This window comes from Cryptomeria japonica, chromosome 5 (assembly GCF_030272615.1).
Source record: "Cryptomeria japonica chromosome 5, Sugi_1.0, whole genome shotgun sequence".
Classification (NCBI taxonomy): domain Eukaryota; kingdom Viridiplantae; phylum Streptophyta; class Pinopsida; order Cupressales; family Cupressaceae; genus Cryptomeria; species Cryptomeria japonica.
Genome location: NC_081409.1, coordinates 418,183,942 through 418,256,030, shown reverse-complemented (window position 1 = coordinate 418,256,030; position 72,089 = coordinate 418,183,942). Strand labels below are relative to the sequence as shown.

The 72,089-nt window shown below is 36.6% G+C and overlaps 1 protein-coding gene across 1 annotated transcript; it reads left to right on the top strand.

Moving 5' to 3' along the window:
• Positions 1-18,003: 18,003 nt before the first annotated feature.
• Positions 18,004-46,530, top strand: LOC131028173 (26S proteasome regulatory subunit RPN13). Its single transcript, XM_057958408.2, has 15 exons — positions 18,004-18,263; positions 18,473-18,604; positions 18,825-18,876; positions 21,818-21,910; positions 22,184-22,243; positions 22,400-22,438; positions 22,527-22,601; positions 22,692-22,758; positions 22,846-22,930; positions 41,629-41,750; positions 41,856-41,885; positions 45,452-45,546; positions 45,641-45,718; positions 45,910-45,964; positions 46,167-46,530. Exons 3-15 carry the CDS (start codon positions 18,835-18,837, stop codon positions 46,352-46,354), a joined length of 1,029 nt encoding a protein of 342 aa, XP_057814391.1. The 5' UTR covers positions 18,004-18,263; positions 18,473-18,604; positions 18,825-18,834; the 3' UTR covers positions 46,355-46,530.
• Positions 46,531-72,089: the final 25,559 nt, after the last annotated feature.

Below are 72,089 nucleotides of genomic sequence, written 5' to 3'. Positions count from 1 at the left end.
ACGTAAAAATATTAGTGTTCTTGTGTGGAGAATGCCTTGTTTGTGTTCTTTCATTCAACATATTTTATTTAATGTTAAATTATTAAAAGTGTTTAAGTTTTAGTTGATGTTGATTCATCCTCCCCCCCCCCCCCCCACTTTTAGCATTCGGGCGTGTTCAACAATTGGTATCAGATAAAGGTTCCTAAGACAACAGTCTAACAACTAAGGTAGATTTTGCATTTGAACACATGAAATCTAAAGCAATGACTAATTATATAATATATCCTAAATCATATCTAGAGGCAATGAACTTGAAGGTTGGGATATTGATCCTAATGATTATGAAGCAAATCTTGAAGGAGAACTTCAGGCTACTCTTGAGGACTTAGATATGACAAGGGATGAGTGTGAAGAATACAATACCAAATTCAATAAGGCAAAAAAGATGATTGTCAAGTTGAAATCTAAGAATGAAGAAAGAAAAGAATGTGAAGATAAACTCGAGACAATTGATAACATAGTTAACCTAAAGATTCAAATTGAAGAAGGAAAGAAGATTATTGATTGTTTGGAGACCAAGATTGTGCAATCTTGTGGTGTGTCTTTGATCTTTGCATTATGGTTACTCTATAAGCTTGTGTACATACTTTTCTCCCATGGGGTTATGTAAGAAATGACTTGATCAACCCAACAAATTCCTAAGATATTAGTTGAATAAAAACATAAAGTTCAGTCAACTAATTAATCATTCACACGCTTCACCGAAATTGAATTAAAATAATCAAATATCAACATTGCACAAGTCTCCAAAATATTGCACATGGCTCCAAGTGCAAGAGGTTCCAAAAACAACCTTCTCAATTTTCACTCATCATTTCTCCTCCATCCTTGCCTTGGTCATGTGCCCAAATTACATGATACCACTCACAATCTTCTCATTCTCCCTTACATGAGAATCAACCCTAACCTCCATGTCACAAGATCTAATCTCATCCATCTATCCAGCTAATCCAAAATTCATAAATTGAACATCCTTAAGTTATTTTAAAGGATGAAGATTAAATGCAACACAATTATGTTGGAGGATTGAGCATCAACATTCTACTTCAACCATCAACCATCACTTGGAGCACACCACTTAGGTTGGAAAAGGTTTTTATGGTGAGATTTTTTATGGTTTTATTTTTATTATTATTTACATTCCTTTCGCTTTAATTCAAGGTGTTTAATTAATATAGGGTAGGATTCATATTTTATGCTTGGTTCCTATTGTCTTATCCTATATATAGTGTGTATACACACACATCAAGTGTCCAATGAATAATTAAAAGACAAAAATACATTAGTATTTCAATGCACAAGTACACTTGAAAACACACACATCAAGGGTCCAATGTATACACTTTTGCATCTCCATATCTCATGTATCCAACCATCATTTTATATAACAACCTTATTTTTCGGCTTCAAAATGGCAAGTTGGCCACATAAATGATTTACCATTTGTCTGGGTTTAATAATTATAATTCAAGTTTTGATAATTTGTCAATCACTCTCAAATCTAATTTCAAGTTGCACGAGTGTGTTTTGAGCTTAGAATCAATGATTTGGTAGTTGAAAGCAACCATGAACAACACAATTGAAAAAGTAAAATTTCTTGATTATGGTAATTAGATGAGTTTAAATAAAAATCATAATTAACTTCCAAATTTGATTTCAAGTCCATTAGATGAAAATTGAGCTCCTTGCAAAATAATATTAACTAATTGAAATGGTAAAGATTATGAGCGATTCTAAGTTAAAGCTTTTAATTCTAGATTTTTAATGTGTGATTGTTAAAGTGTCTTGCACATCTCTTGTTGACTTTGCCAAATGAAAATTGTACCTACAATGACAAACCATCAATTTCAAACTTAACCATTTAATTGTCAACAATCTTTAAAAAATGTATGTTTTTGTTATTAAAAGAAAAGTGATAAACCTCATAAGATACATTATATTGTGAATTAGTTGGCATTATTTTTATTACCATAAGGGGGAATGCAATACTTGAATAAACAATTTACAAGGCATAAGGGTTTAATAGGTTTAGGCCTACCCATACATGTGAATGTTTTTTTATGACGAGGTGAGCATAATAAAACTCATCATGTAGTTTATCCTCAAATCATCATTCTATTGATAGTTTTAAGTGTTTCAAACTTTCAACAAATATAATTTAGAGACTTTTGTGTTAAAGTCAAACTTAGCACGAAGGCTTGAGTCCAACACTATAATTGTTTATCCTTTTTTCTCTTTCTCATTTCATGGGAGGTAACTGAATAAAGGAGGCATGGTATTAATATCTTTTTTATTATTCGACAACAATAAAATGCATTATATTTTAATAACTCGGAACAAAGAGGAGTAACTTATATTAAAATATTGAATAGAAATTAAAGAACAAGTGTTACAATTTGAGTTTGATAACAATGCTTGTTAATATAATTTTGATATATGAAATGAATGTTTTTCTCAACCATCCAGTGATTGCTTTGTACTTATTGTCAACAATACTTTATTTCCTTTAGATACATGTTGGTAGCTCCCATTCTTCATAATCTATTTTGATTCAATATAAAAAAAAATATTGTTGGAAGAAGTTAATACATTCTTAAGTCTTGAATGCTATAATGTAAAAATTCTACAACAAACTTGGCTGCGAAATGTCTTATTGATCATCCTCTATTTTTCAGTTTTATGTGAGAATCTGAATACTATTAGAAGAGAATGTATTGAGTATGAAATTTAATTTTAGAATTATAAATAAGATATATTACTCAAAGTAATTATATTTTAGTATATGTTGGCACATTTAATTGTAATCATGCAATATTGTAATAATATATGCACATATGAATTGTTTGACAAAATGTCTCTATAATATGTTTTTAATATTAAAAGAAGCAAAACAAGGGTGTTGAACCAATATACAAACAACTTGTACGCAACATAAAAGAAAAGACAACAAAACAAGGGTGCTGACCCTATACAAACTCAGGTCAAACAAACCATTAACAATAGGTCAAAATACTACTGTTAAAAGGCCAAACAAACCATCAACAACACAATAGCAGTAAGCTAGGATCCCAACTCAAGAGTGAAAATAATCACCCATAAATCGACATGAAAGAGTTGGGGGGAGGGGAGAATTACCTTTTGCCTACGAAAAATAACAGTCTAGGAAATACTACTATTAGGAACATCATTGCAAGTAGGATCGAATGGGGTTATCCCCTTAGAGTGTTTGTTATTGCCTGGAGCAAACTGTTGCTACAAAACAACACTTGGAGCAAATTGTTGTTATAGAACAATACTTGGAGCAGACTGTTGCTGCAGAATAGGAGCAACAATAGTAAAAACATCATGGATAAAGGGGGCCACACCAGTAGGATTAGGATCCAGTGGGGCAACAAAGGCGACAACAATAGTAAGAGGCACAAACTCATATTTGGAGGAGTCATCATCAACATGTGAAGAGTCATTAGAATTAGAAGCATCGATATTCAAATGATCAACATTCACATCTTTCCACCAAGTTGCAGTACCTTTACGATGTGAGAGAGAACAATTTGTAGCTAAGTGACCGATTGGGAAGCATCTATGATAGCAAAAGGGGAGGTCCTCATAATCTAGCGATTGAGTCCATGGACTATCCCTAACCATAAGAATCACATTCATAGGGAGAGGCATGGAGATGTCAATGTTGATTAGAATGCGAGCAAAAGTAGAATGACCTGTGAAGGATGTGGTATCATCCACCTTCAATAAGCATTTGATAGAGTTGCAAACTTGCCAATGGCCTCATAACGAGGTTTAGGATGAAGTTTAATGAGGTTTTAAGGGATAAATCTTTTATCAAATGATGAAATATTTGAAATGATTCTATCCTATAATAGGAACATATATTCTCTCTTTTAGACAAGAATGCGTGCCAAATATGAAAATCAAAGAAGAACATATATAAATTATTTAACAAAATACTCCATATTCTATTGGTTGCATTAAAGTTCTCTATTAACAAGCAATTAGGTTTTTTACTAGTAGGTGAATTTCATGTTTGGTAAAAAATATTTCATTGCAAGGTAAATATTTGCATGGAAAACATTTAAAAATAGTTTTACTTTACCAAAATAAGAAGAAAATGAAGACTAAAAGATTATTTTGACATATTTAATACATCTATGTGTAGTTTCAAATTTGAGGTTTAGATGATGCTACTTGTGTTAGTTGTGTGTTTGGTATAGGTTTCTATTATTGTATATATTGTAATTCCTAGGTATTATTTGAGGGTGGGTTCTTATTAAGTTTCAAGATTTTTGTTGATTCTTTGAACCACTTTAAGATTTGCATTTATAATCAATTTAGAAATAGGGTGTAAAGATCCATAAAAACTTTGGGGAATGGAAATACAATCTTATGTTGAGTTTAGTTTATGCATTGGCATTGTATTTCATCTTTAAATGAATCAATATATTTAGACATGCTCTAGTTTTTGTGATGTAATTTGTCTTGAATCCCTATTGAATTCTTAAAGGAATTTGACAAGTTTTTAGGTGTACATTTGCTATAATTTTTTATTTCAAAACTAGTCAGTTTACATTCTAAAAAAGTTATAAAGCTTTTTATTAGGAATTCATCTAGATAAAAAACCTTTTTGACTTAATATATTTGGATGTTTAAACTAGAAGTGGATGAATAATAATGGGTTGTATTATTGAGGGTGGGAAAACAATTGAGGGACAAAGTTTTGTAATATAGAACCAAATCAATTAGGCTTATCTAAAACTAGGAATCATTATGTCATCATTGTTATTAGTTTTGATTTGACTCCATTCCTAGAAGATTAGGCACCAAAATTTGTTGATCGTAGTTGATCCTGCATCCTATATGTACAAATGAAGAACATCTATAGGAGGTATAAGCTATATGTGTCAAGTTATCTTTGTGGAGCTTAAAAGTATAAAGGAATTACCTAAATTCTTGTTAATTTTCTTCAATTCTTTGTCTACTTGAAACGAGGACAAGTAAATTTTAGTAAATTATTTGTTCACATAGTTTGTAAAGGTAAAGGATCATACACGTGCCTATGAAATATTAATCCTTTGCTTATACATCTACGAATTTGTAAAATATTTGCAAGTTTAAGATATTTGGCTAGAAATTTAAATACAAAATCAACATAGTATAAGTCTGTGATAATAAATACAGGGCTTATGCAATATTCTAGATGGACAAGGATTTATATTTATAAAAGTCTCCTTCAAGATCTATTTCATTCTTTAAGGCCTTCATTACAATTACCCTCTCGAGTGTTGCAAAGTTTGAAGTCTATATGATAGGGTCAAATCTTATTAAATTGATATTTTTCTTATCCTTATTTCAATCATAGGTTTATTATTTTTCATAGATCAACTTAACCCTTGGATCTACACATTGTAGATCATTTCTTAGAATTAAGGGTTTAGAAAAATCCCAATAGGAACAATAATCCAATAGAATTCAATGCACCACCACACTTGAATATGCACGCAATAATGGTCTAATGCATATATCATCACTTGGATAATCCTATACAAAATTAGGTACTACATAATGCGTAAATAAAAAGAGAAGGCTACTAGATAAGAATGTAGAATGACATCATGGGTTCCCACCTACTCTTAATCCTAGTTAAAAATGCTCAAAATGACCCAAGAGATCATGACATGAAAAAGAAGGCCAAAAAAATGACGCTCATATCAAAGGGTAGGAAATCACATTCCAACACAAAAAAAAAAAAACCATCTTGTAAAATAAACATCTTTTAAACATATCTTAAAATCTAAAATTCATATTTTTACACTTCCAAGAAACGTGTAAAAATCTCAATCACCATTAATAGTAGATTTAGGCTTTTTTACTAATCATTGAATATTTTTCACAAATAAAAAAAAATGTACGATTTCAAAATCAAAATACACCCTCTTGCTCTAAATAGACTTTGATCACAATTTTTCATTTGCATAAATTTTATGAAGATTTATAAAAGGTTTTGGCCATTTTATGCTTTTCAAATTTCTAAGAAAAAACATCTAATCAATTTTCTAATAACACCTTTTATTCTAAATCCACCCGATACCATATATATATATATATATATATATATATTAATAAAAGGGTAAAAACTTTATTGAAAATTAGAATCAAGAATTACAAAGAGACCCAGAGCCCCAAGGCCCCAGGAAAGAACCACCAAACCTGCCCCAGATTATCCAACTTCATAACCATCCATGTCCTCAGTAAATATCTTCTGCAAGTCCTGACAGTAATCCCTGGAGAGATGCTCCTAGCCTTCAACTTCCCAATCCCTACCATGTTCTGAGGCCCACTTGGCCAAACAATCAGCCACTCTATTCCATCCATGAGGGATGTGGACGAAAGACACTTGCTCCATTAAAGAGCTAATTTGGAGAATCTGTTAAACAATTGCCACTAAACCCCACTTACCTTCTGCTTAGTCAATAAGTTAACAACAATTTGTGAGTCTGATTCACAAATCACCTTCCTTCGTCCCAACTCCCAAGCACACTCAAGAGCATAGAGAATAGCAAATCCATCCATAAAGTTGTTAGACTGCCACCCTTTATGCACCGAAAAGAGGAAAACAACCTCCCCCTGCTATTCCTGCCAAAACCACCAACTCCAGCAAGGCCTGGGTTACCTCTAGATGAGCTGTCAGTGTTAATCTTGATAAACTCATCCTGAGGGGGTATCCACCTTCCCACCCTTTGCACCTTCTTCATGGCCCATCTACCTCTCCTGACACAAGCTGAGGCCAGAGACAACTCCTGTAGACCAAGCCTACTCACAATATCAGCCTCATCTCTACCCAAAGGAAAACTCACCTCACATTTCGTTTCCACAGTCTCTCAGATCATTGCAATGATCCTATTCCAAACTTGTTGAACAAACAATCTGACCTCATGAAAGATCCTCTTGTTCCTCTCGAGCCAAATTTGCCACAGAATGAAGATGGGCCCAGTATACCAGACGGTCTGTAGGAAGGAGGATAGGATAGGAGGTCTACCCAAACTGCTCCAAAACTCCACTAGAGAATCCGCGTGGATACAAGGATGCTTCCATACCCCCCACCAATAATGCCAAATAAGTAGAGAGAAGGGGCATCTGAAGAACAGGTGTGAGGAATCTTCCTCCCCATTACCACACAAACCACAAATAGAGGGCCCCAGAAATCCCCGCTTGCGGATATTATCCCAAGTAAGACATCTATTCAAAGCTAAAGTCTAAGAAAAGCAATTACACTTCGGCCAAGACACATTACTCCACACCTGCTTCCACCAGTTCACCTCTCTTCCCTCAAATATTTGGTACAACAATTCTCGGTATCCACTAGCCACCGTGAACACGCCCTTAGGATTTGGAGACCAAGCCAACCCATCCCTACCCTTGAGGGAGCTACAGTGTCTACTCGCCAAAATGCCCTGCAGCTACACACACTCTTCCTCTGTCCCAACAACCGACCACTCATCAGGAGTCTTCCACCTCTCCAAATCCAGTCGTCCACACATATAAATAGCCTTGAAGTCACTCACCCTTGACCATCTAGCCTCCAAAAACCTTTGGCATAGGTTTCCAAGGTTAGGGAACTGATCAAGAATGGGAGGATATCCATCCCAAGAGTCATTTAAGAAAAGGACCTCTTCCCCCCTCTTGCAAATCCAAAAGAGTCCTACCTCAATGAGAGAAGCCCCTCTCTTGAGAGTATACCAGATCGAAGAGCCCTTTCCCTCAAGCGGATGTCTAGGGATTTCCTCCATCGGGACCCTCTGCATATATTTGTTGGCCAAAATCCTAGCCTAGCTCTGATCCTGCTCAACACACCACCTCCAATACAATTTAGCGGCCAACGCCTCCCCAAAAAGAACAAATTGTCTTAAACCAAGCCCCCCCGACTGCTTCGAGCTACATACCAAGTCCCAATTGACAAGGCTCCATTTTGAAGAGGAGAGATTGCCTACCCATAATAATTGCCTAGCCAGAGAATCCAAACCCTTCAAGAACCACTTAGGAGCCACCTGAAGCATACAACGATAGATCAGTAGAGCCTGAACCACCGACTGAATCAACTGAGCCCTCCCAGCAAAGGATAGCCATCTATGAGTCCAGTGTTCAACCTTTGTGCGGAATTTATCCAAGATACCCTGCCAAGAATCCCTAGGAGGGTTACCAGGAGAGATAGGAATACCCAAATAAATCAAGGGCAGGGAGCCAACTTGGAATATCAAGATAAGAGCAATCCTCATTTGAATAGATTCAAGAGTGTTGAAAAAGAGGATAGAGGATTTGTCCTTGTTGATCAGCTGGCCCGATGCCGCAAGATAAACATCCAAGACCATACGCAGATTATTAGCTTCTCTGATCTGAGAAAGCCCCATAAGAGTCGTGTCATCCACAAATTGCAAATGGGACTGCGGCTACAAGTCATTACCCCATCTCCAACCCTGAATAATACCCAGGCCCACATTATGCTTAATCAGCCTCCCCAAACCCTCAACCATAAGAATGAATAAATAAGGGGAGAGGGGGTCCCCGTGACGAAGACCCCTAGATGCACCAAACAACTCAGTATGATCTCCTTTGATAAGCACAAAGAAAGAAGTAGTCGTAACACAACTCATAACCCACTAGATCCACTCGTCCGCAAAACCAAACGCCTTAAAGATCTTTTGAAGGAAGGACCACCGAACTCTGTCATACGCCTTAGCCATATCCAGCTTGATAAACATAGCTTTTTCCTTGGAGGTTGCCATAGAGTGAATGGTCTCCGTAGCAATGGCCACCCCATCCAAAATTTGACGTCCTTCCACAAACCCACTCTGCTCAGAGATAACATTCTCCAAGCACTTCTTCAATCTATCCGCTATCAGCTTAGAGATGATTTTATAAGTCACATTGTAGAGAGAGATGGGCGGAGTTGTCCTAACCGGTCAGCCCCCTCACTCTTGGGGATAAGAGCAATGGAAGTCGCATTCAACACCCTAAGCATCTGCTTGTTCCACTAGGATTCCTGCACAACCTCCAGTAAATCTAGCTTGATAATATCCCAGAATTCTTGAAAGAATTCAACTGGGAACCAATCCGGTCCAGGAGCTTTTCCTTTTCTCATGTGAAAGATAATCCTCTCAAGTTCTTCCAACAAAATAGGACACAAAAGGTGCTCATTCATCTCCCCCAAGACAAGAGAAGGGATGCAAGCGAGAACCTGGTTCTCCTCCTCCGTTTCCCCATGGGAGTCCTCCCTGAAGAGGGACCGAAAAAATTGAGACGCCTCCCTACATATCTCCTGCAAGGATAAGCACTGCTCTCCTCTATCATTAACCAGAACAGGGATGGAATTTTCATGCCTTCTAGCTTTCACTGAGTTGAAGAAGAAAGCAATGTTCTTGTCCCCCTCCTTTAGCCAATCAATACGAGCTCTCTGCTTCCAGTAAATTTCTTCCCTAAGCTCCCATTCCTCTACCACCTTGACAACCCTATCTTCCTCCTTGAGAAAGTCCTCAGACAAACCTTGCTCTCTGATTACACTGGTGATCCCATTCAACATAATGTGAGCAGCTTTTTTGGCATGAAAAATGTTCCCGAAACCCTGTCGGTTCCACTGTTTGAGCTAAAACTTAACAAATTGTAGCTGCTTGGCAAAAGAGTACATGGCAGTGGCAAAGGTCGGCCTCCCTTTCCTCCACCACTCCACTACAAGAGCCTGCAAAGTAGGATACTGAAGCCACATAAGTTGGAATTTGAATGAAGGTGAGCGAGCAACCTGAGCCGAAGAAGAAACCAGCTTGATGGGCCAGTGATCCGACCCTCTCTAGTCAAGAATCTCCGAACTGGTGGACCACCCCTCACCAATCCAAAAACTAGAAACCAAGAAACGATCTAACCTCTCTGCAATCCAATATTCTCCCACCCTCCTATTGTTCTAGGTGAACAAACCATTACCAGGCTTAATGTCAACAAGCTGCAACAAGGAAATATTATCCTGAAAGAGGAAAGAAGAAGGTTCCAACCTCATCACCCCCCCTTCTTCTCACTCAGCTCAAGGATGGCATTGAAGTCTCTTTCCATAATCTAGGGATGAAAGGGGCCAACCTTCGCATACAGGAAATATGAGACCATAAGTTTTGCTTACTCTGAAGATCAATAGAGGCATAGATGTTAGAAAACAAAATGAATTCCCGAGTCTCAAGACTGGATATCACCTCAGATAATGACAATCGAGAGGCAACCCACCAGACAGGGCGAAACCTTAAGGGGTTCCAAAGACAGGCCACCCCTCCAGAGGAACCAACTGCCCCAACACACTGACATTCTCCTTGGTTCCACAACTTCGACACCAGGCCCATCATACTCTCCACTATAAGTTTAGTTTCTTGCAAAAATATGACATCGGGCGACTAATTCCTAATCAAATCCTGAACAACTTTTTGTCTAGGGCCACTGTTCAAGCCCCTCACATTCCATGAGATCACAATCATTTTGGAGGATTGGAAAAGTGAGAATCCAAAGTCTTTATTGACCTGTTAGTAAACAGATTTTTGCCTTTCTTCAAATTAAATGATCTCAAACTCTGTCGCCTTCTTTAAAAGACAAAAGTTCAGCTAAACAGTTGGGTAAGTGTAACATATACCACTTCCCTCTGAATTTTTTATAGGTATAGCTCCCTCCATTAGTTATTCAGGGAATAATCTAATTAAATTAAATTGGTATGCTTTTAACCTGAAAGCACATAAGGCTACCTACTTCATTCTTAGATGAGAGGCTAATGATTTACACATTTTTCAGAGAAAAAATATTCTTCAAAATGCTTCAACATGAGAAATGGAAGTGATCGAAATAAAGTTCAGAACACCAGTTCAACAACTCATAAAAAAAAAACATATAAGAGAAGTAAAATCTCTTTTCAAACACATATCTTTAAAATCACATAGGAAGGAGTCTCAGAATAATAACAATATTCTCCATCGGAAAGGCGATCACTGCCATTTGATTAGATCGATATATGCAAAGAAATATCACTACATAGATTCAAAACTCAAAGGTTTTCCTTCTCCCAAAAACAATATGATCTTTCATATATATATATATTTTATGTGACAAAGATACAACAATACATGTATAAATCCTTTCCAATTTCAGATTTTCAAAGTCTGATGACTTCCTTCAATCAAAATAGAACTTCTAAAAACTAGAAACTAAATAAAAACCAAAAATATTCTAACCCCAATTCTCTCTATCTTAATCTAACTTATCGAAGTCTTTAGAACAGAGGAGGTCTCCCTGAAAACTCGACCTCCTCCGAATCAGTTATGAAAACCAACAAAGTATATTTGGGACAGATGTCCCGAAGTCATTTGCAAGATTATGAAAAATACATAAAATTAAACAGAGCATTATCAATATGTCATGCTTCTTTTCCATCATCATCCTCTCCTCCGCTTTCCTGGGCATCGTGGGCAGTCGCAAGTTCTTGGATTATAGATTGGCTCGGATTCTTCATAGCATTGATTTTTGCCTTTGCGGTTTCTTTGTCCCATCTGTGCTTCACCATTTTCTCGGCATGCTTCGGTAACCGATTGTTACCGATAAACGTCATGGACTTGATCCGGGCTACTTGTGTTATATCTTCAGGGGTGAAAATGCCTTTAGCTTTAACTTTCTCCATGTATAGCCTAAAAGCCTTTATCGCATCCTACGTGTTCAGTCCACAAATCCCTATTTGCCAATCGTGGTCTAGATTAACCACTTTGTTGTCATTAACCAAGCTGCATTGGAGGTCCTGAAGTTCATAAACAAAAGTCTTGGCATCGGAAATCACATACTTGAATGTGAGTACCCGCCACATTATGGTCTTTTTCAATACGAAGAGTTGGCACTCATCGGTTACCAACTTGATTGAATGTTCAGTCAGGAATCTGGTGGCTCCATACTCTTCTATTTTGGTGAGCATAGGCAAGACATTTTCCCATTTATGTTCCTCTTTTTCCCATGGCAAAATCTGGTTTTGAATCTCTACAATGAGGCTTTGCATCTCGTCGCATAACTTCCTGGAGCTTGTGATATAATTTTCTCCGTCTTTAATTACTCCTTCAATCCATTTCTCCACAGCCCTTGCAATGCTTTTAGCATGTTGAACCTAACTCATTAGCTTTTTATTCTCTGGTGAAGTAAGGTCAAAGCTCTTTGTAGCGTGGGATATGGGAAGTGCTCCGAAGCAGCCGATGCTATCAATGAATTGAGCAAGAATTTTTATATGCCGCTTTAGCTCTCTCTTCTCCTACCCATCTTTTTTCTGACCTGGTGAGCATTTTCTTAGCCGATACCTGGAAGAGATGATTATCTGAATCCCTACTCATGTTCCCGAGCTCCACCTTGGTGATCTCAAAGTCCTCTGTATTGACCTCCTTATCTTCGTCTTTGGGCTTGTAAGAAGCAATCTCGGCAACCCACTTTCCAGTTCCTTCATCATTATCCAGTCTGGCAGTTGTTTTGAACTTCTTTTGCTTGGGGCCCTTCTCTGTGTACTTAACTACCATGCCCTGAATTGGGATGGTCACAGGAATGAAACTCCGTTTTTTGCTTACTGAAGTGGTTAGCCACTTAGGAGTTGCACTCGAACTGGTTGTTCCTCCTATAACTTTAGGGGGTGGCGTCATGGCTACGGTAACCACATGGGAATCAATGGTGTTGACAATGTCACTGTCAAGATCTTCAACTTCAAATTTCTGAGCATCAAGAATTTTATCCTTTGCCTCTGTATCTTTGGTCTGGTCCATCCTTTTCTCCGCAACACTTTGTGACCTGGTATGTCGAGGAGCAGAGAAGTCCAGAGCCGGATTGGGCTTGTGCCTAATGTGAGATGGCTTTTTATTTTTACCTTCACAGTTGAGAGCAATCATATGACTACCAGCAAACAAACCTTCTATCCAAGAAAAGTAACTCCGCAACAATGAGGAAAAAGTTTTTAGAGAACTAATCACTTCATACCTTATAGCAAAAGCAGTGATACGAACTTATTAAGTGCATTAATTCCAATCATCAGTTCAAATGTGCTCAGCATTTGGATTGGACATCACATGCGCGCATTAAATGCATGGCGACATTTTTTGAGTAACCACTAATTCCCAAAATGATTACTTGCCTCGAAAACTCAAACAATTGACGTCACCCAAGATATGGTTCGATCTTCATCATACTTGGCAATAAGTGCACCATCATGTCTTTTAGCTCATGGGACCCACCTACTTTGAACACGCATGAACAATCTCAACTGACTTCACGAGAGTTCAAGTAGTTCAAGGCGTACACTGCGCTAAGAAAATTCTCTTTTGAAAAGATTAACTATGTTAAGTGTTGTTGACCTTTTGAACCGCGTTGAGCATGTTGAACACCCCCGAACCATTTGAACTAGGTTCAAAGAGTTCATAGCCTGGAGAGAGATGATATAACACATCACTGAACACGACCATTAAAAAGAACCACTGCAAAACACTTGAGTGAATGTTAGTACGAAAACCTCCTAGACACCTAAGAACCTGCGGAACCTAAATGAACGTTATGAACTTGCTTCAAAAAGGTTCAATGAGTTCACAGGGTTCAAACCAACCATTAAAACTTGGCATTTCAGATTAAAAGGCAATTTACAAACGGATTAAGGATTGAACCGAGGAATTTCTAGAAAGATAAGGACTTCAAATAAAATTTTATAGGGTGACTTACTCCTACTGTGAAGGATGAATGGCGAGATAACACGACCCTGACTCAACCAAATTCTCCCCCATCAATTTAATCTTGTCCAAATCCTTCTTTCTGCCCACCTTCGAGCTCTTCTCTGATGCACTTTTCTTAATATCTTTCTGATGCAAACCCAAATGAGCGAAAGACTTATTGCTTTTGACCCCAGCCAGTTCCAATTTCAAAGCTATCAGAGAGCCCTCCCCTTCAGCCAAATTCACCTCAGACCCAGGAGTGAGTCCCAACTGAACCCCTACTGGGTGATCCATCTCCATCTGCTGGCTTCCAACCACTAGTAGGGCTTGGATAGGGTTCTCAATTACTCTTTCCGGGCCCCCCCCTGATGTACCTTGATCCAAAGGGGTTAGCCCTAGATTAACTTCCTGATGGCCAAGGTCATCCAAGGCTTCAAATCTGTTGAAGGTGTCCTCCTCCTGTCTCTCCTGCAAGGGCCTCTTTTGTCCTCAGTTCCTGTTCTTTGTCTTAGTTGGGACAAAACCATCAGTACCCCCAGCCTCGATAGACATAGCAGCTTTCCCTTTTTCAGCCCTATCTTGGCTCGGTTCCAACTGCTGAGGTTGGCACATCACCAGTTTATATCTAGGGCACTTACGCTGTAAATGACCATACTCATGACACAACCGACAACGGAAAGGTAAAGTCTCATAATCTAACTGCTGAACCCAAGAATAAGATCCTGCGCACATATCTATAACATCTGGCAAGGGTTTACTAAGATCAATTTCAACACAAATACGCGCAAAGGTCATTACCTTTCTCCTCGGGGTTTGCGTAGAGGATCCCACTGGCTTCCCAAGCAGAGCGGCAAGCATCCAGAGCACATCTTCTTGACAACATTCCACAGGAAAACATGGTAAACGAACCCACACAGGAACCCTATTCGGGAGCTCCTCCGAAGGGTTAAACCCCACATGCCAAGGTTTGATGAACAATCCCACCTGGTTGTAAAAATATGGACCACCTTTGAAGACCCTATTGCAATCCTCCATGCAGTTGAAGGTAACCATGAAGTAGTTGTTTGCCAGCAACATAATCTCCATTTCCCCCTTTGGGGCCCAAGTCCTTTGCGCCCAATTTTCCAAAAACTACAAAGAAACCCTTATTCCCAAAAATTTGCAATATAGCGAGTGTTTTGAAAAATATTCGACGTCCTCTGCTATCATCTCAGGAGGAATAACCAGCTTTGGCCTCTCGCTGCATCTCTCCAAGCAACCATTGATCTTCAAAATGCGAGAGCTACCCGCACTATCAGATCCCACGTCTGAGGAGTAAATGTCATTATTGAATGTCTTCATGCTTTGTGATGGGGGTTTTGATCCCACCGCAACATAGAAATCCAAGGCCGACTAATCCTTCAAAGCATCCTCGCCTATACTCATCATGAAACGCGAGGAGGACAAAACCCTAAACCCCAAAGGGGCCCGAAAGAGAAAAAAAAACCCCCAAAAATCCACCCCTCCCAACACACCTGGGGTGGAGGTCCACCTGTGGCCCCCAGCCCCCTAGGAACTCGCTGCTTGTTTAGATAGGCAGCCGAGCCACGTAGCTTGCACCCACTTGCAGACCGCCACACTTCTCCCCTCCGCCCTTCGCCCTCCGCTGCTCCCCGCACTACTCAGAACCCCCCGCACTGCACACCCTTCTCCACTCACCCTGGACACCCCGCGAAAATCCCCGATCACGAGCTAGGGCCTCAGAGCCCTAGCTCGACCCTCTGCAAAACTCGCCCGCTCGACATCCTTCCAATCTCGCTTCAATACCTTATATATTCAATCACATAATATTTTGGAGAAAATTCTCTCCATTTTGAATTTCTCAAAAATAAAATACAATAACATAAAATAAATGCATAAATCTATTCTACGAATTCAATTTTAATTCTATCCCAATGAGGTGCCATTTGTATTCACCTAACGCGAGCATGACTGAAAGCGAGAAACAACAAACAATTGTATAGATCAAAATGATGAATGCCTTTGTCTTTTGATGCGATTTCACACTCATGAATTAGAGAGATATCATTGTCTCCTCCCCACACACCAACCAAGCTTTCCAAGATCCTTTCCTTCCAGTAATATAACAATCCACCAAGCATGTACAATCCGATTTCAAAGCGAGTTTCCACACAAGAAAGGAGATAAATTTCGAGGAAAAAGAGTGAACGAATCATATAACACTTCTTTTTGCTTTTTCATTCCAAAAATCCCTAAATGCCCATTTTAGTTTCTTTTCATTTTACACTAACATGTTAATACAAAAGAGGATATTTTTAAGCTAACTATTTTGCAAATAATATTTTCTCTTGATATTCTAGTAATCATATGAATTTGTATGTAATTACAAAAATACATTTTAAATGACTAACATAACAATTTCACAAAAAATAATCGTGTAGAGATTATTTTTCTTTTTTAAAATCATAGTATTTTCCTCATTTATCCAATGCATAAAATTAAAAAAATCCTTTATAGCTTATAACATTTTCTAATTATTTTCACAATATTAAAATGCATAAGAATTTTTCGCGAGGGCAATTAAATAACAAACTTTTTGTCTAAGCATTTAGGATCATTTTGCAAACCTTTGAAATGAGCATTTTAAAACTATGATTAAATACAAGTGAACTCGAGTTAAATAAACACACATGAAAGAAAAAAGCAATTTGCAAATTCATCCATAACACAATAATCCAAAATCACCAACAATTTGTATTAATGGCGACCTAGGTAAACCCAAGGAACATCCATTTGTTCATAACTAAATAAGATTGTCAAACCACCAAACATACCACAAGAGTCACATGGTCACTATCTCTATCACAAGGACTGAGTATAGTGAGAAGACCAAGTGAATCCATGTTGTTCTCTTCCACATCCATCCATTTGTTAAACACTTCCAAAATATATCTTGCACACTCAAGGCAAAATATCACATTTGACAATAGAGATCAGAGTTGAAACAACATACATGACCAATGAGATCATGTTATCTAGCAAGGCCTCATATATCCATTTTACAATTCCATCATATTACAATCAACTCAATACAACATTAGGACAAGACAATACAATATACCTCTTTGCATTTAATCTCCTTATGTTATTTTTATCCTTTGTAAACTTTAACTTATCCCTATTTCCCCATCTCAATGTCTCTTCTAACAAAATTAAATGTTTGTTACCATTCTTTTAAAACCACCTTTGCTCACATGATTGTTGATTTTTGATGGTTAATTTCCTTAACATTATAACCTTGCAACTTTATTCCAAAATTAAATTTGAGGAGCTTGATACAATTGATATACTTTTGAAAAGATAAAGATGTGGCTGAGAATGTGTGATTGGCTAGATAAGACAGATTGCAAAGCTAAAGATGGTCTTATTTATTTATTTTTCCCATTAAGAACTCCACTCTTTGTATGGATGGAAAAGTTGCATAGATAACCATTACAGATGTTTTTAATGTAGATTTGTGTATTATTTTGTTAGCCTTCATGTCTTAGGTTCATGAACTTTGTTCCAAAGGTGAAGTAATTACTATTGTCTACAAAAATGAAAGTAGATCACCTAATCTATGTCTCTTAGCTCTTGTAAAGTTATAACATTCTAAAAAACTGAGTAGGTCAATTCATATATCTCTCTTTATTACATAAAATGAAATGCACAAGTCACAACTAATTTCTATTATTCATGGCATGTTGAACTAACAATAAATCACAAAGTCTATCACTTATAATATCCCTTACATTCTCATTACAAAAACATGCATGCATGCAAAACGATATGTAGTAATCATATAGAATGCAAGAAAAAGACTTTCTGAAAAAAAAACATAGAAATCCAAATAATTCATTTCAGTATTTATTAATAATATTCATCTCAATATATAACACCAATAATAAAAATTAGTTAAATTGAATAAAACAAATATTAAAAATTAGTTGAATTGAATAAAACAAAACAACCTTTAGTATAGTAGGATTTCAAATAATTTATTTATACATTATCAAAACAAAATATACCTACCATAAACCTTTAAATCCAACTCTAATATAAATTTAAAAGTCCATTTTAAATTGATTTATCAATACTCATGTCCAAAATTAATTGTTTTGTTTTTGTCTCCCAACAAAAACATTATATATTCATTTAAGTTCATGTAAATTCACACTGGTAATTAATGGTGGTTCCATCTCCCCTGGCCCAGATGTAAAAACAATTTCATCAATATAACAGGAGAGGATAACCCTAGTTTTAAACGTATGTATAAATTGTCATTTTTTTTTTCCTCTCAGAAACAGTTTTTTTTCCAAAATATTTCGGGTTCTTCCCTCTCGCCGCTTGTCGGGGTTTTGTGGAGGGTATCCGGTGATGCGATTTAAGATATTCATAGCTTAGAGGATTCGATCCCGCGACTGACGATTCCTGGTATTTTTTACATCCCTATCATTCAGACCTAGATTATCATTATCCTTCAACTTCGAAACAAATATATTGCATATAGCAGACTATTCTGTTGGTGTAAGACGGTTGGAGTCAATCGTACTCTTGGTTCAGTTATTTATTCCTGTTGCATTAAAAAAATATAGATTTTTACTTTGTGCTGGCAGCAATTCTGTGAGTTTTTTTTCTTGCAGGGAACAAATCTCTGTCTTTATTCGTTCATTTTGCCCCTGGAATGATATACAATCAACCTGAGGATTGCTTTTGTATCGATATAATCTTCGGATGCTTATTTAGAAGCCCTCAAAACTCAAAGTTTTGGTCAAGTGAGTTTTCTTCGTGCATAAGTGTTTGAATATTTTACACTAATTTTTAATTGAAGTTTTGTAGTTTATGGCCTGATACGATCTAAAGCGTGAAGTGTGTGCGGATGCCTGAAATGCAACGCTCTGCGAACATTGAAAAATTGCAAAAAATGGGATTTTGTTTCGAAGCTTCAAATAACTCTTTAGCATCTAATGCCTCGACTTTTTTGTTCGTCTGTAGGTTTGGTGGGATGGCTGCATCCTCGGCTGTAGAATTGCCTTTACCTCTGCAGGTTTTTGTTCATTCATTCCCTTTTTGAGAACTTAGCTTTTATTTGTTTCAATGGATAGGGTTGCTTTCTGCAAAGGAAGTGTCGGATGGTTTTTCAATAAAATCGTTCTTTTGATTTATCTGTTGTTCATTCCTGAATATCTTTGGCTTGTCGTGTATTTAAGTTGATCATGTGCTGGCTGCGGATGAGATATGTGACAATAATTATGCATGACTACAGTAGTATTAAACAATCTTAATCCTTCTAGCAGTTTTCACTAAACTATCGTTAAATCTAAGTGGTAATACAGATGAATGGAAGCGGTTCCTAGTTCATACCATATACCGATTGAACTCGATTATTTTAAATTTTTATAAATCGTGCATTGGATATTATATATAATATACTTATTATATGAATAAATTATAAGGGTATAGCTATATCATAAATCAAAAAGTTATCACAAGATGTGGAATATGGATAGGTCGTTGCCCTATACTGGTGTTTTCCATGGTGATCATAGATATTGCAAAGACATTAGGTTATAACTTATTTTTTGTATGGTGTTCACACAGACATTTTCAAGTGCTACCAGAAAGCTTGAGCTGTGATTTTCTTTCATGGTGCTCATTGCAAGAAGATTGCCAATAAACACTCCTAAAATTTATGCCTGGCATTTGTCCAATGTTGGCAGTGACAATTTCTTAAGCAAATCCCAAAAAGGTTTCTGTGCAGCTTCAAAACACAAAGAGAGGAAAATAAAAAAATTGGCACTCTCATCAGTTGTTAAACTAGCTACTCTGTTAAAAGAACATTAGAACTATTCCTTTGTTCCATTTCATCTCTGCTTGGTTTTGATTTAATTTTTGCCTATAACTGATACCTGCAACAAACAATTCCTATTAGAATATGAATTTCTTTGTAAACTCATTAAATCTTATTTTTTTCTTTGGCAAAAGCTGCAAGCTTCACTGTCATGAACCTCTCTTCTTGTGTTGTTTCAACATTACTTTTCATGTAACTATCAAATATAGCATAAATACTAAATGAAGAAAGCATATGTAACAAGAATATGATAGTCTGAAAACAAGTTTTTTTTTAATTGCAGTTTCTGTTATCTGCCTTTACAAACATGTTTTCAGTATATTATGAGCCATGTTACTGGCTTGGGTTCAGAAGGTTAGGGATATTTTATTCTTTTTCTGGGTTCGGTATATTCAGGTGTATAATATATGTATCTAATATTAAAAATATATGACAATAACTATAATCAGCACAAAATGTATGAAATTAAAGACAGAATTGAGAACACAGCTGATTATTGATAATTCAATGTCAATTATCAAATTATAAATATTAATGATAAGTCAAAATGGTTTATGTCATAGTAGCATTACCTGGAGTCGGGATTGACTCAGCAAAGCAAAAGTATAAATGGAATTCAATTACTCAGGAAACAAAAAAAATGCTGAATATTCATAAAAGTAGTGAAAAAATGATTTTTTTGCTTTTTGAAACTAGATTGGGGTTTTGGGGGCAACATTCCCCAGCAGAATAACACCCTTGTGAGTTCCAGGGGCAGCGCTTTTGTCGTACTCCTTGATCTAGGGCAGGGTCAAGGGGCAGAGCCCCGGTCAGCAAGCTTAAATAAAGACCTTTGAGGCCATAGGGACCTTTAAGGTGTATGCCATACTTCATGGTTTCACTCCTTTCACCTAAGCTCCAAATTCCTTCAAAAATTATATGTGTTGAGGCCTTAGGAGCAGTAGTGAGAATTTAACAATCATGATTAATGGATTCCCAAAATATTTTGCTCAATTTTTCAGATGCATGTTCAAATCCTTGCAGTGCACCTGTGCTTAAACTGAGCAGCGACTAATTTTGCTATTTTGCTGAGTTCTGCTTCAGGCCACTTTATACTAGTGTAACTGCACATGGAAAATCAGTACAAATTGATAATCACCATCATCGTTAGGGTTAGCTTTTTTCTTTTATTTTTAAAATGCATGTTTTTTTGAACCTGATGGGTTCTCATTGGGTTCCCAGGGTTGGCTAGTGTCCATCCTGGGCCTGCACATTAGGCCAAGACTGAACCTATGCTGGAATCACAGCAGGATCAGAATCTGATTTGGACTTGTCTAGGGTTGCCCAAGATTCCTGGCAAACCTGGCTTCGGAGATTACAAGTATTATAGTAATATCAAATTCCTTTTTTGGCCGTCTTCAAAAAATGAAAGAAATGATATTGATTTATAAGTTAAATGCTGTGTGTCAGACGTACATTGGCTGAACCCTGGCCAAACCTAGGTCTGACTTGGACTGGGAATAGAATCTGGTCTGGACTAGTCTGGGTTTCGCCCAAGGTTTCTGGTGAACCTGGCTTCAGAGATTATGGGCATTATAATAAAATAGAAATCCGTTTTCCAACCTTTTTTAGAAAATGAAAGAAATGACAATGAGTGGAAAATTAAATGCTATGTGAAAACAGGATTGCTTCCAGGTAAGGCAAAATCAAATTACAATTTTATTGTAACTTGTGTCTTTACGTGGTACACTTTTGAGGGATTTTCTTTGGAATCATACTATCTACATGAGCATCGACTCTCTATTAAGATATTCTGCTGGGTATAATTAGTTCAAATGGTGAGGGTACATCACACTTTACTGAAGTGAAATGTGTTGCCTTTCTTGAGCTGCCCTTGAATATGTTGCCTAAAATTTGTAATACTTATAATGCATCCAAAGAATAGCATCAATCAAAATGATAGGAATAGGTTAATAGCATATTGAAGGGTCATTTTTTATGCTTCATACTTGGACTTAAAATTAATTTAAATTTGATGAGCTATGGGAATATTTTTCTTGAACATTATGTGAGAGCATCACATTGGAAGATGATTGAAACAGATTTTGCGTCGTGTCACCTCTGGTGGTTTAACTTACAAGCAATACATTTGTTACAGGAGGTTTTGATGGAGTTTAGGGCTGGTAAAATGATTTTGGAGGGGACAAGAGTTATGCCTGATACTCGCAAGGGACTTGTTCGTGTAGCTAAGGTTAGTCAAATCTTGCCAATTGATGATTTCATAGGTCTATTTGGACATCTTTAGATCCTTTTCGGGTGATATCCTGGAGACAACCAAATTCAGACCTTTGGAGGAGTTCTGCTGGCTTGCTTTTATGTGGCGAATTTTCCTATTTGATATCTAATTGCAATCATATATATAGTTTCCTAAAATCTTGGAATTGTTCCCCATTTGACACATTTTGTTCTTCCTTCCAACCATTTTTCTTGGCATTTATATTATTTCTTTTTTGTTCGTGAACAGGGAGACGAAGGTCTCTTACATTTCCAGTGGCTTAATCGAACAACTAATGTGGCAGAGTTAGTATCCTTTATGAAAAATAGTATTCATTTCTTATGCACATGGGTTGATGTTGGCATTATGTATGTGATGCCATTTTGCACCCCTCAATTGACTTTGATTTAATGGTTTCAAAGCATGAGTTTCTTGTAAGCTTGTTTCCTTCACAGAGTTTAACAGGACCAAATAATATTTCCTGATGAAGCTGTATTTGAAAAGGTATTTTTTTGTCTTCTCACTACATTTTTAATATCTTCTCTGGTTTAAGCATGGTGTATTTCTTATTTATGCCTTTGATTGATTGCAGGTTCAAGAGTCTTCTGGGCGTGTGTATATCTTAAAATTTAAGGATGATGACCGTAAATTTTTCTTTTGGATGCAGGTATAGTTAAATCCTTAGTGTATGAATTGTTAGTATGTTATCATAAACAGACAGTGATACTTCTTTCACATTTTGCCTATTTATTTCCAGGAACCAAAAGCTGATGGTGATTCCCATATATGTGATTCTGTTAACTACTTTATCAATCATCCAATAGGTATGTGTCCTTCAAGTAATATTTTGGTTACAATAGTTGCTCAAACGTGCGCCGCCATAGAATTTATTCGATCTTTCATGTGTGTAGAGGAAGTGGATGAAGGTGAAACTTCAACAGCTTTGCAAATGTCAGAAGCCTCAGATGGTGCAATTGGATTTGAAGTGTCTTCCAGGTAAATGTAAAATGTTATTTCATTTGTGCTATGGTCTAGCAGGTCACTTTATGATTGTAATGTCCTAGGGCTGCTGTATACTCAGGTCTAGGGTCCTTCCATATATATGAGTGTTAAACTTGGTAATTATCTCAAATAATAAAATGCCAACAGATTGAGCGCCATTCAACTCAATAAAAATAATGATTCAAGAACATTTCTGAAACATTACTGTCAAGTGACATTATATTGCAGCAAACAAAACAAATCAGATTTCACCTATCATTATAAATTGATACAGCTGTAGAATGGAACCTTTATGACTTGGATGCAATGCTACCAGACTGCACTGGATGCTGTAATTGATTAGGAAGTATGTTTAACTCCTAGTTTACCAGTTAAAAGTAAAACACAATTAGCCTGATACCACTGGAATGATCCACTGCCGCCCTAATTTTCTGATCCAGGTTTTGTGATTGGATATTTGTTATTCCAACACAATTAATAAAAACCATACACAAATCATGACAGCTTCTGCCTCTACTCCTATTTGATGGAATGAACAACTCAGATCAGATTTGGCTACCTGGCTCTCTTGCTGTCTAGGGTTAAAAACACCTGACATTGCCTCCAAATGTCCTCCACAAAGACCTGCTATAGGTCCGATATGCTGGCAACTGGGTCAAATTTCCTTTATCACTTCCAAAACTACCTAATTTCCTCCACAATGGATGGTGCTGGGGTTGGTATGCTAGTGGCAGGGTCAAGCTATTGGAATCACCTTCAAAACAGCCTCCAATCTTCCACAATAACGTGCACTGGGTCTGAAACTGCCTCCAAATATTCCTCAACAATGTGTGCTGGGTCTGAAACTGCCTCTAATCTTCCTCAAAAATGTATTTTGGATCTGAAACTGCGTCCAAATCCTCCACAACAATGTGCACTGGGTCTGAATTGGGCATTACCTTCCAGAATTTGAACGTGTATCTCTTATTGGTTAGCTTCCTGTTGACGTGTATTTTGTACACCATCATACACAGAATAAAATACCTAAAGGCATCTTATCCTCTCTTGAGAAAATAGTCTCTAACTGCTGAAGATTCGCGTAAAGGATCAGTTAGGTAGACTCCAAGGTTCTTTTAGTGGGGTCTCCACGTGTGGACAAGCTCCAGTGGTATGATGTGATTTGCTGGAATCACAAGGGGACTTACATTGAACTTCCGATCTGCTTTGCTGGACACAGGCTCTTACTAACTTAGATTAAAAAATGGAAAAAGGATAAGGGCGAAGAGAGGATCTAATCCTAATACTAAGAATGTAGGAGCAATGATTTGATTTTTTTGATGAAACTCTAACTAGGTCTTGTTTTGACATCAATGGAACATCTACACAAGACTAGTGCGATCTTCTATGGGAAGCTTTATGATGTTCAAATCATCACCGCAGGCATAGATACCATCCAAGTTGATGCATATCAATGAAGAGGCGACAAATTGAAATTGAGCTTAGGCTGAACGATTCCAGTTGACTACGCAAGGCAAGTCTGCAATCAACAAACTGCTAGTAGTATGGATGTACGAATTCCACCATCAATCAATCACACTTCCTCCATTCATCTAATTATCTACCATCTAAGATTGAAGACTTCAACAAGAAACCATGCAAATTGCAAGAAAACGACATATTTCACCATTACTTCAATGAAAATGGAGTTTGTTTACAATCAATGGCAACAATTTCTTGCCTTGTCCTCCTATTCTACTCTAATTGCTATTCTATCAACTATATTCTAACTCTTCCAACTATTTACAACTCTCTCTAATTCTATCTAAAATCCCTTTTTTTTTACCAAATGAAATGCCTGGGCTTATATAGTGCCCACAATACAATTTGATGGCTTAGATCAATTCAAGATCAATGGCCAAGATTTTACAATGAAAAACCCTAATTAGGGTTTGTTACAACCATTACATAACATTTAATGCTTGACCAATGATAAAATTGTATTGCTTGGACACATGTCCCTTCTAGAAAAATCGACCAATGGATAGCCGGGGTAGGTACATCGAAGTTCGTGCCACCTTCCATGAGTTAAGTACATTGAATCTGGACATGCTGAGGTGGACTTCACTGACTGGAGGAGTGATGACTGGGATGCCACCTCATCTGACACTTGAAGCTTGCTAGATATTCATCTTGATATCGTTGAGAAACTTGCTTTAATTAATTCCTCTGGATCTATTTTGCTTCTTCAACGAGCCCTTGTTCTAACTCCTTGCGTCCTTGATGTACAGGAAGATGATGTACCTCGCCTTGGAACGCTGGATTGGAAGAGGTCGCCCTTGTCTTGGCTTGATCGTCCTGGCGAAGACCGTCCTGGCGAAGACCGTCCTTGATCCGGCTTGATTTTCCTTGAAGAGACCTCCATTTGATGCCTACACAACATTTCAAAATTAGTAACATGATTTTGCAATACATAACATAAATTAGAGAGCAAATTTTAGGAAACTTAATGATAAGTCCTTTATTAATCATTTCCTAAAAACAACTGAGCTAAGGCAAAACAAAATTTCAAAATCCAAAATTAAGGAAATGACGATCAACGTTCGAAATTAAAACAATAAATCCATATCGTCATACCTCTTTGAGAGCTTAACTCTAGAATGCAAAATAAAGGAATTCGCCTAGGCAAAATTTGAAATTCGATAGTCTTGATGTGATCTTCAAAAGAACGTTCCTCTTATCAACTTCGCCACCCTTCAAGTCTTGGACGTGATCTCCTCTTCAAGTTAGCAATTTCGCCATCTTTGATATGTCCTTGACGTGATCTCCAATGCCTTGGACAAGTTCGCATTTCTTTGGATAGTACTAACGCCTTCCTTTGGATATAAATTCGCACCTCCTTGAACACAACTTCGCACTTCTCCCTTTGTCTTCCTTAAATCGCACTTGAGATGATAAAAATGATAATGTGAAAATAAAAATCTTTCACCTCCCTTATATAAGCGCCTCTCATCATTCACCCTAAGGCCGACTTTTGTGAAATAAAGCAATTTTAAACGATTTTTAATTAAATAATAAAGGCCGACCTTGACAAAATAAACCCAAGCGCTCCCTTTTGATTTTTATTAAATTAATAATTAATTATTAAATGCCTTTATTTTTAATTAATAAATTTCGATTTTTTACAAAGGCAAAAAATAATTAATAAATACATACCATGCGCTATTTAAATGCTTTTAATTAAATATCGATTTTTTTCTAGCATTTAAATAAATTTAAAAAATGTTTGTTTAGCGCCCAAAAATGAAAAAGTGGGAAGATACGTACCTCATCGCCCTGGTCCCTGACTGAGGGACAGGAGCGATTTTGCTCTTGTGGGCCTCATTTCACTTCATCACCTTCGAAAATTATATTCAACGGATTCGCAATGCCTCCTTTCATTCATTCATGCCTTGAGATCGGTTGAAATTTGGCGAGAAAATCATCTACAACAAAAATCGCTCTGGTCCCTTCCTGAGGGACAGGAGCGAACTTAAGCATTTTGGTCCTTTGTTGACGTTTGATAATCTTCAATTTGTCTTCAACGGGTTCGATTGACCTCCTTTCTTGCCTTCGAACATAAAATTTGCTTGATCTTTGCCCAGATCGTACCTTATGAAGAACTTCGCTCTGGTCCTTCAGTGAGGGACAGGAGCGAATTTGACCCTCTAGGCAAAACTTCATCATTTCATTGTTTTTTGATCAAGTCTGGATGTTCTATCATGCTCATTTCGTCCTTCACCATGCCTTTGATGTCTCGATTCGTCCAAACAAGGTCAGGAATGGCTCAACTAAGCATTTTCGCTCTGGTCCCTTGGTGAGGGACACGAGCGATTCGCCTTGGTCCCTTGGAGAGGGACACGAGCGCATTTCGCTCTGGACCCTTGGAGAAGGACACGAGCGAAATTTGACTTTTCGCACTCTCAATCAGGACAATTTTAATGGAATATAACATTTAAGTATAAGTGACATTTCCTTCTATGTTTCTTCTTTCTTATACTTTAAGTTATATTCCATATATACTTTCAGGATGTTTGAGAGTGGTTTCAGACCTCCAGGAGTTATATTGCAAAATCTAGTTTTTGGAGGTTTTTTCAGTTTCCAGACTTAGCCAAATTTCAGGATCAGGGCCTCACTCAAGCCGGACTTGCCACCCTATTGATTTCCCCGACAGCACTTCAAGTTATATTCATTTGATAAAATGTACCTCTTTGGACCTTCTCACATCGTCAAGACGTTAAAATCTTGCAAGGACAAAGCAAAATTGGATTTGTAGCTCCGGTCCTTCACTGAGGGACAGGAGCGATTTAGGCAATTAGCACTGTTATGGACGTCCCAAAAATCTTCAATTTATATTCAACGCATTTATCTCATGTTTTTCCTTGTTTTTGAACGTAAACTTGCCTTGACCTTTGTCTGGATTTTGCAAAATGAAGGAAATCGCTCTGGTCCCTGGGAGAGGGACGAGAGCTACAAGGTACCTCGCCCTGGTCCCTTGGAGAGGGACAGGAGCGATATGGTCAATATAGGTCATTCTCCTTCGTTTTTGCATATCAAATTATATTCATTTGGCAAAGTATCTTCCTTCGGACGTCCTCAAATCATTAATCTTTCAAAATCTTGCAAGGACAAGACGAAATTTGAATTGTAGCTCCGGTCCTTCACTGAGGGACAGGAGCGATTTTCCTCCTGGAGGCATTTCTGTGCTCATGAAAATCTTCAATTTATATTCAATGGAAAGATCTCGCCGTTCTCCATCACTTCAAACGTAAAATTTGTCTGGACTCTGCAAGAATGATGAGATATTTGAGATTGAGCTCCTGTCCTTCACTGAGGGACAGGAGCGATTTTGCTCCTACAGGCCAAAATATCATGATTTTACACATTTTATCACTTCACAAGGCGAAAACAAATCATTTGAAATGCCTAGGATCAAAATTCAAAAAAGTCAAAATTTGGTCAAAAATATTCAATTGGACAAAAATTCACATTTCATCTTCAACACTTAGACAAATTTAAGCTCTGCATCAACATTCCAATTGAAAATTAGACCATTCTGGCGAATTCATTTCATTCAAAATTTGCATTCTAGAAAAGGAAACTCAAAAGCCCTAAAAAACGACTGGATTTTGGTCCGAAAAGACGGTAATTAGAACCCTAAGGCTTGACCCTAAATCCAGACAACTAACAAACTAACAAAACCCTAGAAAAAGCAAAGCGAAAACGAACAAAATGAGCAAAAAAACATGGGTCCCCATTTGCAATGGGGCGATGTGTGAAAACGTCACAACACTTCCCTGTACCCATCATCCATAAATGACTTCCAGTGAAGAAAGCTACTTGCATAAACAACATCATGGGTCTTATTAGCTTCTCTATACCTATCATCCATAAACATCTGCTGAAGAAAGTCATGCATGCATGGATGCATCAATAGTAGTGATTCACCAAGAGCAATCTGCCACCTTGCTTATAACATCCAAGCCCCACATCTGTCAAGTGGTACAAACCCTGCCAAGAATCATTATGGAGTCTATTCCATCTGATTCTCACACCTACAAACTCCCCCTCGATGAAGCCAACTATACTCTTTTAAGGCCAAGGACTGCTCTAAAAACTTACCACCTTGTTCCAGTTGTCCCCACGAGATCATCTCATGGGATGAACTAACCCAAACACTTGCTTCATGAGTATATCCATAGGCTTCAATGGTTCCCATAATATCGCTATAAGGTGCTCCCTCCAAAGTGTGATGCAAATTAGATTGCGTGAAAGCTGGAAACAAGCCATAACAGCGACAAGCTACTCGGAATTCCATGCAAATCAGAACTAGGATGGTTGGGATGATTGTCTTCAATAATGGAAAGCGGAAACCCTCCACTAACATTTCCATGCAAGGAAATCCTCTCGATTTGTATCATTGTACAGCTGTTCATGACTGAAAACATTGAGACCAGCAATATAGAAACGATGCACAGCTGCAATAATGACACAAACAAACCCATTTAAAATCTGGCCACGTGATCAATATAGAAGCAATGGGTAGCCATAAACGGATTGAAAACTATTCATTGGCTGTCACCAACTGGAATATACTCTATCCTGGTTGGGAATCTTTGCAAAACAACTTGTGTGAGTGCCACTGGAGTGATGGAGTGGCTGATAACAATGATGGCAGTAGATTTAGGGCTAGAAAGTAGGTCCAAAGCTGTCCTGGGAGTGCGTCCTCTTTCATATGACAATAACCCTTCATTGTCACTCATCTCTCTCCTATCTTATTGATGATATTTTGCATAAATGTCCCAATGTTCATGTGGTGTTACTGAAAAATAAATTGAATGAATGATTCAATAATCGGATGATTACATTGAACCATATACACACGTATATATAGAGGTTACAATACGATGTTCTATAATTAGAACATAACGTCAAAGTAAAAGATTAAAGAGCGTGAAAGCTAAATTAAGCGTGAAAGCTAAATTAAGCTTAAAAGCTAATTAACTAAAAAGAAAAAAGCTAAATGCTAAATAAAGCTTAAAAGCTAATTAACTAAAAAGAAAAAGCTAAATGCTAAATAAAGCTTAAAAGCTAATTAACTAAAAAGCTAAATGACCATTAAACAAGGAACTAAATATAGGTGACTAAAATATAATTAAATATTCTAATACCCTCCCTTAATGGTCATGCTATTTATCACACCAAGCTGCCCTCTAAATTTGAGAAACTTTGCCGGGCTCAAGGACTTGGTGAGGATATCTGCAGTTTGATCTTCTGTAGGAATGTACTGCAGTATCACTGATCCATCTTCAACATGCTGGCGGATGAAATGACACTGAAGCTCCACATGCTTTGTCCGCTCATGTAAGACTGGATTTTTGGCTAATTTTAGAACCCCTTGATTATCACAAAACAAGGGAGTAGGACCTGGTTGAGACATTTGCACGTCTGCAAGCATCCTACATAGCCAAATTGCCTCACATGCTGCCTTAACAGTTCCCCGATACTTTGCTTCGGTCGAGGAAAGAGCTATTGCTTGTTGCTGGTCCACGTGACTGCACCTGTACCCAAGCCGAAAACATACCCAGAAGTTGACTTTCTGTCATCAACACAACCTGCCCAATCCGAGTCTGTGAAACCAACCAGCCTAGGATCTTTGCTTCTGCTGTACAGGATGCCAAAATCAGGAGTGCCCTATATCTAAGCACACGCTTCATTGCAACCCAACAACTTTTGGGGCTGACATGAAGCGAGAAATATAGCTCACAGCATAACTGATGTCAGGTCTAGTGGCGGTGAGATAGATGAGGCTGCCCACTAGTTGCCTGAATGAAGACTCATCCACTACAGGTGAATCTGATTTGGCTAATAATTTGAGCCCTATCTCCATAGGTGTAGATGCAAGTTTACAATCTTGCATTCAAAACTTATCTAGTAGGCTCTTGGCATACTTTGACTGAGAAATGAGTATGTGGCTATCAATATGCCAAACCTCTACACCGAGACAATAATGGAGAAGTCCCAAATCTGTCATATCAAAATGCTGACACAAATTCTGTGCATGATCAGATGTGCTGCATTTCCAGTAATGATGAGATCATCAACATAGACTATTAGAAATAGAATATCATCACTAGTATGTTTGACATACAAATTGGGATCTGAAGGACTCCTCTAAAAGCCTTGATCAATCAAGTACTTATCAATTTTGATGTACCATGCACGAGGAGCCTGTTTGAGGCCATAAAGTGCTTTGACTAGTCTACATACTTGGTGTTCCTTACCGGCAACTTTGAAACCTGGAGGCTGCGTCATGTAGACTTCTTCTTGCAAATCACCATTGAGAAAGGCACTCTTGACGTCCATTTGATGGACTTTCCATCCAAATTGACTTGAGAGAGTGAGGACAAGCCTAATGGTACTCATCTTGGTTGTGGGAGCAAATGTCTCCTCATAGTCGATGCCCTCCTTTTGTGAAAACTCTTTTGCCACCAACAGAGTCTTGTACTTATCAAGGCTCCCATCAGCTTTATACTTGACTTTAAACACCCATTTGCAGCCAATGGGCTTCTTTCTTGGAGGAAGATCGGACAATACCCAAGTGTTGTTTTTCAAAAGACTATGTTGCTGCGCTGCCATAGCCTTTTCCCATTCAAGTACACCTTTAGCCTCTGTATATGTTTGAGGCTCATAAATATTGTGAATGTTGGCCATAAGAGCAAAATTAACTGTGTGTTGCTTGCTCTTACTTGTAACTAATCTACCCTCAAGGAGCTCATCATCATGAAGATCCCAAATGGTCTTGGCCCACCACTTAGGCGGGATAGTAGAAGTACCAACATCTACTGCAGGATGAAGAGTGCCTGGAATATCTGGAGCAAGCTTCTCTGGATGTGGATCGAGAAGATCCCGAGGAAAGTTAGGGGGTGCAATGTCATGCTTGGGGGACCCCACAACTTCAGAGTCAACTAAATCCCTCCCATCAGGTGGAGCTAAGGGAAGACGAACACCCATACTTACAGCCTTTGGAGGGTGATCCTTAGTGCTCAAATCAGGAGAGGAAGGCTGAAAAGGCCCTCTTTCTTCATCAAATACGACATCTCGACTGAATATGAGGTGATTAGTGTCTATATCAACCAGCCGATATGCCTTGTGGTTGTCACTGTAGCCGATGAACATCAATTTTTGACTCTTTGGATCCAGTTTGGTGCGTGTGGCATTTGGAATCCAAACATAAGCTGTAGAGCCAAAAACTTTCAAATGACTGATTTTGGGCTTCCTGCTAGACCAAGCTTCCGCTGGAGTCATCTTCTTAACGACCTTTGTGGGAGACCGGTTCAGAAGGTAGACTGCAGTGAAGACCTCTTCTGCCCAAAAGGGTTTTGGAACATTTCTATGCTCCAACATAGACCAAGCCATCTTGGTGACTGTACGGTTCTTGCGCTCAACAACACTGTTCTGCCTTGGGGTGTAAGGTGTGGTAAGCTGATGTTTAATGCCATGTGATGCACAAAAGTTGGTGAACTTTGTAGAACAAAATTCCCTTCCATTGTCGGACCGAAGAGTGACTATTTGACAGCTAGACTCTTTTTCCACTAAGGCCTTAAACGTTTGAAACATGGTGAACACCTCTGATTTCTGCTTAAGAAAATAAACCCACATGCGTCTGTTGAAATCATCAACAAATAATAGAAAATACCTGCATCCAGTGACTGATGGAGTGTTCATGGGACCACAGATGTTTGCATGAACGAGTTGCAAGACCTTGGATGCTGTCCAAGCGTCTCCATCTAAAAACAGAGTCCTATGCTGCTTTCCAGCTTGACACGCTCCACAAACTCTATGATTCTGAGTTTGAATCTCAGGTAATCCTACGACTAGATCCTCTCGAACCAACTGAGAGAGATAGTGGACATTGAGATGCCCATATCGCTGATGCCAAAGAGTGTTGATGGAAGTACTCCTAGCTGCCATGGCGAGCTCCTGAGAGCCAGGAGAATCAACAAGTCTATAAAGACCATTATTCTCAATACCAACTGCAACTGTAGTGCGAGTCTCCCTGTCAACAATGCTGCACTTGTGCAACCCAAGACGATATCCAGCTGTGGTGAATGCTGCATAATCTGACTGACTGACAGTAGATTGAGCTTCATACCAGGTACAAAGTATACATTGAGGAATATTAAATCCCTCCCACCAGATGAAATTTGAACGTTGCCCTTGCCGACAACAGTATACTCTTCGCCTCCACCAAAGATCATTGGATCAGTGAAAGGCATGTACTCTGTAAACCAATCCCGACGATGTGTGAAATGTCGAGAGGCTCCAGAGTCAATGTACCAGGCTGATGATTGAACATCATCAGAGGAGGTTTGGGCAATCACGACAAGGTCTTTGTCTTCCATGTTATGTCCAATTAAACCTAGCTGATTCTTTAGTTCTGAAATTCTCATAAAGTAGGAAATAACATAATCTTCTTTTGCCATTTTGTTATTAAGTAGTTGCCGTCTTAAAGTAATTGCCCTACTGAGATTGTTAATTTTATATGTACCTTGTAGATGGCTGAACATTTCCCTTGCAGTAGTGAATGAGGCAATGGAGGTGACTAGGTGGTCTTTAATTGAATCAATGAGAATCTTTCTGGCCTTGACAACATCCTTTTTGAATTGTTTTAGCTCAGTTGCATCCGTAGGTTTAGTTAGCTCTTTCGCTTTTATGAATTGAAGAAGATCTTCTTCCTCTAGAGCCAACCTGATTTGAACCTTCCATGCAGTAAAATTTAGATTCCCATCAAGCCTATCTTCAACTTTCAGCCCCATTGACCTGACCCGTGAATAGACAACAATCTGGAAATAAAGGAGTACTAAATTCTGAAAACTAAAAGTAGATCTAGCCTATAGCTCTGATACCATGTTGATTTTAACACCTTCAGATTAATCTAAACTCAGAAAATCAGAATTTAATTATTAACTAAATTGATTTAAATGAAGGGTTTGTAGTTTTCCAGATTTAAGCATAACAAAGAAGGGAACAAAATAAGAACAAGACACGGTTACCTTGGGAAAACCTCCTAGGAGGAAAAACCCAGCCTGAAAAGATCTCAAATCTGATTATGAATTATATTCATATGAAGGTTTACAACACTTATCTCATGTGCTTGAAGGTGATTGCATTTAGGACTGATAATGTCTTCCACAAGATCACACTTTCACAAGCATCAAGTAGTCACATCTGCACCTTTAACCCTTCCAACAGCAATCAGGTTCAAACCCTAGGTCTGTGATATGTGAAGTCTGCTCTTTGATGGACTGCAACTTCAGTTTGCTCTCCTCCAACCTCAGTTCGCTTTTCTCATGAATGAATTTCACACTTTCACTAGCAGATGTAGTTCGCTGTAATGGCAGATATAACATTCCTCCTTTAACTCGCATTTAGCAGAAACATATATTTTCGCATAGGATAAAATGAAAGATCAATGTGTGTTATTGAGGTGAGAAGTGTCTTTATTTATATGATGCATTGTCCATGTATGTCGACTTGTGTTCATGTCGGCTTATCCTTTTAATTTATATTCTTTTCCCTTTAATCCAAAATGCATTCTATATAGGGTTGGACCTTTGCATGTGGCGTGGAGTAGTGTGGGTTCTTTAAGGTGTGCCGTGAGGTATAGGGCCCAACCCTACACGCTAAAGGGAGGGACCAGACCCTTAGGCGGATTCCAATGTCGCCTAGGGCAATTGGAATCCGTCATCCCTAATTACAAACAACAATACCATGAAAAATAAATTGAATGAATGATTCAATAATCGGATGATTACATTGAACGATATACACATGTATATATAGAGGTTACAAGACGATGTTCTATAATTAGAACATAACGTTAAAGTAAAAGATTAAAGAGCTAAACGCTAAGTTAAGCGTGAAAGCTAAATTAAGCTTAAAAGCTAATTAACTAAAAAGAAAAAGCTAAATGCTAAATAAAGCTTAAAAGCTAATTAACTAAAAAGCTAAATGACCATTAAACAAGGAACTAAATATAGGTGACTAAAATATAATTAAATATTCTAATAGTTACCTGTATCACATAATTCGCCAAATTTCAAGGTAGAAATTTGAAATTCGGTGAATTTCATAAACATATTAAAAATCCGTTTAAGTTCACCCAAATTCGTATGGAGAAGGCATTGAAGTTTGTTTATTGAAAAATATTTTTAAAATGCAGTGAATATTCGAAACCTAGGGCAATGATTCTATACTAGTGATCAAACAGACATAGCTCCTGTATGAACCACTGAGGAGATCATGGCGGGGAGGTCATGGCAATAGCTCCTATGTGAAGCCGAAGTGTGGCACATCACTAGAATGGAGGATGGAACGAGATGGACGACGCTTACAACCATCGAACAGGTATCCGTGAGCAGGTCTTCCCGTCGGTCGAGCAGCTCTTCTCGTCTGTTAACTAAAACCCACGCTATTAAAAGGGGACTACTAATATATTCTAACTGTTGAATATATTTTATTTATTTGTCCTCAAGGAATCATCGTGAATGGGTGGTTATTAAAATGACCCTATTTTTTATTTTTTTATAAAATTTAACATATTAAAACATATAATATTGTAATATTGTTTAATTTTGTTTTGTTTTTTCTTCTTTAATATATTAATGTTATAGATTAAAACTTAATATTTTAAAATATATTTTTTATTATTAATATATATAAAATATAAAAGTTAATATATTAAAGTTTATTTATTTTAGTAATTTTATAAAATTATTTATTTATATTAGTCGAATTTAATGTCGAATTTTTTTCCAAATTTTTACTTTGCCGAATTTCATTGTTGCCGAATTCGAATTTGAATTTGAACCTTGTGACTTAGGGTGTTACCCTAGCTTTCATGTGAACTTCTCATCTTATCACTGTAAGTCTGTACCACGGACAGCAATTAAAATCAGAATTTGCTACAGCAGTTGCCAAACCCTATAAAAAACAGAAATATAGCGGTTTGAAGCACCCATACAAAAGTTGATTAAATGTCCAACAGCCACATAAAACTGAAAATTGCTCAATCCTACATTTGAGAACACCCATTTGGCTGCAAATGATGCTATGAAATGGCTGGAAATGATGACAGTAGCAATCCTGAAAGATACCAGCTTATGATAACAATATTCTTATGAATGAAAAATCAGATTAACAGTTCAGATTACTCCCGACAACAACTAGGTTAATAGGAATCAGAGAGACATTCAATAATCTAGACAACATATCATTCTCATTTTCATTGAATTATTCCCTGAGCACACAGTCCAAGAGGATTTGTGGAAAACAAACAACAAGGATTCACGGCAAAGGTCTTCGATGTAATGCGGCAATTAAATCATCTGACTATTGTGGCGAGCGTGTGGATGCGCTCCCTTGATAATAATATTTCTCCCTTACGGCAATTCTGGAAAGCCACAATTAGTGTCTTCTGCCTAGCTGCTACAACTGCAATGCCAATCTACTTGCTTCTGATACAAGGGTTCACATCGAAATATTTATCTTACTACTCACGGCTATCCCAAAGTATAGCCTGATGTATTTTATTTTTTCTATTGATTGATAAACGGCTATAATGAATGATCACCGACCTTCCTAATAGCTGCATCCAGAATGATTGCCCTTCATATCATATAATCCTCGGTAAATATTTTCTATCTTAAATGATTATGGCCTGGCACAATTAGGACTTTCTGCACAGTAGCTTTAGCCGCCAATGCTAATATTAGATTATCAACAGCTATCAAATATTCCCCTTTGTCGGACTCTTAAAAAAAGAACAGCACAAATATTCTGAATATAATAACCTTATTCACTGCTAGCAAATAAATATATACAGCTTCATTTCAGGAAAGATCTTAATCCTTACAAATTTGTGTCCAATGGAGACTTCACAAATTTGGCACAGTTGTGAACTCCATCACAAATCCACCCGTTGGAGAACCAGGTTTTCGTCCAGCTCTCGTATCACTCCTGAAGGTTTTTGTCCCCAGACATCATAAACCATTTATCAAATCAAAAGAATGCTCAATACATCATCAGGAACCCCTTTATAAAGACTTCCATGAAGAATCTGAAGATAGGCAGACTTGCTGGAGAAATACATTTAATAAAGTGATATTATCATAATACTTTATTATATTATTATTTAATTAAATTAATTTATTATTAAGTCATCATTTAAATATTTTATTTATTTTGTTGATAGCTGTTCATGGAAGATAGCATTAGTTCAAAACATGAAATTATCAAAGTTATCAGTAGAAACAACATTCAATGGCTGTAACACTGTATTTCTTTGCTCGGATTCAGAAATGTTGTTGTGGGAACCAACCTTGTACTAGTTGCAAATAATTCAATACTGATAATGAGCTGGAAACTCCTCCACCTTGTGACTGAAAATTCTTCTTTTGGCTGCAAGGAAAGTGTAGGAAGTGCTGGAAATGTTGAAGACAACAGATCTAAAATTTGGAACCATACTCAAAACAGTCCTTAGATCATGTCTATTGCAACTGATACTCGTCCTAGCTATGTCAAATTGGTGTTCCTCAATAAAAATGTTCCAATCAACTCTTATCCCCTTTGGTGGCCACCTTAGAAGTGTAATGTTGAACATGTCCAAATTAGACCAAACGCCATTTCGATCAAGCATCTCACATTTAGAAAAATATGTGATTGTCACCCAATGAACTTCCATCCACATAACCAATGCAGCTCTCGCATCTCCTTCTTCAATGCCTTGAAGTTCTATCTTGGATTCCAACTCCATGGTGAACTCTCCCATTAAACGCTTCCAATGCAACCTCCATGTTTTGCTGATCCCACTAAGGCCCATGATATATAAATCTTGGTATATCTATTGTTCACTCAAAAGGATGACCAATTGCATTGCCCTCATGATGTTAGGAATTTGTAGTGTCTCATTCTTCTTGAACTCAGGATCACCCATCTAGAAGGGGCAAGCTTGTATGTAGCTTAACTCCAACGATACTATACCATGCTTAGTCATAAAATCTTGTCATAAAATCTTGAACATTCAATTGATATTTATTTTTCTTACCATCTTTCCACATCAGTCATCCTATGGTGACTATCCCCATTTGGCCATAACCCACAATCTTGTTTCCAAGTGTGGTACTTAACTCCCAGGAGTGATCTTTGAACTTTGAACCTTGATGTTTCACAATATGGTTAGGATGCTCAATCAGTCCTATGTGATCTCTCATAAACCTTCTTTCAACCCAAATGCAAGAGTTGGAGAACTCAATGGTGGTGTTAATGTGTCTATTCACTTTGACCTTCAAAAGATCACGTGGATCCCATATGCAAAAAACATCACAAACTTGAATCAGAGTCCACATGCCCTATATTGCGAGTTGTAACCCTTACTCTATCACCCTTTTTCGCATGCTTCCCATGATGACAAGAATTTAGTGATATAAGAGGCAGCAATGAATATGAAATTTGACAGTAGGAAATTGGGAGATACCCTCAACTTCAATCGATGTGACACAAAATCTTTCCTTCAAATGCATCTCCATCCACAATATTTCTTTGAAAATCAATCAATGACTCACCATTTGGAAGTTCAAAAGATAGTGCATAATTTAGTGCATCTTCCTTGAACTTTGGCATTTCACATTTAACAAGTGATGCCTTTTCCTCCTTGACTTCATCATTATTTTTTTAACATACACAATAATTAGAAGTCAATAAAACAACTTATATTATCAAAGAATTTTTACCTTCAACCTGTAAGTTAGGTTCCTTCTATTCTTGCTCAATGATGTCTAGCGATTCTGAATTTAATGTTCTTTTTGCTTCCTTTTTTCTACAAATTTGTCCAAGCATACTTTTCATATGGGCCTCACTATCTTTTAAACATTGTTCTATTTGTTTGCACATTCGCTATAGAATGGGTTTAAATATATCTTCAAATGAACCTGCAGATCTTCCTCTCTGATTTCCCATTGCATTGCATTAAAAGTTAGCTTTAACCCTGCAGGCTGGCAAGATCAATGGCTTTGATACCAATGTAATGTCGTAGGGCTGTTGTATACTTGGATCTAATTTTCTTCCAGATTTATGAGTGTTTAACTTGGGGTAATTTTCTCAAATCATACAATGCCAACAAACTGAATGCCATTCAACTCAATAAAAATAACAGTTCAAAAACATTTGTGAAAACATTATTGTCAAGATGTGATTGCATAGCAACAACCAAATCAAATCAGATTTTCACCAATCATTATAATTATAAATAGATGCAGCTGTAGAATGAGACCTTTATGACTTGGATGTAATGTTACTACTGTACTGGATGCTGTAATTGGCTGTACTATGGCAAATATTAAAAAAATGCAAACAATTGTGCTTTTTAGAGATTGAGAAAGCTCGTTTTTGTTTTTCAATGAATTGTGTCAACCAGGACAAATCATCAAAATGAAGGAAATGTAAGAGCAACCATAAACTCAAATTTCATGCAAGATGCTAATCAAACCAATGAAGGAAACAAATATGAATGCAAACAAACTATAAAATCAAATGCAAACCAATGCAACGTTGGATCCATTTTACAAATTCTTCATTGTGCTTCTCAGCTATTCGAAATGGCTCACAGATTTATTAAGTGCAAAAAGCATAAATATTAAAGCTTAAAATGATGGTGGTAATTCAAAAAGCATGGAAGATAGTGGCTGGATTTGAAAACGAGAAGATGATTGAATTTATAGAGGATTCAAGTTGGATGGAGGGCTAGGATTGAATTGGATTTTGGGAGATCAATGGTAAAGATCGATCGTGAGGAAGAGTTAAGTGGAGAGGGAGGGGAGATAATTGAGGAATGAATTTGGTAAGTGGGAGTTAGAGGTGGAAAGGTGGAAGAGTTGGGTGTGGGCAAAATTAGCATGTTGGATTGATGAGTGGTGTTAGAAATAAATTAAATTTATTTATTTCTCTCACATAAAGCTAATTAAATAAATTAGGATAGGAAAATAGATTAAATAATTAGAAATAATTTTTTTTTTTTTGGGTAGGTAATAGGCCGAAGCCGCAGTATTTTGAATTATTATTATTATTATTATGTTTGATTAGATTGACCCTAGACCTTCCCCATTTTTATGGAAGGTCAAGAGTCACAGCTTAGAATTCATTTTAGATATCCCTATTGGGAATTGAACTCGGGTCTCCACAGTGAGAACCCAGTGTTTTAACCAGTTAAGCTCAACCCCTTGGACAATAATTAGAAATAATTATTCAGTCAGAGAAGAATAATCAGTTAGGGTAATGGATTAAAAGAAATGTTTAATTGTGGAAGAATAGTTAGGTTAAATGATTAAAATTGTTTAATAAAAGACTAGAAGAAATTATAAATAAATAATTAAAATTATTATTTAATTATAGGAAAATGTAGTTAGTTCCTTATTTAATTAGTGGAGACAGAAAAATTAGTAAAATGTCGCTGTGCAGGCATTGGACAATTTTTTAGTGTCTACGAACTGGTTAATACTTAATAGTAAATGTTAACACCTCATCTCTTATTTAATGCACAGGGGACTGTGCCATCAAGCTTAGAATACTGTTTGGCTTATAAACTATGTTGGATGCTTACTGATATTTAGATTAACAATTCCGGTAATAGTAGACTATGGGATCTGCCTGCTGTTAAAAGTACTTGGAGCATGGCACCATATTCTGTCATTGGTTGCCATAGGTCCACAATTTAAAGCAAGAGTGGAGTGATGATAAATAGGTAAACAATTATTGATACAAATACACTTTACAAGTTCTGAATACTAATCATCCCTAGCAAACTCAATTCTCTTTTTTTGAAATTTTAGTACTACTTTTTCCATTGTCATTTAAATTTTTTTTTTTATCTCTGTCAGTTTCTAACATACTTGAGTCGAGTAACTTGGTTAATGGCAACTTTGCAATCTCCTTATGGTGATGCTATATAAGTAACCATGCCTTGATTACAAATTTACAAGAAGTCAGTCTTGATTCCTTTCAACAAAGAAAAGTTGAGCTAAATTTATGCCATGATGTCATGAACTAAAAAGGTCTTTCAACATTTAAAGGATTCATTAGTATTCAGAGTGGCAACTTCGGCTGAAAAAATAAGCACAAGTACAAACAAATTTGTATGATCCAAGAGAATGAAAACATTATTTGGTTTTAGCAGTGTCATACTATTTTGGTTTTAGCTGCAAACAAGTGATCCCACTTTCAGCGAAACAAAGAACGGATTTGGTTTTAGGGAGTCAATTTAGGTTTGCGAAGATTATCAAGAATATATTTCAAATATCTTTTCACAGTTTCTGCAGTTTTGAATAGGTCTGAAGTTTAAGAGCCTGATGTGACGCTATCAAGAAAAATTGCCTGTAGGCAGTGCTGTTGCTAAAGGAGGCCCCTTATCAAAACTTTACAGCTTTTTTTGAGCTTTTAAAATCTTTTATTTTGTTACAGACCTCTGCAACTTGCACTTCAACAATACACATGTTGCTATAGTTGTTTTGCTTCCAGTAGGTTAGAGGGTTGCACTTTCCTGCATTTATTGTGTCTGCATATCTGCATGCTAATATTCTCAGCACACAGATAAGTAAGCAAGTGAAAATAGTCAGAGACCCTGGATCTCTTGGTGCATTTATCAACAAGAAATAGAACTGTATACATGTAACGGCCAGGTCTCAATCTGTTTCCGTGTCTCATATATTTTAAAGGTTATGCAACCTGTCATATAAGAAGCCATTGATTCCTCTGCTACTTATATTTCAGGAGCTTTATTCATTGTTTGAGGATGTTAGGCTTATCTATGGCATTGTGTTACATTATTACCATCTGTTTTAATGGTGTAAATAATTTTTAATTTATTGTCAACATAGGCAAACAGATTATGTGTGTTAAGTAGAATCCTCATCTTTCAGAGTCTTGGTTCCATGAAGGAAACTATATTTTTCTACCTGGCCTCATTCAAGAGTCTTTGAGGTTTCCAATTCCTTATTTAGTTTTCTATGCTCATTGTTGAAGATTTAAATACAAATAAGCTTAACCTCAGCCTATGATATCCTGGCAGCAGTTTTTTCGTGATTGTAAATTGTAATGCATTGATTAATCTTTTTATCTTGCAGGGATACAAATATAGAAGGATCCACATTATCTAATGATGCTTTAACTGGAAATGTAAACCCAACTGCAGGACCTGTACAACTCTCAGATTTGCAGAGAATTTTAAGTAATCTGGGTCAATCAGGTATTATTGCCAATTAATTGTCTCATAAACAACATTCTGTATGCAGGCATTATTCTGTATGTTATTATACAAAATTTATTCTCATTACCATGTTTGCTAATGCAGAAATGAGCTTGGCAGGGGTTCAAGATACAGGTACAAATTTGAGAATAATTAGCCTTTCCTTTTATTTCGCTTTAGATTTTTTAATGTCCCTACTTTGAAATATAATTTAATAATAATAATAAGAAAATTAAAATACAAAAGAATAAATATAAAAATTAAAATAAAAATATAAAAGAATATAATTAAATATAATTAAAATTTGATTAAAGTTAATGAAAGGTCAAATGATAAGTTGTGACTTCCTCAAACGTGAGATATAAAAGGGAGAAGAGAAACTCATTTGAGGGGGGGGGGGAGAATGTGAAAAATGAGAAGTGCAGATCTGATTTAAATAAGAAGTGCAGATCTGATTATAAAAGGTTATGTCCCTTCCAAAGGGCAGAAATAATGAAGAGTTGCACTCTTTCAAAAGGTGCTAATGGTGAAAGTGTCAGAATATTTAATTATATTTTAGTCACCTATATTTAGTTCCTTGTTTAATGGTCATTTAGCTTTTTAGCAGTGTTCCACGGACGTTGGGGGATGGGGGGACGAGGGCACGTGTTTCCAGGACGGGGGACCAAGGGCCTAAGTTTGGGGACGGCGGGGGGGACAGCAGCGGGGGGGGGGTGGCGGGGTGGTGGTGCTGATATAGTTATACATCTCGGTGTCCCGACGGCGCTTGGGTGGTGGTGGCAGGACGGCGGGGGATGTCGCGTCCCCGTCCCCGAGACGTTTCTTATGGGGGGATGCGGCCAAAAGGGGGGGGGGGGGCGTCCCTGTGGAACAGTTAATTAGCTTTTAAGCTTTATTTAGCATTTAGCTTTTTCTTTTTAGTTAATTAGCTTTTAGCTCTTTAATCTTTTGCTTCAACGTTATGTTCTAATTATAGAACATCCTCTTGTAGCCTCGATATATACGTGTGTATATCTTTCAATGTAATCATCCGATTATTGAATCATTCATTCAATTTATTTTTCATGGTATCAGAGCGGGTCAATGGGATTCTTTAAAATTTGGCGAATTTTTTAATAAAAATTCATGGCCTTATTTTTGGAATATTTTCCAAATTTTTTTTGAACGATTTTGCTTTTTTGAAGGCTTTTTGAGGGTTCCTGGTTCGTGGGCGAATTTCTTTGTGCTGGGCAGCAGTTCATGTTTTTTTAGGGTCCTGGAGATTTTCGGTCCTGCAACCTGGAGGTTTTTTTTGCAGATTGAAAATTTTCCTAGGGTTTCTGCAATTTTCAACTAGGGTTTTGACCCTTCAGTTCAAGTTGAAATTTTATTTTTGTTGCAGATTCTTGGTGGGTTTTTCGAGACCTCAACTGGGTCGTCATCAAATTTTTCTGGATGCATCATTTTCCGTGCGCTGTTTATGTTGTACATCCGACCTAGGGTTTCTGCCCCTATTTTTTTTGCGTTTTTTTTGGAAAAAAAATCGTCAATATTTTTCTTCTTTTTTTACAAAAAATCAGGAGGTATTTTTTTATTTTTTGCAAATTATTATTTTTTTCTGATTATTTTCAGGAAAAATTTCAGGTTTTGAGTTTGCAAAAAATTTTAAATTCTGGGTTTCTTCCAAACCTCGAAATTCGTGCCTTATAATTCGTGCCAAAGGGCATGCATGATGAAGAGGTGTGACCTTGGGTTTCTTCCAAACCTCGAAATTCGCGCCTTAGAATTTGTGCCAAAGGGCATGCATGATGAAGAGGTGACCTCTCCCTCACATCGAGAGATTTAAAAGAAAGGAATCAAAGCATCCAATAACATCACCATGGATTGATAAGATCAGAACTGTTATTAAGTTACAGGCAGTAACATCTTTATTCTTGGTGGTATGCATGGGGATGAGCTGAGAATGTATGCTTAATATATGAAACCTGATAATGTTTTCATGCAGAATTAATAGTAATATTAATATGGACTGCAATATGTATGACAATCATACTTAATTTCAAATATATATTCATAATACATAAGAAATTAGTATACTTATAGTCTAAATCATGTTATTACTGTCAGTATTTAAGAAGATGGGAATGAGATGTTCCAAAGAGGGGTAGTCTAAATCCAAGCAATTGGTTAAGTCCCATGATAGGGTGGGGGATCAGCGACCCATAAGCCTTGAGGGTATGGACCCAAGATAGGTAAGGGCTTGGATCTGTAAACTTTGAGGGAACCTATTGTATTTGGTTTCTAAGCGCTTTGGTAACATACATAAACCCTTCTCCCTTAAACTAAAGTAGTAGCAGGGTCTGATATCTATATTAAAAACAATGAATCATGAAATTAATCATCTAATGAGGAAAATAAATAAGAACTTGTTAATAATTTATTGAAGAATATCAATCAATTTTAGTATATTGAAATAGATCAAGTAGGGGACATTACAAATGGTATCAGAGCTATGATCTTGCCATCCTGTAGGGTAAAGATAAATCAATGAACCATTCTAATTAATAAGAAGAAATTTAACAATATGTGTATGCTCCGTGTTTGCATATATCCATTTGTATGCTCTGTGTTTTTGATTCATATTGGTAGATGACTTAGTTTGAGAAAAGTAAAATTTACATTGCTCGAGGACAGACAAATTTGGGAAGGGCGGACTGTAATGTCCCTACTTTGAAATATAATTTAATAATAATTAATAATAAAATTAAAATACAAAAGAATAAATATAAAAATTAAAATTAAAATATAAAAAAATATAATTAAATATAATTAAAATTTGATTAAAGTTAATGAAAGGTCAAAAGGCATGAAATGATAAGTTGTGACTTCCTCAAACATGAGATATAAAAGAGAGAAGAGAAACTCATTTGAGGGGGGGGAAGAATTTGAAAAATGAGAAGTGCAGATCTAATTTAAATAAGAAGTGCAGATCTGATTATAAAAGGTTATGTCCCTTCCAAAGGGCAGAAATAATGAAGAGTTGCACTCTTTCAAAAGGTGCTAATGGTGAAAGGGTGTGTCTCTTGCCAAAGGGCATGCATGATGAAGAGGTGTGACCTCTCCCTCACATTGAGAGATTTAAAGGAAAGGAATCAAAGCATCCAATAACATCACCATTGATTGATAAGATCAGAACTGTTATTAAGTTACAGGCAGTAACATCTTTGTTCTTGGTGGTATGCATGGGGAGGAGCTGAGAATGTATGCTTAATATATGAAACCTGATAATGTTCTTATGCAGAATTAATAGTATATATTAATATGGACTGCAATATGTATGACAGTCATACTTAATTTCATATACATATTCATAATACATAAGAAATTAGTATACTCATAGTCTAAATCATGTTATTAGTATACTTATAGTCTAAATCTGTAAATTTTGAGGGAACATATTGTATTTGGTCTCTAAGCGCTTTGGTAACATACATAAACCCTTCTCCCTTAAACTGAAGTAGTAGCAGGGTCTAATATCTATATTAAAAACAATGAATCATGAAATTAATCGTCTAATGAGGAAAACAAATAAGAACTTCTTAATAATTAATTGAAGAATATCAATCAATTTTAGTCTATTGAAATAGATCAAGTAGGGGACATTACAGATTTCTTGCAATATTTAGAATGTCCTATCTCAATAAAAGAAGCTTCATGAACAGGCCCAAGTTTAGGAGATATTCTGAAGCCCGAATTAGTTCTGCCGATGGTGGAACATTTCCCTCTGGAAGATCGACTGACCTCCTATTTACCAGAGGTTAGTCAAATTAGGGTGCAGTTGAGCATCTTTTTCAAGGAGAGTTTGATTCAGAAATTGGTAGAACAGTTTTTTATATTCAAGCATCTGGCAGGGTATCTGGACTCGTGAAGCATTTGTGGAATTACTTCAAAGCCCACAGTTCCGCCAGCAAGTTGAGGCATTTAATCATGTATGGTCTTTGCTTGTTTCATACAAGGTCTTTGCAGTGTTCTTATATATTGGGAAGTCAAAATGATCTTTGCTTGTTTCATACAAGGTCTTTGCAGTGTTCTTATATATTGGGAAGTCAAAATGATCTTTGCTTGTTTCATACAAGGTATTTGAATCTCTGACAACCATTTATTACATTGTAATCTGCAGGTTCTTCGGACTGGCCGTGTTGATTTGTCACAGTTTGGAATTGATCCTCAGAAATGTAAGTTGTTACAATTATTTTCTTTAATATTCTCTATTTTGATTTGTCATTTGAGAGTGCCTGATGGATACTAAGTGCATATAAAGGCAATATTGTAAATTTGTAATACTCTGATGTATCATTCTGGGAGTAAAGATTGATACCAGTGCCTGCGTTGTTCAAAATGATATGTTCTGAATTTATGGATGGAATTGATGTGCAGATAATTTCACTGTTGCATCCTTTCTTGAAGCATTAGATGATGCAGTTGCAAAGAATCCAGAAACAAGTAGTACAGTTGATTCATTACCTGTTTCTACTGAGGAAACAAGGCAAGAGGACAATAAAGACATTGATTATAATCACCAGAAACAAAGTAGTAGACGAGATTCCATGGATGAAGGTCACTAGCAAAAATGATCACTATTTATTATTTTCTGTGAATAATTTTCCCAGCCCCCTCTCATCCTTACCTCCCATCCTTCATTTTATATTTATCGGGATGGGGGCAGGGACTTCATTGTCAGAATGGCTCTTATTTGTACTCATTTGTATTCTAAATCTAATTCATTATCTCATTAAAGATCTATTGCAAACTTTTTTGGGTTTCTTTCAGCCACAGAAGTTTCTGCTTGTCAATTGTTTGTTTTGACTGATTAGTGAATCAAATTACTTTGATAATTCACAATACAAGGTTCAATGTTAATGTTAATTATATTTAGTTTTCGTTTGAGATACATATGCATATATGTTATGGATATCTTAATGTTTTGTGCCTGGGCAAGTAGAATGTCTTTATCCCAATTTATTGTTATACTGTTTCAAGATGAATTTGCTGTTCATCTGGGTTCAAGCTAACGATGACAAGTTAGTGTATGGTAATATTTATAACTCTCGCTCATGGATTGAAATGCTAATTTCCTTCTCTTTATACATTAACAGACATGAAAACTGAACTGGGAAACACGTAACATGCCAATATATTTAAAAAATATTGAGCTTTTGTCAAGATCATAATTGAGTATCCGCAGGGTAGAAGACATGCACATAGGGTACAATTTTTTTGTTAGCTTTCAATTTCTTTTAAATTCTTATGGGTACTGTCACTTGTGAAAACTTTCCTTGTAGAATTCAGTAATTAATCTTTATCTTTTATCTAGTTACATTGAGTTCAATACACACCTATCTATCCTATATAACAAATTCAATATGGATGCCTTGAGATTGATATCTGTTGGCATCTTTTAGATAGATGTAGTCAAGATATTTATGTTAGGTGATTATTTTGGTTTTGGCTATTTGATAGTTTTTGTTTACACGCTTAGGCAATTACACTCCACCCTGTACTGCTACTGTAGGTTATACCTGTCGGTGCAATAAAGCATTTTTCAATTTGATGATAACAAGAGTCTCCAGTTTTGGTTTAAATTTATGGATTGGGTAATTCACATTGAACTAAGAAAGATTTTGCTTTGATGGTGGGATAAAGGTTGGTGGGTATTGATATAAAGTTTGTAAATGTCATTTATGGTTTAGGAAGAGGGACCTATGGATAGGTCACTGATGCAAATTCTTCAGGCTTTGTGGTATCCTATGAAGGCTCCAAATGTGGTCTCACAAACATTTCATGTTGATCTAGGATGATGATAGGAAAAGAAGGCAAAACGCCCTCTTCTTGAAGCTCTTTGGTTATATTTGGTCTGTTTCTGGGGCGCACATGAACGTGGGGATGCAAGTGGTCAATGTTTGTTTTTCAAGTTTTTTTTTAATGTCTTTTTCTGATTTTTTGAGGATGTGTAGACTAATGCTGACATTTAATTAAACACATATTGCCCTAGATGTATGCCGCTGGTATGAGTGCAGAATCTCATATAAGGATTTTTCTATATTCTTGGTCAATAATGCTATTTGTTTGTCTCACTCAAATAATGAAAGCAAGCAAATGTTGTAGGAGGATACGAGGTTTATAACAATTTCAACTCTTAAGTGATGCTTTTTTGATATGCTTAGCTTGCAAAATGCAAGTCTAGAGGCCCAAGATACAATATTTGCAGCTGGTAATTAATTTCTAACGAGGCATGTTTTGATATGCTTAGCTTGCAAAATGCAAGTCTAGAGGCCCAAGATACAAAATTTGTAGCTGGTAATTAATTTCTAACGAGTCATGATGATTTCACAATAATGGAAATTAAAATAGGACTACTATGTTTTATAAGTTTTATGTAGAAATCTCAATAAATTTTTTTTAATGGTCAAAATTAATGTTTGATAAATACCATAATGTGAAGTAACGTTCTCTAATTTATATCAAACTGCCCAAGTACATTAATAAGCACAAAAGCATAGAAATCGAAGAGAATAAAAACAAACCCAAGTAGGGTACAATGTGATGAACTAGAAAATTCCCAGTTGTGGAGGGTGAGAATGGCTGTACTTATGTGATGAACTAGAAAATTCCCAGCTTGTGGAGCGTGAGAATGGCTGTACTTAGCAAATTATAGGCATGGATGAAGCTGCTATGTATGTGGACAGCAGTAAGAGAGCCCATATGAGGCTGCAAATACATTGGAATAGTGGGTTGTAAGCTTTAGGAGGCTGCAAATTAATAACACAGTGAATTACAAGCATTTATATTGCTGCAGCAATGGAAAATGATGAAGTTTAGTGATTTGGGGATACCAAAGTGCAAGGGCAGCGATGGATAGCCTTAAAGAGGACTACAAATTTGATTGCAAAATGAAAATTCAATGTGTTCAAGGCGCAAAACAATGCTATATAATGACTCAGTGTTTCCAATAGATCATGGAACTTGTCGATCCTATCCTGTCATGAATGCTTTGACAGAGGTTGCACTTTAATCTCTAAGAACTCATCCCAATTCAATTTCTTGACGTCCAATTGATGCTACAAAACACAGCTTCAAGTTACTCTTGTATGCATGCAAGACAAAGCATTGTGAGAATGATAAACCATGCCTCTACCTTTATATACAGACTTGGAAATTTTCAATTGCTAAAATCATAGCAAACCGTAGATGTGATCCTTAGCATATTGAGGTAGCTCTATCTGCGTAGACTCTAACAATACTTAAAAGCTTCACTCTATGTTTTGGAGGGGTCTATAGAATTCTTTGTAATCTATATCTTCTAGCACCTTTTGAGAAGACCAAGGATTGGTTAATAACGCGTGAACTCATTTACCACTCAACTCATGAATAATGTACATATAATCATAATCACTTATAAGATATGGAAATTAAAGAAGAATTTTGTTTTTCCTATAATCATTACAATTGGTACAAAATCCTTAACAATGTTTTGGTATGATTGCAAAACTCAATATGTAAACGTACTACCATACTTAGCGTAACTACAAAACGCAAACATTTTATGTTATCACATTCAAAATTCGCAAAAGAAAAGTAAGGTGGTAAATATGAGTTAGATACTCTTTCAATCAATAAGTTACACTAAGTAAATACATTAACACTACATTGCAAACCCTCTTCCATTCCTTTCTTCACAATTTGTAGTAGAAGAGAGAGCATCATCAAGGTGATATCCACCTTGCCATGAAGTATCAAACTTAGCTTTCTTATGCTACATTGGAGGAGCTCGACTTCACAAAGGATCTAACAATAGGTGGCAACATACATGATGGAATCTAATCACTACTTGAATCATTGTTAAGCTAGCATACCTCCATGCTCATGCAACACATATCTAATGCACTTGCCCATTAGACACATTTATATGCAGGAGAATGTAAATCAATGTAAGTAATACACAGTGTAAACCAACGTCTATCAATGTTTATAGTATAAGATGTCCTAATCATCTCACTATGATAATTGGACATTCCATTGGATAGGTAAACAATACTAGAAGACAAACTTGTAATTGACATTTACAAACTTGTAATATATTACCAAGTGGTGCAGGAGCACCTAGGCTACCATCAAGCCTCTCACTATGATATTTGGACCTATTTGTGTCATTGTTGAGTCATAGAAGTCATAGGTTGGGTCTAGGATTAAAGTTAGCCAAAGTTGTTTAAAGGGGAGATTAGGTGTTGGTTAGTAATGAAATATCAAATGTTGGTTCTAAAAGTTGGGGAAGGCATGGATACCTTTAAATAAGCGTTTCCACAGCCTGAGTAAAGGTTGATGTGTATTGGAGAAGAAGACAATCAATATAATTTCAGTGTTTGCTGTACTTTTCTTGAGAACTCCCACGTAACAGTCTGTGCAAACTCATTATTCACCATTAAAATGCATTGATCCACACCTGGAGTTGATTTTGCATTGAAGGAGGGTGAATCTAGTTTAATTTGTCTTTTGTGGCATTTGATTTCATTAAGAATTGGAAGAGATATCTTATTTTTTGTAAAAATTGTTTAAACTCTGATCTAGGGTAACCCGAGAGGGAAAAATCATGAGTTCAAGGCCATTCCACTTTCAATAATGCTCTTTTATGTGGTGGATGACCTTGTTGTATTGTATTTTGTTTATTTTGTTTTTGCAGGGACTCCATGTTCGTTTTGGCACGCACAATCATGAGGAAAATGACTAAAATTCACTGTCTCAGTTTGAAAACACAGTAGGTGTATGCGTTTAGATGGTGTAAAGGTAACAAATGTGTTTGAAAAGTTTGAAAATGAGGAGAGGGATGTGTGAAGGACCCCTTGGCATGATCCAAGTGTGATAGGAACAAGGAAGGCAATTAATCCATGGGAATTTATGACTGTCTTGACCCTTTAAGTTGGCTTTCACAGTTTGACAGTGTGTTGAAAATCACTGCATTTACATAGTTAGAAGTGGATTTGGTGTTGGTTTGAGTGTCAAGGGTGTGGTAGGGTGGATCCCCATCCTCATAGTTTGTTTTTGAAGGGTGGTAAGAAAAAAATAGTCCATTCAAACATGACTGTCCCTATCTACTACATGACTGTCCCAAAGCACGTTTGACTGTCTTAATAAGCAGTGTGTTGACTGTGAGTGAAGGGTAACCATGTTGGGTCGGTTGGGTGGGTATAGAATCAAGAGTAGGAGTGTTATGAAGTCCTTGAAGGGATCTCCAAGAGTATATGTGTGGTTGGAGTAGCCATTGTATGTTGGAATGGAGTTTTGAGTCCTAATTGGGTATGGTGTTGAGTGAGTGACTAGTAGGTAGACTTGTGGTGTTTGAATGTTGGACGGTTTGGATTTGGGTTCATACATGTTGGTGAGGGTTGATTGAACATGTTCCAATGAATGGATGAGGGCTAAGAAGCATGAGTAAGGTTTTGATGTATTGTACCTTGTGAGTACCAATAACCTTGTGAGGAGTCCCTCGGGGTTTTAGAGGGTTATCACCTTATTGTATAGGTGAGTTGGGAGAAAGATCTTCCCTATTGGTTGAGTTCCTTGGATGCTCTTCATCAAAGTGGTATCAGAGCAAGGGGAAAGATCTTCCCTATTGGTTGAGTTCCTTGGATGCTCTTCATCAAAGTGGTATCAGAGCAAGGGAGTAGGCCCCTTGAAGGAAGAAGTTGAGAAGTTGAAGGCAAGATGCCTCCAAAAAGTGGACTAGTAGTTGCTAGGGAGTTGAAATCCCTGAGAAAGAAGGTTGTAGCATTGGAAGCTAGAGATAGGAGAAGAAGAACCAATGAAGTTGAAAGTGATCAAGAAGGAGAAGAGAATGAGAATGAAGCCCCTCAATAGGTAGAGTTGGATCTAGAGGAAGCGAGGACAATTAGGCTCCTGAAGTTAGTGAAGGCGGGTGACCACAAAGCCAAGGCAGATCTACCAATGTATGGTGGTAAGTTAGATGGTGAATAACTCATAGATTGGATTGGAGCATTGGAAAATTACTTTGAATGTGAAGAAGTGGAAGAGAATCAGAAGGTGAAGGTGGATAAGTCAATATTGAAAGGACATGTCCTCCTTTGGTGGGATTGTGTGCAAGCAAATAGGTGGAAGAAAGACAAGCCAAAGATCACTTATTGGAACAAGATGGTGGAGAAGTTGAAAGGAAAGTTTTTGCCTAATGACTACAATTTTCAGTTATACAAAAGACTACAAAATTTGAAACAAAAAGATAAGGATGTGCAAGCATACACTGAAGAATTTCACAAGTTGGATATAAGAGTAGCACATGAGGAAGATGATGAAGAGAAGGTGTCAAGGTACCTTAATCGGCTGCGGTACAACATTCAAGATGAACTTAGTCTCACAACACCAAGAACAATATAGGAGTGCTCTATAAGTTGGCTATGAAGGTTGAGGAAAAGTTGCAAAGAAGGCAAGAGAGACAAGGAAGAGGTAGAGGGAACACCAACAGAGGAAGAGGAAAAAGACAAACTCAAGAAGACCAAGGAGATACAAGCAAAGGTAAAGAGCAAGTTACTTATTTTAGAGGAGGCTTTAGAGGCACAAGAGGCAGATTTGGAGGAAGAAGAGGTTCAATTACATTCACATGAAGGTGCTACAACTGCAATGAAATTGGTCATCCAACATTCAAGTGTCCAGAAAGACAAGGTTCATCATCATTGATGCTAATAAGAACACTATTGTGGGCATCCAAAGAACCATTGTATAGGAAATCTCTCTTCAAAACCACATGTAAGTGCAAGAATAAGGTATGTAAGGTTGTAGTTGATTCAGGTTCTACGAAAAGTATGGTTTCAAATGAAATTATTAGTAAGTTGAACTTACAAAGGATTCCTCATGAGTTACCATAAAGGGTGTCATGGTTGAATGATAAGCAATCTCTTTTGGTTAATGAACAAGCTATTGTTGAGTTTTCTATTGGTGATTATAAGGATAAGGTGATTTGTGATATTGTACCCATGGACTGTTGCCATTTACTTCTTGGAAGACCCTGACAGTATGATAGGCATGCATTGTATGATGGGAAAGAAAATACATATACTATAGGTAAAGTAGGGAAAACATATACATTGTTTCCACTTCTAGAGGATGATGAAGGTGCAGGTACAAGGACTAAAGTGATCATGTGTGGGAAGAAGGAACTTATCCCAGTTGACAAAAAGGATCAAAGTGCTATAGTAGACAAACTGAAAAACAAATTCAAGTGTAAAAGATGAGTGGGTGGTTGATTCTAAGGCTAATGTTTTGATTGGAATGGTATTGTGACCCTTGGTGCAGGATAAGGTGATTAAACCATGTGAAAGTGTAGTTACAAAGGTACAAGTTGCTGTTAAGACAGTGAATTTGGTGATAGATGTACAAGAACAACTTGGTCCAGGTGATGAAGAACATCATGCACATGAAGATGCAGTGAAGAAAGAGGTAAAGGAAAGGGTTTCTCATCAAGGTAAGAGTTTGTGTGAATGCAGGAGGACAAATCCAATTCCATGTCTGAGTCCAAGGACATCAAACAAACCATATCTAGATTTGAGTACCAAAGTGCAGTCCCATTTACAAACCAACAAGGATATGACTCCAAGAAGGCAACCACAACTTCAAGACTTGGACCCATGGAGAAGACCTGCATATGATAATGCATTTGGAGAGTATAATGGAGTGGATATCAGTACTTTCTCATGGGACATGAGTTCTTTTTGAGGGGGGTTGTATGGTGCAGGAGCACCTAGGCTACCATCAAGCCTCTATGAGGCAAATTTTGAATCTTTTGTGTTTTGAAGTATGAAAGTTGTAATAAGGTCTTGAAAGGCCATATAAGATGTAATAAGTCCATATATGATGTAATAAGGTCATTGAGACTAATGGTTTGTATGTTAGTCCTAATGGGGGCCATGTTGGCACATATTGACAAAATTGGCCTAATGTGGGAAATATGTCTCAAGAGGTCAAATATGATGTTTTATGCTGTCTAAGGGTCTTTGTGGATATATTTGGACCTATTTGTGTCATTTTTGAGTCATAGAAGTCATAGGTTGGGTCTAAGATTAAAGTTAGCCAAAGTTGTCAATATTGTCAAAAATTGCTCAATGCAACTTTTTATGTTTGAAGGGGTGATTAGGTGTTGGTTAGTAATGAAATATCGAATGTTGGTTCTAACCATTGGGTAAGGCATGAATACCTTTAAATAATCCTTTCCATGGCCCAAGTAAAGGTTGATGTGTATTGGAGAAGAAGACAACCAATAAAATTTCATTGTTTACTGCACTTTTCTTGAGAACTCCCACGTAACAGTATGTTCAAACTCATTCTTCAGCATTAAAATGTGTTGATCCACCTCTGGAGTTGATTGTGCATTGAAGGAGGGTGAATCTAGTTTAATTTGTCTTTTGTGGCATTTGATTTCATTAAGAATTGGAAGAGATATCTTATTTTTTTGTAAAAACCGTTTAAACCCTGATCTAGGGTAACCCGAGAGGGAAAAATCATGAGTTCAAGGCCATTCCACGTTCAATAATGCTCTTTTCTATGGTGGATGGCCTTGTTGTATTGTATTTTGTTTATTTTTTTTTTGTAGGGGACTCCATGCTCGTTTTGGCACGTGCAATCATGAAGGAAATTGATTGAAATTCACACTCTCAGTTTGAAAACACAATGGGTGCATGAGTTTAGATGGTGTAAAGGCAAAAAATGTGTTTTGAAAGTTTGAAAATGAGGAGACGGATGTGTGAAGGACCCCTTGTCATGATCCAAGTGTGATAGGAACAAGGAAGGGGATTAATCCATGTGAGTTTATGACTATCTTGACCCTTTGAGTTGGCTGTCACAGTTTGACAATGTGTTGAAAATCACTGCATTTACATAGTTAGAAATGGATTTGGTGTTGGTTTGAGTGTCAAGGGTGTGGTAGGGTGGATCCACATCCTCATAGTTTGTATTTGAAGGGTGGTAAGAAAAGAATAGTCCATTCAAACATGACTGTCCCAAAGCACATTTGACTGTCCTAATAAGCAGTGTGTTGATTGTGAGTGAAGGGTAACCATGTTGGGTCGGTTGGGTGGGTATAGAATCAAGAGTAGGAGTGTTATGAAGTCCTTGAAGGGATCTCCAAGAGTATATGTATGGTTGGAGTAGCCATTGTATGTTGGAATGGAGTTTGGAGTCTTAATTGGGTATGGTGTTGAGTGAGTGACTAATAGGGAGATTTGTGGTGTTTGAATGTTGGAGGGTTTGGATTTGGGTTCATACATGTTGGCGAGGGTTGATTGAACATGTTCCAATGAATGGATGAGGGCTAAGAAGCATGAGTAAGGTTTTGATGTATTGTACCTTGTGAGTACCAATAACCTTGTGAGGAGTCCTGTGGGGTTTTAGAGGGTTATCACCTTATTGTATAGGTGAGTTGGGAGAAAGATCTCCCCTATTGGTTGAGTTCCTTGGATGCTTTGCATCACCAAGGTAGAAATGTTTAATGATTACTCTAAAGAATCCAATTTGCAACACAATCCTAATTTACTAACTCCATCCAATATTAGGTGATTTAGGGGTAAGAGGTCTTACTCTTTTATTTGCTAATTTTCCCAAATCTATAACTCTTTGTAAGATCAAGTGACAAATTATTTAATAAATTTAGCCATATTCATAATAGTATACTCATAAATAATGCTAATAACTATTAATTTTGCTCACTTAAGCCATATAAATTGATTCACAACTTTTAATTCGTAATTTTTTGTAAACATGACAATGTTTAAATGGTCATATCTTCCATGTCCATTTACAAAATTTAAAAAATAAACTTATTTTATAAAGGTAGAAGAACATAGTTTTTTTTTCTCAAAAATAGTTTTTTCTCTCAAAAATCCCAGCCATTTAAGAGCAGTTTTATTTGCAATTCAACCCACTAGATTCCCATTAGAACATCAATTTAAATAAAGACAATTCTACTATTCCCAAGTTTGAGAAAATCTCTACTTTTGTAGGTTTTGTTCATCTTGGTTTGATAACTTTATCATAAAATGATTAAAGTACTTTCTTTAATATGGAGGGCCAATATAAGGTCACAACTCTTTACAAGCTTTGGCAACCACATAGAACATTGTATTGCAAGGCTCTTCTAATTGATTGTTTACTAAGAGTTAGTAAAGTTTTTTATAAGCTTCCTAATTCAATAATAAGGTTTCAGGTCTACAAGTAGAATGTTCGACCTACATGTATATATTTATGCCCCATAACCATATACGATATTTGGTATCGTGTATAAACAACCATACATGACATTTACCAATGGTAAATACATTTGCTCATTATAATGTTGATTGTGGCAAACTATCCAGATCTTGCCAAAAGATTTATAGATTAAGTTAACATACAACCTTCAATGTTGTCATTACAACTATCATATGGAACACTTCTTATGAATAAAGGTTTTTGATGCAAGAATTGATATTATTATTTCCAGGAAATTTGAGGCTTACTCCATTTATTAGTTCAAGCAAGATAATTCTTAAATTGCCATGAATAATATGCATATTGTTTAACAAGACTATTTGCAACATTATATAGGTTATGATATACATAAAATTTTCAAGTAGGATTTGAGGAAAATCAATATGGAGGCCATTATTTAGTGTCTCGATATAGTTGATGTGACAATGAGAAACTAAGTTTTTGTCATTTTATAGACAAAAATCTATCTTGAGAAATTAAAAAAATAGATATTCTAATACGAGATTCAATCATTGTCAATTATTATAGCATAGTTTATATCAAACAACTCAATTTCCGTCAAGGTTTCTATGACCATTGAAATATCTAAGTACTAGTTCCATTTATACTTGAAATACATATGCATGACAAACAAAATGTGTAGATCTTGAATATGGGCTGAACACAATTAGAAGGGTCATGAGTGATCTAGACACTTGAGACCCATCAAAATTATCACTTTCTCTTCAACACACTAACCAACACATTCAACATGGCTAAGTTTTCTATATAAAATAGCGAAAAAAGGAGTCAAGAAGGCATATTTAACACCTTTGAATCTGTCCAGAACAATCAAAATAAGAACTCAACCACTTATAATGGAAGCAATGGTTTATTTTGATAGAATGTTGAATACAATTATGTATCAACAAGTAACACACTCTTGTGCTAAGTTAAACTTATGAATTGATGTTGAGCCAAGCTCTTCAAGTTACTTAATTAGTCAATATTTATATATATATTTTTATTCTCATACAAATGTATTTATGTATCATTCATAAATAATATGATTATTCAAATATCATAATATAAAATACCTAAGCTTGTCTGCACACATGCAACCTAACTACATGAGTTTAGGTGAGTGTGTATGTTGATTTCATCATAACAAGTTACCTCCATCCGTCAAAACCTTTTTCCCGATTATACTATCTCTCTCCAACTTGAGAGAATGCCAATGATTCTTGTCACACCTGCACAATTAGTTGTCATCATAATCAAATTGTCTACCTAGTTGTCTTTATTTAAATAATTAGTACAATAATCTAGTGATTAAGCTAGGCTAATTAAACACAATGTGAAAATAACATATAGCTTTTGAGGAATTATATCTAGAGGTATAGCTTGTAGTGAGGTGTTAGAAGTTAGGGCTACAATGCAAATAATTGGAGACAAGGGACTCCCTTGCATGCTCAAGTAGTCCTTGTATTCTGCTACCAAGATCCTTGTAACATTGTAGTAAATTTCCCCACAAAGACCATTATTTTTGTCAATAACAACAGAAAATGAAGAGGGAGATTCAACAGTCTTATTCATATTGAAGAAACCTTAAAATTCTTTGAGAAGGGATTGAAGCTGAAAATCCATGGCTTGTTCAATGGGTCCTTGGTTTGTTGGTGAAGTTGAATGGTTATGAATGAGTCCACCAGGGATCAAGTCTTGCTGAGTGCAAGACCCTAACACCATAAGAGATGAGGTTAGGATCATGTGTTGAATGTCTTTGATGGAATATATACCCCTAGCCTTTGGTTCTTAGTTGAAGAGGTTTCAACCTATGTGATTCATGCTCCCATATCGAATAACAAAGTGATCTTGTGGATGATATAAAATCCTCTATAAAAAACCAGAAAGATATGACTTTAGATGTGACATTGCTACAACCCAAAACTGTGCCTTTTTCTCTTTGATCCTATTCTTGACAACTAAGGCTTCCAAGAAAGATTGCCAAGTTTTTGATATCTATTTATTTAGATAAGGAAGATAGGGCCATAAATAACTAAAGCTACTTATAAGTTCTGGCTCCATGTAACGCTCCATCTCATCTAAATTACATCATCTCCAAGCTCCAAAATAGGAATTTTAGCTACTTTAATTCTCCTAAACATGTCCTCTTAAATCTTGTTTTCCTCATTGGCTTGTTTTTTCTTGCTCATGATATTGTCATATTTAAGGCTCTTCATTAACTTGTTTATACCTTTCTTTATGGGCAAACAACTTGCTTGCTTCACCCCTCTCCCCCCACCATAAGGCCTATTTAGTACAATAGATTTGAGTTCCATCTTGGTTCATATTCAAAACATTCTCCACAATAGCTGCCTTTGCCAACACCTTCTCCTCCATAGGAGCTAGCAGTTGTGGTTGTGACGATACATTGGCATGTGTAGCCATATTAAGGTTTGCTTTCTAACTTGCTCCATCCAATTTATTTATATATTGATGAAGACCTATCACTACATTTCACATTTGGTTTATAAGGAGACCTATCACTAAATTTCACATTTGATTTTTAATGAAATTTACAATAAATTGAATGCATCATTCTTACTTAATATAACACATTATATTACACAATTATAATTTTAATAAAAAAATAATTTTCATTACTTAATTACAAAATATTATATTAAATTTAATAATGTCATATACAAACAAAGATATTATGATATTTGTCATAATATTATGAATCTATTTAACAACCCCATATATGTGACTCAAGCCACCATGAAATGGACAGCAAAAATACTACATACATATTTAAAATCATCTGATACCACCTACAACCCACAACCCTCAACAAGATTGACAACATCCAAAACACAAAGAAAACCCAACAGAAACCTGAAAACCATCACACTGCCACCCCTTGAAGTCGTCTCCCAATTGCAGATGCATCAAAATACATAGGCGCTGAATTCTAAATAAACACACGCCTCTAGACCAACCCTTCTTTGCTTTCCCATCACAAGGCAAAATCCTTATCACAAGAATTTGAAGGACACCTTGCAAAGAGTAGGGAGAAACTTGGACGATCATGATCAAAACATGTGGTAATGGCATCTATTAGTGGGTTCAATGATATAAGTATTTGCATGCAGGGAAACAAATAGAGGCAATCTCAGAAAGATCTCACCATTTTCATGAAATTCTAAGCAATGGAGACCAGATAATTTATCCTCTCACAACAAGTTTCAGTGGAAGGGGAATTTCATGGTCAGGGTTTTGAGGATGCATGGAAGCTGCAACATTGTTTGTGGGAAAGGAGAGGAGATGCAAGATGCCCACGTCATAGTAAACCAATTGCAGATAAAACAATCGAATTCATGTGCAAAAAAATATTGCAACGTGATGATGGGAGAAAGGTTGAATGATGTTATAAAACGCAAAATGAAGATGATGCTAGAGGGGCAGTTGTCGAGTTAGTTTAGATCCATTTTTTAACCTAATGTCGTGGAGAAAGATGTTCAAAGAGTTTGTCCATGCATTCAAGCTTTATCAAAGAAAGCCATTTAGATGATTTCTATATGCCTAATTTTGATCTTCTCACGGATTTCCTATCCATGTTCCACAAATTTGGGTGATGATAGAAAGCCTGTTAACAAGGAAATGAAAACATAGGAACAAATTTGGCTGATCTTGTCAGAAGGTAAAGAAACCCCTTTCATCCACTCCTCAAATGACTATTGAGATTGAATCTTTGTATGAATATTGAGGAAGAGATTTCAGAGCACAAGCGAACAATGGATTTAGCAGAGGAAAGTTTTGCCCTAGATATAGAGATTGAATAGTACAAGAGGCCAAGGAAATTGGACGCCCCAAATGATGTTGTTTGATTGTTGGTGGGTGATGGGTGTATGGGAAAGAGGACTACAGTGATGGAGAATCCGTGGTAAAAGGGGATGATGCTGGAACACTGACCAATGATTCGATGAAGAGGGAAAAAATGCAAGTAAATGTGTAGGAGAACAGAAAGAAAAAGCCTCAAAAGAAACAAGAGAGAAAAAGGATATCCAAATCTACTGCAACTAAAAGACCAAGAAATGTCTCATGACAGTTTACCATTAAAGAATTGTATCTATTCAGAAATTCCTATTAGAGCAATTGGTGGGCATGATTCAATGAACAACTATATGGGGAAGCTCTACATATGTGGTGGCTTATACCAAGTTGTTAAGTACTGTGCTGGGAGAGGATTGTCTAGTTTTTATGTTTAAAATACTGTCTTAGGCGTTCTGTAGGGCAGTTGATATTGATAACAAATTACACTCACTTCAATCATGGCCAAATTCCACAAAGTGCATGCAACTTATAGTGGTTTGGTGTGCAAGGATATCAACACTAGCCAGGAGAGAATCCCTGTCGTGGCTTCTAATGATAGTTGATAGACATGAAAGTGCATTGAAATTCATCACAGAAATATAGACCTTTGGAGGCAAAGTGATTAAAATAATCGCCCAGATGTCCTATATGCATGGCTAGTGGCAATCTCAGGGCAATAAAGTAGCAGTTGAGTGGATAATGAACATTTAATAGTTCAGACAACTGACAACAGTTTGCAAGCATCTAGGAACAGTTGTGAGAGAAAATATAGGAGCCAACAAGGCAGGAGTAAAGAAGAAAAGTCAGCATCCATCATGTCCTACGCATAAAAGGAGCTAGCATTCAAAGTGGAGTCAGTTTACCATTTCCAGCATCAAAGGATGGTTGAATAGGTCATCTATACTGAGTCTTTTAAACATTAATTCCCATGATGCTGAGTGGTAGGAGAAGGCAACACCTAACTAGCTGATTTTTAGGGAGTTCTTTTCACTTTTACACAAGTAGTGAAGCAAAATAATGTCGTCTTGTAAAAACATTGTTTTGTAGCTCACTAGTATGTTGAAGATTGAAATGCAAATTTGACCATTTTTAAGTGTTTTTAGATTTGTACTCTCTGCTATAGTACCTTTCAATTAATGAAATCAATGCATTTCAGTTTTTTAAAGTATGTTACAATGTGTAAATTGATAGTTGATGTTTATTTTTGTGACTTTATGTTATGTAGTCTCAAATATGTTCTATTTTTGCAACTTTTAAGCAGAAAATGCATATCTAACTTAAGTTGTAGTCCGTGTTCTTGTGAGATATAGTTGTTATTTGTGAAAATAAGTAGTCTCTTCATTCTAAAATTGCCAACACTAAAATCTTTCTACAAAACACACATACATGAATCTGCAAAACACTAAAGTTGTGCCTTTAATTAGTTGAATCATTGAATGTCCGTGTGAGAAAAAAATAGTATAGTGTTGAACATAGCACAAGACTGAGACATGGGGGAGGGGGTGGGCGTGTGGAAAGAGGCGAATCAGCCTTGAGAAAATCCTTAAATCTTATTCGATCACAAACACTTATTAATTGTCTTTAATCAACCAAACATCAATGAAAAATGAAACAATAAACACCAAACACATGAACACCAGGTTTTTAAATGGAAAACCCAATATGGGAAAACCATGGTGAGAATCACATTCACAATATGGATAATTAAATACATTGTTTCAGGCACAAGGCCAAGAAAGCTCAATGCTCTTGGTTTAGACTTCCAGGCTAAGGTACACAATCTTAGGGCAAGATACAATGGACTTGTAGTACTGAGACACACGATCCCAAGGTAACATACATATTTGCACAAGCTGCCAAAAGGACTCACTGTCTTTTGGCAGTTACAGAGAAAAGATGAATTGAAATGAGTAGGATCTCCTGATCATAAACACACCACAAATTGATATTCACACTTTTGCTTCAACACATATACTTCTACACCATCCTCAATCAATCCACACTACACTTCACACATCTGGACATCTATTTACATCAACTTATTCACCGTAGCACTCAACTAGGTCGACCACATATAGAAATGCATAAATTATAGAAAATCGGCTACCATGAGCAACTACGTTGAATGCAATCCACTCCAGGAGATAAAGGGGACCAAAATACATCACAACTTGTCTTCTTAAGTAGATTCCAATGAACCACACACACCAACACATCCTCCAAAGTTGGCATCAAACGAAATGTATAGATAAACAATAAAGCATGTTAACTAGTTGGTCCAAAAATATTATCCAATGCAAATAACTTAATGCGGATCTTCACACACCATGGTAAGACCCATAACAACACCTTAACCCAACCTCCAATGCATATCTAGATCAAAAGAGTATGATCCAAATAAGATAAACCAACTGAGTCAGCCAAAGACCAACCCAATAGACAACGCCGAACAACATAATAATTTAACCTCACTTGTGGAGAAAACCAATAGTTGAATCTTAAACTGGAACACTACACAAACAATATGAACATGTCCTCCAAGCCACAACACTCGAACTCACACTGCAACACATTCTTTCGACCAGTCCTGACAGACAGCCTCATTGTCAACAAACTGTAACAACCAACTTCAACACCTAAATTGCTGAGGACATAAAAACATAATAGTGCAACATCCACAAAACATAGACATTAAATCCAGAACCACAAGATATCATCTTCAAAAGAGGAGGAATGTAGAGCATTCTCCCATAAAAACTTTAAATACTCTTTCCTGCATATTTCAACTTCCAATACTGTCACCTTCCACAAACACCATATACTCATAGAATATTGCCACCAGACATCATAACAACATCTAAATAACAGGGTTTTGTTGTTCGCTAGTTCTGGTGTGGCCATCTACCGTGATAAGGGTTCGTTGTCGTCCGCTGGTTCTGGTGCGACCGTTTGTTGTGATAAGGGTTCATTGTCGTCTGCTGGTTCTGGTGTGGTTGTGTCTGTCGAGCAAAGGCAGACTGGTGAGGCTCCGAGGTCATGGCAAGGGAAACGGTCGTTTGGTGGTGGGTTCTTTCCTGTTTCTAATGCCATTTCCGTCATTTTGAAAGTAGATATGGAAAAAGAAATTGATCATAATGCTTATATTCTTTCTTTACATGGTGTGATATGCCAGTTTAAGGGTTTTTGGCCCAACCTCCCTCAGCTGCACTCTTGGATCTCAGAATAGTGGGAGCCTCTTATTACTGCTAAAGTTCATATTTTCCCCTTGGCTAAGGGGTTTTTTATTGCTAAATTTGATAATGCCCTGGATAGAAACAAAGTTTTATGTGATCATTTCTTTAGCTAGGAGGACAGATTTTTGTTGATGATTAAGCCTTGGCACTCTGATTTCAACCCTTCTTTTGAAACGTTTAATAAGATCCCCATTTGGGTTAGGATTCCTAATCTCCCCCTTCATTTATGGACCGATTCTCTTTTAGAGGAAGTGGGTGAGGCCCTTGGAGATTTTTTGATGGTAGATAATGAATCCTATGATATTTTTCACTGCACCTTTGCCCGAATTTTGGTTGAAATGAATGTTTCAAAAGGGCTACCTACTGAGATTTTTCTCAAATCTTCAAAGGGCTCTTGGGTTCAATCTTTGGAATATGAAGGGATTCCCTTTCGTTGTAGAAGATGTTTTAAAACAGGTCATGTGGCTGCACAATGTGGATTTGAGAAAAAGGCAATGACGACTACATGGTGGAAAAGGTGTTTCTCAACAACATTATACAGTTAAGAAGAAATTTGAGCAAAATAGGAGTTTTTCTAAGGTGGTTGGCATGGAATCACAAGGTCGTGGAGCATCCTCTTCAAATTTCATTGATGGTGGGGTTGCTGAAGTTGTGCAAGAATATCATGTTGAAATCGCTAAAGTGCGTGAGCATGGGCCTCAACTTTCTGGTGATAGCGTTCTGGTTACCAAATCTGGCGACTCTTTTGATAAGGCCATGCCTACTTCGTCCCCTGTCGATGCTAGGGTTTTTCCACCTACTGGTTCTGGTGCGGCTATGTCTATCAATCAGAGGCGGACTGGTGATGCTGGGGTTTTGCTGTGTTTGATGATTTCACCGCCTACCAATGTTGGGGTTTCGCCGTCCGCTGGTTCTGGTGTGACTGAGACAGTGGCTGTAGACATTCATTCTCAATATTTTGGCGCCCTGGCTTGGCATGACAAGGAAACACAAGTGGAAAAGGGATGTATTTCTGTTAAGGGAAAGAAAGCTAAGTTCTTTAAGCCTTCTTTTGACATGAATCTTCGATCCCATAAGAGTAGCTCTAAATGTAAATCTTGATGGTGCTTGGTTGGGGGCTGATTTTAGGTTGGCTGCTGACTATTCTTTTTGCAGCTTTGTTTTAGGTTGTGGGGGCCTATTTTTTAAAAAACCCATGTTTTTGGTTATGGGTGTCCTTTTTACCTCTGGTTGTCTAGTGCTTTCATGTTCCTTTTGTTAGGACAACTTTTTGGTTGAGGGTTTGATGTTTTGACTCTAAACCTTTTATAATCTTCTTTGTAAAGGGTTTCAGGGCCCCTTCAAAACCCGTTTTTGCCTTAATCCAAAACATCTAAGCAATCATTTTCGGACCATACATACTAAGAAATAATTATATTGACAACAATGATCACAACTGTATTGAAAATACAATTGAACAACTACAACTTCCTCTTCACCTTTGTCATCAATACACACAAGTGTGATATCAATGACAACACCATGTAAACTACCAACAATCTCTCATGGCAAAAAGTTTGACATCGATGACAACACAAACTGATGTTTCCAACAATCTCCCCCTTAATCATTGATGGCAACACTTGTACCACCAATCAACAATAAACTCTCCAACTATAATTGGTGCACCTAGTTTTGCTCATGATCTCCATTTTTGAGTATTTTCTTGATTTAAGTCTTGTCATAGGTTTCTAATGTTGCCTTAGGTTGTTATGATTCTTTTCATGAGTGTTTGATCTCATTTTGTGTTTGAGAGGTCAAGTTTTGCCTTGTAAGGTTTGAGTTGTCAGTCTTGTGCTCCTAGGCCCAATAAGGCTAAAAAATGGAAATTTGCCTTATAAGCCTAGTTATGCTTTCGAAAGTATTGGATCATGTTTAGGAAGTGTTTTTGATCATGAAAAAATGTTTTAGGGAGGTTGGATATGATTGGTTGTTCACTTTTCTACTTGGAGCAACAAAAGTTGTCATGTTTGCTTGTGCAAAATTGTCATTTTGGACATTTTCTTGTAAAAACAAGACAAACATGCTATGTGTCCATACAGGACTTGGTAACTACTTCAAAAAATTATTTAAATGCCTTCCTCTTCTTTGTAATGGTTGGCTTTTGTACTTTAAAAAAAAAATCCAATTGAAAGAGCAACTTTTTTGGTTTTTAACATGGTTTTTCCTCCTTGGGAATAGTAGTCTGTACAAAATCTCACCATTTCCATACTATTTTTTTTGAATAGAGATCTTGTATATTTCATGCTCTCAATGTAATCGGTTTGGCAATTTGACATTTGGGAGTTGTTTGTAAATAATCTTTTCAGTTTTGCAAAGTTGCTGCCTTGTCAAGGGTTTTGAGATCCAAAATGCATACACTTGACTAGTTCCAGGTTTGGGCTCCCAAAATGGTCTTAGTCAAGTTGATTTGCACCTGTATAGTTTATATATGCTTTACATTTTCCAGGGGTGTTGTTTGGAAGGAAGATGAAAGCTCTTACTAGGCAAGTTTTGCTAACTTGGCTAGTATGCTCTTAAAGTTCATGGTTTGGACTCAAAACACAATTTGAGTTATGCAAACAAAGAAAAGATGTATGCACACTTCCTTGTAATGATTGGAATATGATTGGTGTCTCAAAATAGTGACAACATTCCTCAAACAATCAATTTCTTGTTCATGGCAGCAAGTACCTTGTTTTTGGGATTTTTAATGGCTTGAAGCAAAGACACCTTGTGTTTGAGTTAATGTTCAATGGAACCAATATCAGTGTTTGTTCTCAGTATTGAAAATGTGTTTGGGTGATGAGGAAACAAGGTTGAAACTTTTTTGGAAGTTCCAAGCACCCTAAATACTGAAAATCACAGTGCACCGCTGTCCCAAGGGTTTTGACAGTCATGTTTTTGGGTTTTTCAGTTTGTATGCCATTCGTTTGACATTATGCTTGCAGGGTAGGGTTTTTGAACATGTTGAAATGATGTTGCAGAGGTGTGAATTGAGTAGGGAGATAAGGTACAAGGCCAAGAAGTGATTGACCAAACTCTAAGTTGCCAAACCCTCACAAAACCCTTGTTTTGAGGCTACAAAATAGGACAGTCATAAATTGACCTTCTCAAGACCTCTCTTGGCACTAATTCATGATTTTGGCCAAAAGGGTACTCAAAAATATTTACCTTTTTCAGATATTCCAAGATGGGAGTGAGTAATAAGCAAAATAGTGTTTCATGAGGGCTAAAAAGGGCTTCTTCCTTGTAGCCCTGTTTTGAAGAAAATTAAGAACCCGATTGAAGGGAGGATTATGAATCTTGCAAAACCCTTAAAAATTAATCCAAAACAACTTTGGAAACCTTGTGAAGTCCTCAGAACTCCAGTTTAGACCTTTGGGGGTTTGGACCTAGCATGGTGGAAAGCTTAAAACCTCCCAAAGAACAGTAAAACCATATGTAAAGTGAGCAAAAGTCAAAGATTGAGAAAAGAATCTATTTGAGCAAGGTGGAGTATGCTTGAGTAAAGGAGGTGAACTAAAATGATAGGGTGATTGCCCGAGAAGAGAAGTGAAGAGATGAATAGCTAACAAACAAAGTTGATATAGCAAACACACATTGAACACAAAAACTAACCAATTGGTTGATTCTAGCAAAGATTTAGACTTATTGGAATCTTCTCACTCAAAAATCCCTATCAATAATTCTCTTGACCTTGACATCAAGGACACAGGCCACAACTTCTTCAAACAGTTCTTCCCCTTTCTGAGTATACCTCCGATATCTACAAGACTCCCCCTTTAGGGATATCTCTCTTCTATACACATTTTCCTGCAACTAGGAATCCGCAACCTTCATTTCTCCCCTTGAGCGTAGCCACCACATCAACCCAAGAGATAAAAGATAGACTTTGAATCTCCCCCTAGAAAGATACACCACTTCTATGCAGCTAGTTTGAAGTGGGAGGGGCAATAACTCCTAAATTTTGTCAGAGATACTCAAAAGTATCCTTTGACAGTGCCTTGGTAAACATATCTGCAATCTAATCCTTGGGAGGCACATACTCCTCCTATCAGGGATATTTCTTTTCTGCACACCATTTCTTGCAACAAGAAAACCACAACCTTCACTACTTCCCCTGAGAGTAGCTACCACATCAATCCAAGAATCCAAGAAACAAAAGATAGAATTTCAATTTTCCCCTAGAAAGATACACCACTTCTATGCATCTAGTTTGAAGTAGGAGGAGAAATAACCCCTAAATTTTGCCAAAGATACTCAAAAGTATCCTTTGATAGTGCCTTGGTAATGATATCTACAATTTGATCCTTTGCAGGCACATATTCTAATTTGACTTCCTTCTTTGCAACGTTCTCTCTTAAGGAATGATAGCGAATAGAAATGTGTTTAGCCCTTAAATGCATCACCAGATTATTTGAAATGCTAAATGCACTTATATTATCACACATAACAGGAATTGACTCATCAAAGATCACCTTGATGTCTTTAAGAGTTTGCTTCATCCACATTACTTGAGTGCAGCAGGATGCCGTTGCAATATATTTTTCTTCTGATGTAGATAATGAATTGAATCATGCTTCTTGCATAGCCAAGAGACCTTAAATATTTGATCTTAGTTTTTATTTGATTCTCAACCATATATTTGAACACCTTAAATCTATCTAGTGCTTCTAATTTCTCCTTTAAGAAAGCAACTCATGTCATTCTAGAATAATCATTAATGAGAAACATAAAATACCTTTCACCATTTAGTCCTCTTGTCTCTGTAGGTCTGCATTGGTCTGTATGAATCAACTCCAAAGGTTTTGTAATAGAATACTCCTTGAATTTATTCCTTGTTTGCTTTCCAATCTAACATTCCTTGCACACTGTATTGTCACATTTTATAATCTTTGTCAAATCTCTTATAGTTTGAGTAGAACTGATCTTCACCATGTTGTCAAAGTTAATGTGTCTCATCCTTTTGTGCCACAACCAACATTCACTACTATGTGTGAAAAGATAACTACTTCCCCTATTTTCCTTTATGTAATAGACATAATCATTTGTTCTTATACCTTCCGCAACTAACCTTTCAATACATCCTTTTCTAATCTCACATTTGGATCCATGAAATATGAGCTTGTAGCCTTTACTGCACATCTAACTCACACTTAAAAGATTATGTGTCAAACCCTTAACACAATAAACATCATTTGTCTTATGTTTAACATCAATGGATATGGTTCCTTTACCATAATAGGTGCAACCTCCTAACCAACAATCTTCATTGATCCACCATCATACTTTTCAAAGTCTATGAACTTCCTTTAAATTGTCACTTGTCATATGATTTGAGCATCTAGAATCAATTATCCAAGCTTTAGGTTCCACTTTTGCATGTAGTGCAATCTTCACAATCATTAATCTTTCATTGTTCTTCTCATCATGCAAAATACCTATCCTTTCATTATTCTTTTCTTTTATGGCTAAAAATAATAATTCATCATTTGAGTCATCACAATCTTCATCTTCAAAGGAATAGGTCTCCATTGAATAAAAATTCTTGTTAGGCTTGTCTTTGTCATCTATTTTTTTTATTATTGTCATCTCTTATAAAGTTATCCTTTCTCATGTTATCATCATCGAATTTATTATATTTATCTTCCTTGAAAGTACATCTAGCAGCATAATGATCAATTCTTTCACAATTAAAATATTTAAAGGACAACTTACCTTTGTATTTTCTGGATCCTTTCTTTAGTCTTCTCACAAAGTTTGCTTCCACATCATCTAGATCATTGCTTGTTTCAAGTACATCTTCAATCTTATTGGTAGCTTTGAATGTAGTTTTCTTCTTGACATTGTAATGATCCTCAAATTCTAATATCTCAAAGGTAGAGAGAGATCCATAGAGCTGATCCTAGGTATATGTATCCATGTTACGACTTTCTTCAATAGCATACAACTTAGGTTTATAAGATCTAGGTAGTGTCCTCATTAATTTTCTCACTTCATTTTCTTCCAGTTTTATACCAATACCTTTGATTGCACTTACAACCTCATTCACTCAGTGCAGGTAACCTTCAATGTTATCATCTTTATACATCCCCAAGGTCTCAAATCTACACTTTTTTTTCCTGCATCTTGACTTGATCTTTTGACCTCCTTCATAAATGCTTCCCAACTCATCCCAAATTTCATTTGCAAATTTGCAGCCCATGACCTTCAAGAACTTTGAGTCACTCAATACTAACATTTGGATTGCTTTCCTTGGCATCATTCTCATGCACCTTGATCTCATCCAGAATATAAGGACCACTAGTTATAGTAGTATAACCAATCTTAACAATATCTTATAATCCAAGCTACAAATAATTCAAATGATATTCCATTCAGACCTTTCAAAAGGAATAATTTGTGCCATAAAACTTTATTATTACTTTGTAAATATTCTCCTACATCACTCCAGACCTTCCTCAAGTGGTTAAGCTTTTCTTAGAGGAACCTTGTTCTGATACCAATTATTTAACATACCACAAGACATGGAGGGGGGATGAATCAATCTTAAGAAAATCCTTAAATCTTATTCATCAAAAACACTTATTAATTTTATTTAATCTACCAAGAATCAATGAAAGATGAAACAATAAACACCAAATATATGAACACCATATTTTTACGTGGAAAACCTAATATGAGAAAAACCACGATGAGGATCAAACTCACAATATGAATAATTAAATACAACGTTTTAGGCACAAGGCCAAGGAAACTCACTGCTCCTAGTTTGGACTTGTAGGCTAAGGCGCACAACCTTAGGGAAAGATACAATGGACTTGCAATATTGAGATACATGATCTTTCAGAAATATACAAATCTACACAAGCTACCAAAAGGATTCACTACTTTCTAACAACCACATAAAAAAGATGAAGTGAACTAAGTAGGATCTCCTGATCATAAACACACCATAAACTAATATTCATACTTCTACTTCGACACATATACTTCTACATCATCCTCAATCAATCCACACTACAATTCACACATATGCACATCTATTTATATCAACTTATTCATCAAAACACTTAACTAGGTTGGCCATGGACAAAAGAAACATAAATTACACCATGAGCAACTATGCTAAATGCGGTCCACTCTAGGAGATAAAGGGGACCCAAATACATCACAATATGTCTTCTTAAGTCAATTTAAATGAATCCACACACCAACACATCCTCCAAAGTCAACATCAAATGTAACGTGTAGACAAACAATAAATCATGTTACCATTTGACCCAAAAATAATTTCCAATGCAAATAACTTAATGTAGATTTTCTGCTTAAGGCAGAGGATCTGCTTAAGAAAATTACTATGTAGTGTCTCCTTGGGTTCTTTGCTGTTTTTTGTTGTTTAGCTGTTTTTTCTGTTCGCCGGTCTTTTGACCAGTTGATCTGTATGTGGACTCTATTTTCTCAGCTTTATTTCTAACTATGTTGTAATGGTTTCGGGTCCGTAAAACCTGTTTTTCAATCAATCAGAACTTAATGTAGATTTTCACATGCCAGGGTAATACCCATAACAACACCTTAAATCAACCTCCAATGCATATTTAGACCAAAAGAGTATGATTCAAATAAAATAAACGAATTAAGTCGACTAGAGAGTAACACAACATACAACAAGAAACAACAAAACAACATAACCTCACTTGTGGAGCAAACCAACACTTGAATTTTGAACAAGAACACTGGACATACAACATGAACAGTCCTCCAAGCCACAACACTTGGACTCACACAACAGCACAATGGAGAGCATTATCTGAACTAGTATTGATAGACAACCTCATTGTTAGCAAACTGCAACAACCAACTTCAACACCTAAACTGCTACGGACCTAAAAACATAATAGTGCAACATCCACAAAACATAGACAATGAATCTAGAACAACAAGATATCATCTTCAAAAGCAAAGGAATGTGTTCATTCTCCCATAAAGACTTTTAAATACTCTTTCTTGCATATTTCAACTTTCAATGTACTATCACCTTCCAAACACACCACATACACAATATCATTATCAAACATCATAAAAAAATCTAAACACTCATTTCTAGACCATACAGACCAAGCAATAATCAGATTGACAATAATGACTAGAACTGTACTGAAAAATACAACTGAACAACTACAACTTCCTCTTCACTTTTTTCATTAATAAACACAAGCGTGACATCAATGGAAACACCATGCAAACTGCCAACAATCTCCCATGACAACAAGTTTGACATCAATGACAACACAAACTCATGTTTCCAACATATAGGTCTTGAAATCAATATGGTGCATCACCCTCATAGTCTTAGGTTTCATTCCAAGTCATCTTTTTCCCTTTTCTTAGGAAAGTCATTAGTTAAGTTTAGATTAGGTGAGCTCCAAGGGAACCAACCCTCTCTTGAGGTTCAATTCCACCATTCGTTACCCACAAATTGGGAATGATATGATGTTTCACACAGTTGTTGAATTGATATCTCAGTAAGAGTACAAACTTCAATGATAACAATCCTAGTAACCCATAAGAATAAATCCAAATTTTGTTTCTCTTTATCTATAAAGGATATAAAATTAAAGGTAGGTTTCTTGTGATGATGATGATTCCTTTGGAATCTTAGTTTAATCATTATGTTGAAGCTATTATGGCTTATCATAGCATTAAAATGGTCCATACCAAAGGATTCAAAAAAGTGTTCATTGAAAAGGACGCTATGAACATAATTCGATTCCTAAAAGGCACTGAAAAGCCCATCTAGATTATAGAACCTTTCATTAGCAATTTTGTTGAGTTGGCAAAAGACTTTGAGGAGGTCGAGTTTACCCACATGTGTGTGAAGGTAATTAGGTGGCTGATGCTTTCACCAATTTGGGTGTGACTAGTGACAACTTAATGAGTTGGGAGG

Bases quoted from the DNA above. Each gene is read 5' to 3' on its own strand.
- LOC131028173 (XM_057958408.2), top strand. From the start codon at position 18,835: ATGGCTGCATCCTCGGCTGTAGAATTGCCTTTACCTCTGCAG. The intron at 22,602-22,691 runs GTATAGTTAAAT...ATTTATTTCCAG, and splicing joins AATTTTTCTTTTGGATGCAG to GAACCAAAAGCTGATGGTGA. The intron at 45,965-46,166 runs GTAAGTTGTTAC...ATTGATGTGCAG, and splicing joins TGGAATTGATCCTCAGAAAT to ATAATTTCACTGTTGCATCC.